The sequence below is a fragment of the Buteo buteo genome, chromosome 8 (genome assembly GCF_964188355.1).
Source record: "Buteo buteo chromosome 8, bButBut1.hap1.1, whole genome shotgun sequence".
Taxonomy (NCBI): domain Eukaryota; kingdom Metazoa; phylum Chordata; class Aves; order Accipitriformes; family Accipitridae; genus Buteo; species Buteo buteo.
Window position 1 is genome coordinate 12,373,870 of NC_134178.1, and position 55,595 is coordinate 12,429,464.

The 55,595-nt window shown below is 43.3% G+C and overlaps 1 protein-coding gene across 3 annotated transcripts; it reads right to left on the reverse strand.

Annotated features, from left to right (window-relative positions):
* Window positions 1-5,372: 5,372 nt before the first annotated feature.
* Window positions 5,373-55,365, reverse strand: UMODL1 (uromodulin like 1). Of its 3 annotated transcripts, none has more exons than XR_012651263.1 (21): window positions 55,134-55,365; window positions 45,997-46,158; window positions 45,481-45,587; window positions 43,332-43,524; window positions 42,262-42,402; window positions 41,350-41,469; window positions 39,363-39,617; window positions 37,823-37,935; window positions 35,473-35,692; window positions 32,855-32,992; window positions 31,698-32,432; window positions 28,446-28,558; window positions 21,646-21,859; window positions 20,363-20,500; window positions 18,243-18,700; window positions 17,426-17,568; window positions 16,026-16,262; window positions 15,008-15,167; window positions 11,848-11,932; window positions 8,917-9,011; window positions 5,373-7,364 (listed from the first exon to the last, which is right to left on the reverse strand). XR_012651263.1 is itself a non-coding variant. In XM_075033652.1 (21 exons), the coding sequence occupies exons 1-20, from the start codon at window positions 55,249-55,251 to the stop codon at window positions 8,937-8,939; spliced, it is 4,038 nt and encodes a 1,345-aa protein (XP_074889753.1). In that variant the 5' UTR covers window positions 55,252-55,365; the 3' UTR covers window positions 5,373-7,364; window positions 8,917-8,936. The 3 variants fall into 3 exon arrangements, 2 of the variants coding, with proteins under 2 accessions (XP_074889753.1, XP_074889754.1); XM_075033652.1 differs by having other exon boundaries at window positions 8,917-9,124; XM_075033653.1 differs by lacking the exons at window positions 5,373-7,364; window positions 8,917-9,011; window positions 11,848-11,932 and adding an exon at window positions 9,033-9,124.
* Between the last annotated feature and the right edge of the window lie 230 nt (window positions 55,366-55,595).

Genomic DNA, 55,595 nt, shown 5'->3' on the forward strand with positions numbered 1-55,595 from the left:
CCAGCACATGATATTGTTTGCTAGAAATATTTTACCTAAATGAAAATTCCTCCCAAATGTCTCTGTCAGAAAGGCAGTCTCTTCTTGGAATTCAGAGTCACCTTCACAATACTGGAGCAAGCAAGGTTTCTTGGTGCTCTGGGATGGATTTGCATCAGCCTGTTGAGAATACTGCTATCCCATAACCTACTGCACCACGCCTGATCCACTTCCAAATATCACTGAAAGTAGCTCCATAATGCCACCATACCTGGAGTTCCCCAGCACTCCTCAATGCTTATATCAAGCTTTCCTATTTTTCCCTTGCATTTTTCCAAGGGCTCCATCCAGGTGAGGAAAGAGTAAAATGTCCCATGTAGCAAGGTGCCAAATATTCACTACACCATCAATAAACTAACCAGGGCATATTTTCTCTCCTTATTATCCTTAGGTTCTGACCCTCCTCAAAATTATCTGTAGCAAGAGCAGACATAAAACAGTCAAAGAAAAGCAACTGTCATGAGATGGTGTTCTTTACAGGATTAAACAGAAAGTTTGTGGAAGAGAAATGCCACTTTTATTTGAAATTGATTACTTCCATAGTAAAGCAAGAAAAGGAGAAAATCACTATTTAAAGAAAGGTTTATTACTTCTTCTCTGCCTACAGATACTTGCAGTTTTCCAGAAGTTTTCAAATATTTTTATATGTGAGATAATTTTATAAGAAAAAACACTTCCATTAATACTTTCTCTGAAAGGACAGGGAGAGAAAAAGGAAGAACAGTGGGATCAAATAAAGCTCTCTGCACTGTATAATTGCAATATTCCTAAACATACTGTATTTTGTCTAACACACACCCAAACACACACAAAGGTAGGTTGATAAAACTACTGTGTTTTTTTATTCCTTACAGTTATTATTTGAACAAATCCAGTTTCTAGGCAGCAACACCCATTTACCCTACCCATCCCAATACTTTTATAGTCTTCATTATAGGTAGGGCTGAGCACCAGCTGATTTAAAGAGAATAGCGTGAGTGGACATTTCTGGATCCATTGCAAGAACTACAACAGTGATTTATTACTGACACTTCCATACACCATTTGCACTTCATTGTTTTGGTCCTTCACTGCTCTTTTCCTTGCCATCTCCAAATGTTCTGTTTTTTTCTCGATTCCTCTTTTATACTTGTGTTATGATTGGTTTTAGTGTACAAATCTTTGTGTCTGTGTTAAGTCTCTGAAACCCTTCTGCCTGAGGATTTCAGAGAAAAAAATCTCTGGTTTGGGAAAGAAGGGCGGGAGAGGCAGAGAGCACTTTCAGGGGAATTTGCTGCGTGTGGAAAGGTGCTGCCTTGACAAATCTCCTATGTTAGCCCCTGGCAGACACTGTCACATCCAGACTGTGTACCCAAGAGTGTCTTTAGCACAAGGTGGTAGCTGTCCACACAGCCAGAGGGAGATGAGTTGAAGGAACAGGCAGAGATTCCCTAAAAACTCTAGGCTGAAGTATTGTCTGCAGTGAGCCTTCTAGGATCAGGAAATAACAAGGAGAGAAGAGAAACCTGCAAAAAACCCAGAAGGGTCTTGAAGAAAGATAGTACCTTTACAGAGAGGATACTACTCGGTTGTAGGTTTGCCACAAGCCCTGCAGGACAGAATCCCAGGCAGAGCAGATGTTATGGAGCAAATCAAAGAAGCCGTTAGGTGGCTCTGTGCTCTAGGCTTTCTACCAGATTGTAGCCAACATCATGGTTTTAGATCAATTGCAGTTAAACATTTTCAGCTACTTTAATTTGTTTCCTTCCGCAGCCTACAAGAAAACTTTCCAAACAGGCATTAAAAAGTCAGCTCCTTTTTATTTTAATGGACAAGGAAATTTTCCAATTATCTCAGCTTTTTCCCAACTCTGCTGGGACCAGACTTTGGCAACGTTATAATATGGGAAAAAGGAATAACCGTAAGTGTTTTGCATCAAGTGTCAGCAGTGTTGTGTTCTCAGTGAACAATAGGGACATTAGGCACACATACCACTGGATAAAGTGCTTCTTAGGAAACAATGTAAGCAGTCAAAACTAAATTTTCATTTCTACATATTTTTCATCCATTCTCTCAAATAGTTATCTAGAGCCAGTGCTTCATTAACAGAACAAAAGGTGGGCAACACCAGACTGGAAAGGGGACATGGTCAGTGCTGCTCCTCTACAAGATTCCTCCTTGGTCTCAGAACTACTTGTTTGGTGAAATTGCCTGATCCCTGTTGTGGGAAACTGACCATAGCAGTCTAAAGTGAGCCCTCCAAAGCCATCAAAATTTGTCTGAGCAGCAGATGGCGTGAAATGGTGGAGACAGAGGGATCCTACTGCACCTCATATATTTCCTCCTTTACAGGAAACACCTGTGAAATGCCTCAAAGGAATTAGGGGGTGTTCCTCTAAAAAGGTGACATGGTCAATAGCCCAACTTACGTGCCTCTATACCAATGCACACAGGATGGGTAACAAAGAGGAGGAGTATGAAGATACTGTGCAGCTAGCAAGCTACAATCTAATCACTGTCATTGAAACGTGGTGGAACGAATCTCACGACTGGAGCAGTGCAATTGATGGCTATAAAGTGTTCAGAAGGGATCAGCAAAGAAGGAGGGGTGAGGGAGTTGCCCTCTGTAAATAATTGATTGACTGCACAGAGCTGCCTTTGAAAAACAGCAATGAACAGGTTGAGAGCTTATGGGTTAAAAACTAGGGGCCAAGCCAACAAAGGAAACCTTGTGGTTGGTGTTTACCACAGGCCACCCAATCAAGTGGAGTCTGTTGACAGAGTGTTCTTACTTCATACTTGGAGGATCTCATCCTGCCGGGAGACTTCAATCACCCTGATGTCTGCTGGAAAAGCAGCACAGTAAGATGTAAGCAATCCAGGAGACTCTTGGAGTGCACAGAGAATAATTTCTTAATCTAGGGGATAGACAGCCCAACCAGAAGAGAAGCATTACTAGACGTGTTGCTTACCAACATGGATGAACTAAATAGAGATGTCAAGACTGGCAGCAGTCTGGGCTGCAATGATCATGCCCTGGTGGAATTCACAATCTTGAAATATATGGGCCAGGTGAAGAGTAGAGTCAGGACACTGAATTTTAGGAGACCAAACTTTCAGTTGTTTAAGGAATTAGTGGATGGGACCCCCTGGGCAACTGCTCTCAGGGATAACGGAGCTGAACACAGCTGGCTGCTCTTCAAGGACATATTTCTTAGAGCTCAAGAGCTCTAAATTCCCATGCATAAGAAATCAGGAAAGGAAGGAAGGAGACCAGCATGGCTGAGTAAGGACATCCTGGTCAAACTAAAGTGTAAGAAGGAAATGCACAGGCAGTGGAACCAGGGATGCTGCCCAGATGTGTAGAGATGGAATCAAAAAAGCTAAGGCACAGTTGGAGCTGAATTTGGCAAGAGATGCAAAGAATAATAAAAGCTTCCACAGGTACGTTGGTCAGAAAAGGAAGATTAAAGAAAATGTCCCCCTGATAAATAAGACAAGAGAACTACTGATGACTGTCATGGAGAAGGTTGAGATACTCAACAAATTTTTTGCCTCAATTTTCAATGGTAATCTCTCTTCCCACATCTCTCAGGCCCCTGAACCTCAAGGCAGGGACTCGGGGAATGAAATCCCTCCCTTCGAAAGTGAAGATTAAGTTTGATACCACCTGAGGAACCTGAATATACATAAGTCCATGGGACCTGACAAGATGGATCCCAGGGTCCTGAGAGAATTGCCTGATGTAGTTGCCAAGCCACTCTCCATCATATTTGAAAAGTCATGGCAGTCAGGTGAAGTCCCTAGTGACTGGAGAAAAAGAAACATCACACCCATTTTTAAAAAGGGTAAAAAGGAGGATCCTAGGAACTACTGACCAGTCAGCCTCCCCTCTGTGCTCATTAAGATCATGGAACAGATCCTCCTGGAAGATATGTCAAAACATAGGGAAGACAGGGAGGTGATTAGAGACAGCCAACATGGCTTGACCAAGGGCAAATCATGCCTGACTAATCTCATGGCCTCTATGATGAAGTGACTGCATCAGTGTACAGCCTAGAAAGACAATTGTATCCTCAGCCGTATAAAAAGAAGTGTGGCCAGCAGGTCGAGGGAGGTGATTCTCACCCTCTACTCCACTCTCGTGAGACCCCACCTGGAGTACTGCATCCTGTTCTGGGGTCCCCAGTACAAGAAAGACATAAACCTGTTAGAGCAAGTCCAGAGGAGGGCCGCAAAAATGATCAGAGGACTGGAGCACCTCTCCTATAAAGAAAGGCTGAGAGAGTTGGGGTTGTTCAGCCTGGAGAAGAGAAGGCTCCAGGGATACCTTATTGTAACTTTTCAATGTATGAAAGGGGCTTATAAGAAAGACAAAGAGACACTTTTTACCAAGGCCTGTAGTGACAGGACAAGGCACAATGATTTTAAACTGAAAGAGGGTTGATTTAGTTTGCATATAAGGAAGAAATTTTTTACAATGAGGGTGGTGAACCACTAGAACAGGTTTTGCAGAGATGTTGTGGATACCTCATTATCAGAAGTGTTTAAGGTCAGGTTGGACGGGGCTTTGAGCAACCTGATCTAATGAAATATGTCCCTGCCCATGGCGGGGGGGTGGACTAAATGATCTTTAAATATCCCTTCTAATCCAAACCATTCTGTGATTCTATGATACCTCAACTGAACAATTTGCCCTGTGCCTCAGCATGAAAAGGAGACAAAAAGGGACACAGTCCTGAAAAAATAATGACTACTAGCCACTGAAACATAGCACAGAAAAAAAATTACAAATAAAGAAAATGGGTGGCAGCTGTGCAACAGTTTTGCACAGGGATAGAAAGGAAGCATTTGGAGCAAGTGCTGGTGCTCTTCCCTGCTTTTCACACTGGGGTCCAGACAAGTCCACTAATGCCCTCAGGGTAAGCTTCACTGAGGGTAAGCTCTGAATATGCTGCTTTTGGACCAGCTGTCAGAACTGTATAAATCAAAAGCGCAGGGAGCCTGGTGTGATACTAGTTTAAGATTGGATCACTACATTACTGCAGTACTATTATTGGACTGGGAATGTTGAATACTCTTTTGGTTGTCTTTGCTGCAAAGCATGAAACTAAAAACACATTTGCCCTTTGTAATGGTGAAGAAAGAGACCCGTAGTAAGTGTACTTATGCAGTTCTTGGTAATTGCAGTCCCTTGGTGTTTGAATAAGGTCATGTATTGTGTTTTGAGTGATGTTTGAACATTATACTGATACTTGAACAGTTCTTCAGAAGCTGCCACATCCACACAATGCACATCTTGATACCTGTGACTAAATCATAAAAGGAAAATATAACGGTACAAAAGTCAATGGTTATAAGAGTGCTTTTATTAAGACACCAAAACTCCACTAAACAGACTCAGATAGTCACAATAGCAGTTTCTGCTGAGCATGCAAGATACCAAATACAAGCTACTGTTTTGCATTTCACCCTGAAGACTAGTGCTCAGTTCTTGTAAATGGTATAGCTCCACTGAAATCAATAGGTAAATCTCTAGTCTTGTTACTTTTGAGCAGTTCAGAATTATAAGTACTAAAAACTAGAAAAATGTTTATAGTGAAATAGCTTATCCTTTCACTGTGTGCAGAAGGCAAACGTATTATATATTTGAGAGCAAACTGCGCAAAAGTTAAGAGACTCCTACATAACAAAAAGCTAATGGTTATGTTCATCAGACTCTAAGATTGCAAAGATAATTTGCAGTTTCACTAATGAATTGCAACCAAATGGATCTTTTTTTATATCAGGATCTGGTAACTGATATTTCAGCTAGGAAAAGACAAGTCAAAGATTTTTACTCCTTATAGATTCACTTGAATCAAAAGCAGAATGCAAATGATTATTCTGAAATTTACTGACATATTTAAAAGGTGTATATATAACCTCTAAGATCAATCAGTATGACCTTTTGCAAAATGTAGAAGTCCTTTACCCAGTAATCTTATTATCTAACAGAAATTGGACTAGGGAGGATAGAAAAGCAGCTTTCCAATGCTATTCTGTACCAAAAAATCAGTACCTAAATGTTATGGTTACTAACAGTATTTGTGAGTTCAGGTTAATGACCAGTTTCCACTAACTTATTTATAATGGTGTCCATTGAGCTTAAAGAGGAATTAGCTCGTTCACTGTAAATTACTGAATTACATGTGACCCGGACACAGCAGACTATCACTGTGTAGGAGGAGTGCATGCAGCAATCAGAACCAAGGGGTGGTGGGGACAAGTCACCACACCGCTTTACTCTCCATCTTCTAACACACTCACTGAAGTGGAGGTTTGGGGCAGCAGAGTGAAGACGACTGCACTGGGAAAGAGTCCTGCAGAAGTTTACTCTGTCAAAAGATTTTTGTTCCAGTATCCAGCTGAACAGACTGCTGTTGTATCCAATGTAGCATGTAAACTAAACCTTTGCTGCTGCACTGACAGTAGGGTCTTGCAGCCAGAAAAAATTCAGCTCACATTTATAACTATTCTGTTGCTCTCACTTAGGTGGGCAGCACACTCTGTGGCTTGACTGCACAATCATTGTGGTCTAATTAAACAGAATACATAGGTACCAATTGACTTATCTGGAAAAATATGAGCTGCCAGTAGCAAAAATAGTTTATTTCTTTTTTTTTCCACTAAGTCCTTGTCAATTAAAGAATTTACAATCAAATCTCAAAAACTCATGCTAAAGAACATTCTTGAATAGGTTGAGCCCCAGATTCGTAGTGCCTTTTATTTATTTGGTGGAGAATCCAAGACTTGTTCTTCAGCTTCTGTATACTTAAGGCATTGTACAATTAGGTCTTCAACATTGCTGTAGCTCAAAGTTTCAACCTCACCTTAAGTAAGTAGTGAATTACAAACTGAAAAGGAGATCTCTCTAAGGGCTTGCTGATTTACTTTCTGGAATATTTATAGAAACATGCAGCTTGTCAATAGTAACGGCACAAGTGTTGCTAAGATGGGCATATAGCAACATGGCACAGTAGGAGAGCCAAATCTTTGAACTTGAATAGAGAACCATGAAGTCTTTCTTTTTTCCCTTCTATTCTATCCATGGAAAAAACCTGCCAAAATTCACTTCAACCTGGAGCTGCAGTCACAAATAGTTCTTAGGACACCAGGGAAGAGCCAGATTGCTAAAAAAAAAAACCAAAAAAAAAAAAACGAGGGGGGATAGAAGGCTTTTATATGTGACATTAATTCAGAAGTCAGTGCTGCAACCAGTCATGACCACTGTTGTGAAGAGTAATGAAAGCTAAATGCCGAGTGAAGACAAGCTTCAGTTATCCATGTGATGACACATGATCCAACTAGAGAAATAAAAAAAAAAATTAATCACGATTGAGAAAGGTAATCGACTACCTTCCGAAGACAGTAAAGTACATAAGAAAGAAGAGCTGAGTAGTTCCAGTGTCTAAAAGGAGCCATTAGCTGAGACTCCAACATGATGTATAAGTGTTATGAGCCTGACAATATCCTTTATGCTACAACCTCATTGCACAACTCCAGAATTCCCATTACTATCAAGTATTGCAACCACCCGTGGCCACTCATGAGAGCAGAATGATGAATGAAGACAAGCCATTCTTCTCTCTGTGGAGACACTAAGAGGCTTCACATATAGGTTTTAATTTAATGGACCTAGATATGCCCTTTATACTGGATTATGAGTCCCTAGTGGGACCTGTATCACTGATGGAACTCCCCAGCCTTTGGGAAGCAATCAGAGCATCACTCTCACCTACAACCATCTCCTAGGAGCTGCCCATAGATGACTACAGAGGGTAGTCTCCGTAATGTAAGACTAGGGAAAATAGAGCTAACCATGACTATTCAAGACTTTAGAAGCAGATAGCTGGGATACAGTCTTCCCTGTCCTTTCTCTGTGATATATATTAAGCATTATTGTACTTACTGAAGCAAACTAAATTATCTGTAAATACCATCATGATGAGTCTAGTGAATTTACTGTGGTCATAGCAGCTGCACTGTCATGTATGAGGCCTCCATCAGGAAAGAGTTACTGACTAACTCTGGTAACAATGTAAAATAAGCCTGTTTCCAGGATCAGAATTGGATCTGCAGTAAACATCCTTGAGTTGTGAAACAGTATTAGATGTTCTTTTACAGCAAGCCAGCTTTCTCACCTCTCTCTCCTCCTCTTAAAGGGACAAACATACAAATGGTGGTGAGCAGCTAGAACACACTCATTTTACAGAAAAAGTGCTGAATCCTATGGTATTTTGGAAAAGTGTTAAATTCCCAAGTTGCAGAGGCAGAACATGTAGTAGTGGTTAACACTTCTCAGAGCTGTCTTTTCAGACTCTCTGCAGGCATATGTAAGCACTGCTTATGGATTATCAATATTTCAAGCTCTTTCTTTATGTCTAACATTCTACTATTTTCTTGAAAAGCACACCCTCCAAAAAAAAAAAAAAAAAATTAAACCCGAGCTTTTGCAGAAAGGGATAACTTTTGAAGCAAATTAGTAGATTTATAAAGAGAGTGGTATTGGTCTCCTTTATTATACCAATCCATGATCCAAAACCAAAAATGATACACTTTTAATGGAAATGTTTATTGGTGTTCTTCTAAAGTGGTGTGTCATTTACTCTGACTGAGACTGAAGCCATGAAGGAAGATGAAGAAGAGAAGACTGTCTTCCTCCTCTGTAGTTTGTAGCATTTGAAAACAGGCAAGAATAGTAGGAATTTCATTCTTAGTTCTGTGACCTTCACCCACAGCAAACAGGACAGGAGGTTCAAATACCCTTAAACAGAGGATGCTCATCTGCAAGTATTTAACCATTTCAGGAAGAGATAAACACCTAAAAAAAGTAACTGATCATAATTCAGTACTTACATCTGGTAACCTGGAAATCGCTAATCGTAGAACACTTGGTAGCTGAAGTTGTCAGACTTGATTCTGAAGTTGTATCTTCCCATCTTTCGCTGGTACTGGAAAATGAGAAGGGTCACAACTCCCAGCACAAAACCAAACACAGCAAAAGCAATGAGGATGATGTATCCAACTCCCATCCCAGCCTCCTTCTTTCTCTTCAAATCAGATGCTAAAAAAACAAGAGGTGGAAAAAAAAAAAAAGCTTTGAAATTCCTAAATCTTTTCCTGGGGTAAGAAAAAAGCCTTGCCTACAAATTAGCCAACGTGCATGTTGAAGCACAGAGCTGTGATACAGAAGTGAATCAGCCTTTTGGGGAGGGTAATTCTCATGGAAAGATCTGTGAGCCACAATCCAAGTTCTCTTTTTACATACAAGTGTAGAGTCCCTGAAGACATGAGTGTGATGTGTCTTTGGAATTTGACTCTAAAATTTTCTGTTAAAATAAGAATTAAAGGATCAGCACTAGTGACTTTTTGAAATGCTGCCTTACTTTCAGAATGACCCTAGAGGTGAAGCATTCTCCCATCTTAATCCTGCATCTGTTCATCTATGATTATTAAAAACCACTTGACGTGCTTTTATCTCATGTGTAATGCTTCTGTAAACACAAAGTATTTAGGGAAGGATTCTCCATGTGTGCTGGGTCTCTAAGCTCCCATTCTAGTCAGCAGAGATCAGTCTGGGGCAGTCCGTGGAGGCAGGTAAGTGAATCACACTGAAGTGGTCACCATGGGCTCAATTCTGTAGCCTGCGCATAGGTGTCTAGTGCCACCTGAGAAGCCCAAGGGTGTCTACCCTGTCTGCACAGGTCTGGCAGACATGGCATGGGACCTGCAGGAGACCTATAGCCTTTTGGAATAGCACCCAGACACTGAGGGGACGGAAAGAATAGGGCACTATGGGTCAGGAACATTAAATGCCTGTGTGTGGGCAAAAGTCAAGTCCCTTGTTGCCAGCTGTCTCCCTAGGCTCCATTGACCATCGACAGAATGTGTTTGCCTGGTTCACATGCAGACACTTCCATGTATTTGTTCAAATCTGCAAGCGGAATCCCCTCTCCCTTTAACATTATGCTTCTGTTAATGTTTGTACATGTACTCTTGCACACTTCCAATTCATTCTTGTAAATGCTTGATGCACCTACAAAAACATCTCTTTGTCTGCATACATTTTCAGGACAGCACTTATTTAGCCAAGCACTTGTGCAGTACCTGAGGTGCACAGAAGACAAATACTAATGCATACATGCCTGTAATTAGAGACAAGATCTTTGGCCAAAGGGCACTGTTGGCAGCCACAAGGGTATGCAATAGCAGTGTCCAAGCTACGTAACATCCAGGGCATCATTACATAATATATTTAGGATTATTTCTGAATTTCAGTATGAAACAAAGGAATAAAAAAGAAGATGCACAGTGGAAATGGCAGCCTGTAGCCAGACACAGACAGGACAGGCTTTCCTGAGGACATGTATCAGTGGTCTTACCTATAGCATGTGGCCAAGCAGTATAGGCAGAGCAGCTAAAGATTTTTTCATGTTTCACTGCAGCAGCTTACCTGACATCACAATTCATGATGTCTCCTTCAATACAGAGATGCGTATCACTGTCTTGGTCTAGCCTCACATTTAAAATGTGATGTGAGTATCCAAATTGGAAATAGGAGACAAAATCTAGTAGTGCCACCTTTGCCTAGGAATCGATGTAGTACAACCCAAATAAAGCTCCCCTCACCAGAGTGCCTTTTGTGTAATGACCATTTTTCAGTATTAGAAATGCACTGGGGTCTCCAGAGAAAATGGGAGTGAGATCTACTTAATGTAAGTGCTGTACAAAGAAAGCTGTATTGATTGCTAAGTTTTAAAAAAAGAACTAATTCAGAAATGAACACTGAAGGCCTATTCTAACAAATACTTGCATTAAGGGAAGAAAAATACAGTATGCTGTCAGAGCCAGTTTCTAGGTCCAAAAGAACATTGTGACCATCACAGCAGAGCAGAAAAAAGTACCCTGAACCCACTAACAGTCCAACATTAACTCATCTCCACAGTCAGCAGAGCGTTAAGTGACTGGCAAAACAGGCAACCAGCAGGAGGGAAGGGGTTGACTTCTGTCTGTTCACAGTAGCCATGTGTTAAAACTCTGAGATTGGTGTGTACTCTCGATGAGTGTTTTACGCTAATATGATATGAACACAAATGGCTGGAGGAGGCCAAATGACTGAAAATGTTAGAGGCCACAGGTGCCCTTGAAAACATCACTTGGGGTAAATGCAGAAGAGGCAGATGCATATCAAATTAGACCTTGCTTGTACACAGTGCTGGTGTTCGCTTTCTATCAACCTGTACTGTACCACTCCACCAGATTAACCAAGGTGCTGTGCATCAGCTGTGCTCTGCCACTTACCCTCACGGTAGTAATGAAGTCAATACCAGGGAGTCTAAGGAAACACAACACCACAATCTCTTATCTCCTCTGATTTTGGACTTCAGTGCTCAACATAATTGTGGTCTAACAACAGTGTGGAGTAAACACTTGAAAAACTGATTGCAATCTAAAAGATTCAAGCTGCTTTCACACTTTACAATTGTAATAACTGTTTGATTTTGTGGCCGTTGCACTTGCTACCCTGTGCAAATAGCTCCACGAAGCACTTTATCCTATTCCTTTCTACATTCCGTTGACAATCTGACAGTCACTTCACCAAGGAGGGTGCATGCATTTCCACACTGCCACATGGTTTCAGTAAGAACACCTGCTCCTCAGAAGAATATGCAGAGGGGCGTGAAAACCTCATATTACAGGTCTTCAGGTTCCTTTGCCAGTGAAAAAGGATCTTGAAATGATAGTTACTCTGTGTCCCCTTTTTGTAAGCATCTGTTCATAACTCACCAGCAGATTTACATAGGGGTCCCCAGGATGTTCTGTGCGTAGCGATGGTTTCACCAGTCTTCAGGGATCGAACCCCATGGCATCTCTGCAACAGTCAATTCAAACTCCAACAAGTAATATGGCTTACTAATTGAAAATACAAAGCCTTCTGATGACTATGTGAAAGCCCAGTGCTATTCTCACTCATTGGCATTTTTGTTTCTTCATGTTATGCTTTGTTAAACTGAAATGAGCACCAAATGGAAATTCAAAAGAAATGGCATTCAGGAAACAACAGTATAAAAATCTGTAACTAGTCATACTGGAAGACACTGCTGTGAACAGATATTTCACACAATCTCTTTTCATTAACTTTCTGTTTGTTTTAGAGAAACCTTATGGGAGAATAAACTTCTCACTATTTCTATATGCCAGGGTTTTGCAAACATTTTTGTTTGAATGTTTCTACCTCCCATGGCATGCACAGCAGATACTACAACCAGCACCAGCAAAAGCAGTGGCAACTTCCAGCCCCTGCCAAGCTGTGTGTCATTTTGAAGCAATGCACAACTTTTCAGTGACATGTGAACTACTAATCCAGGAACTACTAGTCTGAAAGCCCTGCCCCGTGAAATGTTGGGGATTAGCTGCTTTAGATTTGTGTGAGCAGCCCTTGCAGAATTCACAGCACACTCCTCTTCTGCACCCTTCCTTAGTAGCACTGTTCAGTTTGTCTGATACCTTTTTGTTTTAAGTTGCAACCTAAAGGTCTCTGATGGGAACCATAGCCTGTTGAGGTTATTCAAAAGATACTGTGGCTTTCCTGGAAGTGCACAAAAACCAGAGAAACTGCAGTACCATATTATAATCAGCAAAAGAAAGCATGGAAGTGCAAGGGTGTCTTACCAGCGTGTCTACAGAAGAATGTCTCACCAGTGTTACCAGCCTGGTTACACTGAAAACCCTCTACAATCCACTGTCAGCAAGTGTCTTTAGCTGGGTCAGCTGCCAGAAAAATATTCACATAGCTACAACTTTGGCCCACCCTCGAATAGCTTTCCCAGCTAGGCATATCCATTAGAGAACACAGTTACATACCTGCTCCCTGATGTCAATGATTTTTTGGTTCCACATGGCCATGGAGCAGCCATGTTCTACCAAATGCATGGTGGTGGTACATTGCTCCTCTTCCCATTCAAAGTCATGTTTCTTACTCATTTCGTACTACATTGGTTCCCAGCCTGTCTATTTTTTTCTACTCTAAACTTTAAAACACCTTACTCTCTTCCACCAAGAAAACAAGGAATAAAAAGACTGGGTAAGAAGAAATAATACAAGATGTAAGTCTCAATTTTGTGGGCAAAGAGCTGAAGCAAATCTGCCCTGAAGCAAGTCAGTATTCTCCAGATTAGCAGACAGATCAGAGGATCAGATCCCAGACCCTGGGCACTTCCCCAGCCATCTCATATTATTTCCAGTTATACTCTGTTCTTGCTCCAATTTTCCTTGATCTTTGCACCTCCTGCAGCTCCCCCTCCCTTCTCTGTAAAAGCTATTGTCATCCTGTGTAGATGTGCCTAGTACTTGTCTTCTCTGCATAATATTTTAATCTCATTCTAAGATACTGAATTCACTAACTTTTCATAGGGGGTAAATTTTGGATAGGAGAAAGAACAATATATCTCACATATATATACACAAATAATATAGAAATTAATAATATAGAATATATGAAAGAAGAGGGCCTCACTGATTAACTCTCCTGTGCCTTGTTTACTGCAGATATCAATCTCAATCAAACCTCATCCTGGGCTAGCAGAATTACCCCATCACAGACCCCTGTAATTCAGATCAAAGCCAGTCCTTTAGTCAACCGTGTTCCTAAACACTAATCCATACAGCTAAAGCCTGCTCTAATGGCAAATCCAGCAGCTCCTAGCAAAGCAACTGTTTGATTCCTTACAGCAGCCATACCAGCCCACACAGTGCCTGTCCTGCCCATCCCTCTTATTCCCCTGCCTTGCACCCACCACCATGTCCCTCCTCAGCTGTGCAGGACACACAGAGAACTCAGGCAGGGCACCCCCTCCTCCAAAGGAGGGCATAGGCTGGGGGTTGCTGAAGCACTGATTTTTAACATGCAAATTCAACTGTGAAAAATGGAGCCATCTTTCCATCTGTCAGCTGTGTTTCCTGTCCCTACATTATTTATTTTTTTTTTATCTAGAGGAAGCTTTATACTTTGGGAAAGGAAACAAGTATCTTCTGCTAGCCATTTTTAATCCTTTAGGAAGAGATCGTTTGCTTTATAATGGGCTTAAAATGAGTTATTTAGAGCCAAAGGAAAGTGTTAAACAATGGAGGAACACCAAACTGCTAATGAAAACATCCTTAACAGAAAAAGAGCCAGGAAGATTGGCAGAGGGAGACGAGAATTCCTGTGTATCTGCTATAAAGCAAGCCATCAGCAAAACCTATTTTTCCTTCTTTCTATGGTTGCAACATATTATTAGATGAAGCAACGTGTATCACTTAGAAGCAAAAAGAAAGAAAGCAATGCTTTGGAGCACAGACAATTAGAAACTGAAGTTGTTACCAGAACATTGCTTGGTTTATTGCTTTAAAAAGCAATAGGGCTTTAAAAAGCCGTAATAAACTCTATTAGAATCACAGCCCTAGAAACTTAATGCCACTGGGCTTCCTTTCCTGGCACCTAAACTCTCACCTGGAGGAGCAAATCTCTAGGGGAAAAAAAGGACAGAAAAACGTTCCAAATCAATTTACTCAGACTTGCTGCTGACACTGCCAATATCTCTTTTTTGTGAGATGTCCATCTGAGTTGATGTGCTTCTGAACAGCCTATCTCATTATGACTTCTGTTCATTCCCTTCTAGCCACCCCTATGCAGAGATGAAAGGTTCCATTCTCAGGTTCCCCAACTTTGATTTCCCCATTTCTGTGCAAGCTCCATGTTTTTAACTACGAGGATGAGGAACAGGAAGAAAGGCGGACACTTCCATATGGTTGTAGTTCTTCCCCACTCCTCTGCTCTCAGCAGACAATGAAGGAAAACTTCAAGAGCTATTTTAAACCCTGTTTGGAAACATTACTCCTTCAATTCCATAGCAGGACTGCATATGGCATGTCAGAGAAAACCAGCATATCGGAGCAAAACACTTACTGTCCTGCAGGTGCTTCCTGGTGTCTCCATACAAATACGAATTTTGCAGTGTAAGTAAACCACAGAATTGTTGACAAAGGAAAAAATTTTCATCTTAAACTGTGCTTTGCTTGAATTCCCATTCTCTAGCAGTGTGGTATATGTATTTGGGATGGGACAACTGAAAAAGAAGAGAAAAAACATACATAGCAGCTAGGTCTATAGAAGGCATGTTGTGGTTATAGCACATAACTCAGGTTTTAAGACTCCTTTAGAAAGTCACAGCCAGACCCTCCGTGAAGCAACTCTCCACCAGTGCAGGGGTGATAAAGGGCCATTTGCTGCTTTATTCTCACAGTAACCAAATAAAATAGGAGATTCAAGAAGTGGTTGGAAAAGAGTTGGAAAAGAAGGGAAACAGTGACGGAAAGAAGGATTTAAACTTGGCTTCACTAAACACAAATTGAAAGAACACCATATTAAAAGGAATAGCTTTTCTTACTGAGCAAAAGGACTATCCTGTATTTTAAGGTGGTGGGTGACCCCAAGGAATATGACATCAGGGTGAGATTAGGGATCCAGACAGGAGCAAACCTCTTCTTTTACCAGAGGCTGCATTAATATTGTGTGTGAGTCACAACACATAGGAATCAACTAACCTATGTCTTCATTGATGAGAGGCACATAAGCTCTTGGTAAAGCTGAACCATGGAGAAATAGATACTTTTCAAATGCTCTTTCACTACTGACTGCCAAACCCACCTATTTCTTCACGTCAGAAGTACAATTCCTTTACAAAACTATGGGGAAGACAACCAAACTCAAACAACTACCATATTACCCTTTGAAAACATTTTCTTTTCATACTTACCTTTCTTGTTCAAAGAAGGTGTGACCAGTCAGTCCCAATGCTAAGTGACTGTGTATATGAATGATGAGAATATACATAAAAGGCATTTAAAATATAACACATTAGTAGTCAGCACCACTGGAAGATCTAAGGTATGGTACATGCTATTTGCAAGTGGTATTGCTGTACCTGTTGCTGATAAAAACAAATGAGACGGGATCCACTGAATTATTAGTTGGAGTTGCCCAGCAGTCAGTGAGGACCACCTTGAGCTTGCTGTCTGCTCTCTGGATCCCCACTTCAATCAGTACATCATCACTGGCAGAGACGCTGAAATTTTTTGGTATTGGGGAGTTTCCAATAAACAACTGCATTTCTGTTCTGAAGTGTCCAGATCCATGCAAATCCTCAAAGATCGTGTAAAGTCTGAAACATCAATTAACCTCCTTTAAAGACCACAAATTTGGCTGTGTGTTTCTATAAGTTATAAATCAGTGTCTGTTTCTTCACTTGTGCATTTTAGTAGTGAAGAGTTATCTGCAGTCCAGGATGTTAGGACACTGTTCAAGAGGAAAGGGTGAAAATGCATCGAGTTTTTAGTTGGGAAGGTAGGGAGCATGGAAATGAAAGTGGGAAAACCCAAAGGGTGGAATGTCTTGGCAATACAAATAGAGCAGAGAGAGAGATTTAAGTGGAGCTGAAGGGGAACAAGACTATGAGCTGTCTTAAAGTTGAAAATAAGAAGAGCAAAAGCTTGGTGAAGAAGGGAAGAGCCAAAAAAATTAAGACGAGACAAATCTGAACACTAAGTGAGGGACATGAGAAAATTATCGAGCTAGAGAGAAGGGGCCTGACAAAGACTTTGTGGGGGGATAGAAAGGAAAATACAATGTCTGGAGGGTTAGGAAACAGAAAGTGGATTTGGTGATGATAACTTAAGCATGGTGCTAGGCAAGAGAGAGGAGGTGCAGTTGTACGATGGGAGAATCTTCACCATCAGAGCAAAGCTTGTGCTGCCACTTTTTCTGTGAGCATGGGTTTGATTTTCTATGAACAGTGGATTTGATTCCATCTTACTTGAAGATGGGGCCTTTCATTAAAATGTATTTGCATTATATATCTTCTCTTTTTTCCAAACTGATCAAATAAGGATTTGTGGGGGTTAAAAATTGCCATCCTCAGCACCCACATAGCATTCTGCATGCCTACATCAGTTGAAAAGACACATCATTGCTATGTTCCAAAAGCAGGAAAATAACTGTTATTGCTACAGGTGATTGCCGAGGAAGGCAAAGAGGAGTCAGGAATTCTAGCTCCCGAACCTGCACCAGTAGCTCCCAAAGGTTTTTCATCTATGGTTTAGCCAAGCAATTGCCAGTCTTGTTGGCTGTTGGATCTATTGACATATTAGATGGAGTAGGAAAGAAGCCCATAGCAGGGATCATCTGAGCACAGGACTCACAGGATGGCAGACTACTTGGCATAGCAAGTACTGTCACTGGATGCAGCTAAGGTCCCTGGGGATTTTTCTGATGCAGCAGCGCTCAGCCACACAACAGTGTTTCAAAGCAGAGAGAGCTGTTATTTACCCTTCTGCAGTGTATCCAGAAGAAGTCAAGAGATCATTTTGAAACACACAGTGAATGGGGCTGGCAACTTTTAAATTATGGATTACTTCCTGAGCAGAAACGTCATTCCGAAGGATGGTTTTCACTACCGTATTAGTCATGTTCTGGAACACAGAAAGAAGAAAGCACAACTTGTGAACATCAGTATATCTAGGGACATTACAGAGCTACAGGCTTACCAGCTTCAAGTGCTTAGGAATTCTCCGTTCTCCTAGGTGCAAAAATCAAACAGATTAAACCTCTAGTATCTTATTTGCTGTACAATGAGACAAGGAAAACCCACCAGTCTTCCTCCTCTTCCTCAGTCTGTTCTACAAGGGAATTTCTGTACTTTGGCATGGCCTGAGCATAGTGTTTGGTTTGGGATCCAAAGAGATAGCCATCACCCTTTGTCCCCATTACTGGTAGCAACTGGGATACTTGTCTAAATATGATAATGAAATTGCTTTTAAGAAAGAGAAACTTCTGACATCTGCAGAGAGAACCCAGAGAGACATGGGAAGTGACTCTCAGTTTGGAGAAGCCCTTGAGTTTTGCTGCATGAACCCCAAAGATTCCCCTTCTCTTTCCGGCTTGCTCTCCTCCCCAAACAGCAAGGTAACTTTCTACTCACAGGAAGAGGTTTTCTTTCTCCAAAGAAATTTCTTGAACATTTCAGCAACTAGTAGACTTTACTCCTAGCTAAGGATCTGCCATTGTCCCCCTTCTCACCTCACCCCCAAGACCAAAAAAAAAATGCTCTGGTGCTTCTTTGCATTCATGGGCTCAGGGGACTTACAGTCTCAACCTCAGTGCCACAGTCGTTCCAGCCTGCCTGCAGCACAACATGAGTGCCGTTGCTGATGCTCACGTTGCAGTGAGGCTCCCCCAGGTACAGAGAGGTTTCTGGGATAGACTCCTGCTGTAAAAATCTCTTCTGGATAGCAAGGACAATCTTCTCGATTTCACAGAACACTCTCACTGCATCTTTAATGGAAACCTCCTGGGCAGGTTTAATGAGGGGGACAGGAGATGCTTGAGGAAAAACATTGGGAGTTGACACAGGATCCGTGGTGAGAGGCAGCAGCACCATGCTGGAGAATGTAGTGCCCTCCAGAGCTTTGTGTTCAGCAGTAGAGAAGTCCAGTGAAGCAGGGGAGGAAACATGAGTTGAAGTTTGCAAAGATGTTGCAGGTAAAACTGTGCTGTGTACAGGTTTCTTATCCGTTAGTGTTGCCTCCTGGCTGATAGGAAATGCTGAAGAGTGCCAAAAATAAAGGTACTGTTGTAATTTACAGATTCAAATTGATTTTATAAGGTAAGAGCAAACCCATAGGAAGAAACTCACAGTTACTGGCAGGAAACCAGCTTCTGGTTTTTTTAACCCTCTCTACTTACTGCCAAAGCTGTGGGTTTTTTTAACAAAGAGTGCAAGAGATACATAAAGTGCCTGTGAGTAAATCTGAAGTCCTTTATTTCCTGAGAGCTGCAATAATTAGTGTACTCAAGTAAAACACATATATACAGCTTTTGGAAAATCAGTGCTTGCAAGGGATCCCCAGCTGTAAGTTGCTCAGCAAGTGTTCGTATTTTTTTGCCTAGTACTGTAGGAGACTGCCCACTTCTGGATGTGGGGTATAAACAGGAGCAGAGTTTGTTAAACCTGGCCCCATTGGTGACCAGTTGGTACCCAAAAGATACGACCCTCAGTGCTTTGGAAAACCCTTTTTGGGGGAAGTGCAGGACAAACCTCATGTAGAGACCCACATTGCACATGTGTGTCCTGAGGGACACAGTGGGGAGTGTGTCCTGAGGGACACACACAGTGGGGAGTTGAGCAATCTTTAATGGTTTCAAGAAGAAAGCATGCAGGGGGAAAGGGGAAGCACAGGTTGAGATCACTGCTTATGTCGAACACCCAACATCAAACACAGGCTCTGGGGATACCCCATGGCACTTTGCTGGTAGAAACAACCTTAGTATTCATCCACCACTGACTTAGAGAGCACTAAGATAATAAATTCCATTTGCAGTGAAAAACAAAGGATGTGTCTCATCACACAAAAGTTCTCTTGAGTAATTTTAATGGGTTGTACATACAAAGAACATCTATTTCCCAAGCAACATATAAAATCTGAACAGATATATATATATATATCCTTTTGGAACTCCCCAGCTTTTGGAAAAGCTCCAAAGTAAGAAGTTGCTGATTTGAACATAAGAGGAAGAAAAAGAAAAGCCTGAGCTCTTTCAGCACTGAATTTTCCAAAAGCTTATCATAATGCTAAATATCTTGGTTAAACAAAACTGAGGAAAGGTTGGTATCAGTTGACAAATCCTTGTGACTTCAGCCAAAGAGTAGCTTATCACCGTGGTTACAGAAACAAATATAAATTACTGAAGAAGCCTAAAAGAACTTAGGAGCTTAAAGACCCATCATATGTCAGCTAACAAATGATTTAAGGAAAGACAGAAGCTAGATGAACTGACTCATACAAAAAAGTAGTTTGTAATACCAACATTTCATCCCTGCTGCCATACAGAGGTCAAACCACCTGCCCAGTGCTTTCTGTTACCTTCTCTATTATCTCTGCTGTCCCCTCTGCTACTGCTAGTAAAAATAAGTAACAATCTTGACAATCCTATCTCATTTTAATGGCAAATATGAGAAAACAGAACTGTTAAAAGAACCTTACAAAGACAACATTAAATATTAATATAGTAAACTCTCATAGAGTATTACAGTCAGAAATACTTGAAGTCCGCTGCAAGACTTTTCCCATTAGGATCCAGCTGAAAACAACAAACTAAATTCATCCCTGGCAAAATTGCAAGACCTCTGGCAAGTGTGACCATGATCTAGTAAAGATCAGAACACTAAGTGTTCCGTTAGACATTAGATAATATTTTCTTTTTTACCTTCACAGCTTCTTCCAGGCCTTTCTGGATGCACATCAGCAAATCCTTCATTGCAGCTGCACTGGTAAAACCCCAGTGTGTTATGGCATGATGCATCTGGGGAGCAGTCATCTTCTTTGCTTTTGCACTCATCATAATCTGTTGGGTATATTTAAGCAAAAGGCAAAGGTGGAGAGTGTATAAATGAAAATGTGATGGTTCTGAAACTGGAGCATGGTTGTATCATCACGGTGGGATTACATCTCTCAGGTGTGATACTCTATGTGTCAGACAGCTGCTGGGTCTAGAAGAGCATAAGGATGTACAGCCATAAGTGGGACTCAAAAAGCAGGACTAACCACCTGCTCTATGGGGACCTGTCCCTGAAACAAACCATTTGTTTTAGCACAGGTTCGAAGAGGGCAGGCACTCTACAAAGCACTACCATGAGACAGTCATATTCTTACTAATTAATGGGATATGTAACTTTCCAGATTCACAGCTGTGAGGGTAACAGGCAAAGAGAATGTACAGGACGGACCCTATACATGTTTCTGAAGTCATTTTGCATGAGATTCTGATTGACAGCTTATAACAATATTCTTTGGACAAATATATCCTGTTAAGGATATAGAAATTGTTATTTGTTTCAGAGATGACACATCAACTTGTGAAACAGCATTCAACAGCAGTTAGTCAGGAGACTAATGTTTCTTGTTACCAACTAAAATTACATATAAAGGAAAAGAAGTTGTACAATCAGCCATTGTGCTGGTCTTGGTAAAGTGATGACTTTCATCTGAACTCTCGACACACAGGTATGTGAGGAAAACACATAGTCCCAGGGCAGAAGAATTCACAGGTTCATTTATTTGTTTCTTGGGGTTTCTATCTTATGAAAAATTATCAGTGCAAAGCAGAGAGTAATGTGGTTCAAAATTATTTTAAACAAAGCTAGCTATGTCTGTGTACAGGGGCCTGCTTCCACTGGTAGCTTATAAAACCCTCAATTTGTGGCCACTGTTCCTAATGTACTTTCTTCTCTATAAAATTAATGCTAGCTATAGACAAAAAGACTAGTTGGTTTTGTCCTATTAGATTAGGAGTACCTCACTTCTTATTTCATCTTTTGATGTTCTCTGAAAAAGTTTTTTGGATGGATAAGCAGGAGCAATATAAGGAGAGAGAAAGGCTTTTCATCCCTCTGCTTTGCAGATACTTTCACCTCAAAAAATACAGATTAATAAAAGGCTTTATCATCTTTCTAGTTCTGAAGAACTATCGGGATACAAGCTGCTCCTTACCGTTTATGGAGAGACTGCTTTTGTCAATTGTGAAATAGGAGCTGTGTTCAAAGGCATCCCGAAAAGTGGTGATGATGTAGTAGATATCCACATCTTCTGCAATCAGTAAATTAAAACTTACCACCGTGCTCCCATTAGTAATACCCGTTATCAACACTTTAATCAGGTTAGCATCCATCTGCTGAAGAACCTCAAGGGGCAGAGATTTATGTACCTGGAGTAAAAACAAAATGAATGTGGAGATGGACAGATAGAAGCAATTACATTTTAGACTTTGTACACTGTCCAGAAGAGAGCATATGCATTACAATTGTGCTTCATACTCTGGAGGGAAGCAGCAGAAAATTGACCTTTTGCTTTATAACATTTCCACTCTACAGCAGCTGAAGGATGTGGTATATATTTAACCATGAATATTAAACAAGCTAAGCAATTAAGATACCTCGTCTGTCATTTGGCACAGGTCCTTGCCTCTGGTAACAGCAAGGGAGGGAGGAGACTGCAGGGAAGCTCCCATGTTCTGCCTCTCAAAATGCCTCCAGGGAGAGGGGGCAACCCAATTTGAGGAGGAGCTGCCAGTGGAAGTAGAGATGCCTCCTGGCACTCCACACTGCATAGATGTCTCAGACGGCTCCCTCAGCTCAGGTACGTTACAGCTTAGAGCAGACCACCCTCAAGCCTTTCTTCACAGGTGATTTTGCACCAGAGCCAAGCAAATAATACCTCTTTTTAAATGCCCGGACCAGGGTAAGGAAAACAGAAAGGTGTTTCTTTTCATCAGCACTGCCACACAGTTCAAATTCCTGTCAAGCTAGTCTTCAGTTTGATTTCAGAAATATTTCATTAAAGTCTTCTCTGAGGAGTATCGTATTATTTTTGCAAATTCTGACTGTCATCGGGGCACACAGCCCTGGCTTATGGTCCTCTTCAAGAGTCCAAGAGCCAGGCTAGGAAATGGCTCCGCACTATTTTGAATAGGAACAGTCACCCTCAAAGTATTGCAGCACCAAATCGCAGCTGAACTTAGGTCAGTCTAGAGAAATCAATAAAATAAACATTCACAGTCTGTACACAGTAACCTTGGACTTCACTAGTGGCCTAAGAAAGAAAACGCCACCTTTTTCAAAGCACACTGAGCCTTAGTCATGATAGCCCCAGAAGCTGCCTCCTTTACCACAGTGGAGAGCAGGACGGTCAGCTTTCTGTGGGATGGGAAAACACAGCCCTGTGTGAGGCTTTACATCAGCTGGACTTCTCAGTCTCTCCACTGCCCAGCTCAGATGGAGGCACCAACCCCTCTCGAAGAGATAAACAGACTGGAGCTGTATGTTTGACCTCTTCCCTTTCCACCCTCCAAGGCTGGGTACCTCTGCAGGGCAGCCACCCATGGGAACATCTCCTCCTCCTCCTCCCACAGGAGAGCAGTCCATGGGGTAGGGCACCTGGACATATGCAGGAGCCCTGGGGGGACATACAACAGCATTTGCGTTTCCAGCACCATTCCCCTTCATCTCCAGGCCCAGCACCAGCCACAGGAGGAGCAGACACAGGTCAGATGGTATCATTTCCCGGGACCAACCCCAGACAAGACACAAGGCTAATATTAATTCAGCTTTAAAGGACATGTTGAGAAAATATTATACACAGAAATACAGCCTTTTTCTGAGAAACTAACCACAAAGAGAGACCAGTAAACATCCACAAGTTCTCCCTTCAGTCCTTCTCCTCTAGTCGCCTAGACAAGGGGCCCGATAAGACAGCACTGGACTCCCTGCCTACCTGCATGTCCCAAGGGAAAGCAAGGCACACACATGCACAGAGCTTTGCATGCCAGGTCTTCCCCCAGCGTATAACCACAATGCAGGTAGAGTGCATACCTGAAGACCACATGCCAGGGTAAGCCCAGGCTGTGTGATACCATCCATCAATGTCCTGAATTTTTTCCACTAGAATTGTATATTTTCTTCTCTCCCTTTCTCCAGAAGATGCTCACAGATCCTCTGTGTTTCCTAATATCTCTTACCTACGTCTGGGAAATCTTTTTACATTCTTCCACACTTACAAATAGAAAGTGCAGCAACAGAAAGCATGGGATATAACTTTCAAGCCTGCATCAGGCAGGTAGTACAGGCTGTTCTGAGCTATTGATATTAAAATTGCACTTAAAAACTGCCAGCAACAGTGCAACAGGAGACTGTCCACAGTAGAAGAGCAGCTCCCAGCAGCACGTGAAGGACAAACCCCATGCCATCTCTGTCAACCCTCCTGAGCCTGGGATACACAGAGCTGCCTTGTATTTAGCAGCCACTAGCTTCAATGCAGGACACAGAGAGACGGAAACACCTAAATTTTTGTGATTTCTCCGCATACTTGCTCTTTGCTTTTACCCTTCTATGGCTGTTAGGCTCCCAGGAGGTGCCAGCAGAGAGAAAGTCACAGAGCAGCAGAGCAACCACATCGTAAGGGCCAGATGAGCTGCACTTAGCCCAGGAGAGATCTGGCATGTAGCTGCCCTGCACAGGAGAGTCACTCCTCTTTCCCAGCACCTCGCTTTGCTTTAGGCCCTCTCTTTAGGGTACATCACTCACTTCCTTCCCTAGCTCAAATTTCCAGAGAATTAAGGGGCAGGTGGAGGCTACGCTGCAGTCACCTCCAACCCTTTCTTCCCCTACACGTCTTCTGCAGGAAATATCTGGAGCAGCAGGGCTGGATTTCAGCCATGAGTTTAAGGCAGAGCTTATGTCAGTGGTGTAACGCTCAGGGCTGCCGGCAGTGACTCCTACCAGGGAAAGCCTAGGGAAGAGGCAAGGCAAGTGTCAGCGGTGGGAGCCAACAGGAGAAGCAGCCTTGTTTCTCTTGCACCCACACACAGAGCTGGTGTATTTTGTGCTGGATTCTCCCAGGTGATCACAGCTTTTGCACACCTGTGTGCCAAGCCTGACTTACCTGCCCGCTGTGTGTTATCCAGCCCTGACTTACTTGCCCGCTATGTAGTATCCAGCCCTGCAGACAGCCCCAGATTTTGCAGGCACGCTGCAGCCTTTTTCTGAGTCGTCAGAGCTGATGTGGGTTGCATGCACTCGGTGGCAAGGTAACATTGCACGGAGCAAACCCCCTGCGTGCAGCTGGAAAGGGCTCCCACATGCCTGGAAGTCCCACACAGCAAACCTTGCAGTGCCTCATGGGGCACGCAGGCAGAGCCGGGAGGATGGAAAGAGCTAACTTCCCTACGAAAGCCTGGGCAGACCGTAGGCTGTCTTTGTCAGCCCCCAAATCTCCCGTTTCACCAAGCCAGGGGGATTTTGGGCCCCTTCTCCTCTCTCTTTCTGCTGTTTCGCAAGCATGTACTGAAAAGTTGGAGGTCAGCCCTAAGTTTTAATCTTTCATAGTTTCTGTCTGAACTTCTGGACATTAAATATGCACATCTGGGACATACTCCTAGCCCATCTCCGACTTCACCTGTATTTCCTTCTCATCTAACCTGAAGATTTTATTTTATAGGTGCCTCTTTTTACCTAAGGCTTGGGAATTTTTTTTGTCTGTTTTTTGTTTGTTTATTTTGTTTCCATCCTTATTCGTATTTTTCCTCACAAAGCTGGTCTCGGAGCTTGAAAAGTGTCAAGGGACATTCATGGTATTTGTATTTAGCCACTAGGTGACAGTACAAAACCCTTTATCCAGAAGGCTACATGATTTCACAACAGGTACCACACCCTAGGTTACCAAAATAATGGTTGATGAACTGGGGCTAGAAAAAAAGGGAAAAAAAGACTGAACTTTTCAGAAGGAAATATTCAATATATAATACCCTTGAGTATAAGGTTTTCTTACTAGGCAAATAAATTATCTTGGGATCCATCATTGTATCTACAATTTCTGTAGCACACAAAGGAAACACAAGCAATGCCAGACCAGGAGAAATCGGTATGCCAGAAGAAGAACCATGAGAAAAGGAGAGAACATGAGCAAAATTAACACCAGCAACGAGGGAAAGGAATTTCCCTTGCTCAGGCAAAAAAACAGGAGGCAGATAAAGTCACAGCCAGATGGAAGCCACACTAAAACCAATTTAACAGGATGGAAAAGGCCAATAGGTTTTTTGAGCAAAAGGAAAGTGGCAGACCCAGGCAGCCAGGCTCACCCCACGGATGGCTGTGGCATGTTTGGTGGATTTTTGGGACCAACCATCCATAGGTCCTAGGCAAAATGTCAGCAGCTCTTTGGAGCTATTGTGGGTACCTGCACAGGAGCCTGCATGGCCGGCAGAGCAGGGAATGCACGGGTGGTCTGGAAACTGGCAATAAGTAAGTAAAAGGTACATTAATTTGAACAATCCTGCATGAAGCCTGTTTTTTCACTCGAAGAGAAAAAAACCCTCCTCACTGTCCGTGCTATGGCTGCACCTTCAGAGAGAAGGTACTAGAGCACATATCTGCCCAGCCACCACTACCAGCAGCTTTAAGCGTGTCCCAAATTGCGGATAAACTCAAATTAACAAAAGGGGTAAAATTACACTGGAATAAGAAACTGCCTTAATCCCTGTATCAACACTCATTTCACATTCAGATAGCTTTAACTATCATTTTACGTGCATTAAGCTATATCAAACAAAGGCTATGTCACTTCCAAATGAGGGGGTCACCTTGATAAGGCAGTATCATTTATCAGTTTCACACTTTTTGTCACTCAGTTAAGTTTAAGACACCCAAATTCAAAATAACCTTTCCACTCAGGAATTTAATGCACCTCAGTGAATGCATTTTCAATTCAAACCTTTTGTTTTCCTGATTCATTTTCTTGAGGACAAGCCCTAGCTGCCATGATATTCTTCTTGGCTCTTGCAAAAGACAGGCTGAGCAAAACCCAAGAAGACTAAAATACTCTCTTGCCCTTAGCTGTGTTGTTTTTCAGTTGCATTGCAAGGAGGATGGTGAAACTAGTCTGGACAATGACAATACAAGTTGTCACATCAAGTGTTTACCTCATTCTTATCTACATATTATTTAACAGACGGTATTTCCATTTGCTGTGCTGCCAATTTAACCACATGGCATTTAAGTGCTGGGGCAGCTCTATGCTAAAGAGCATTATACATATTAGGATTTATAAATCCTCTGAATTGTAGATGGTGACTCCAGAGAGGTTTAAAACAAAATCTCTGGCAAAGTTTATTTAACTGGAACCTGGTAGTGGTTTTAAAGTCCATGAAACTTTCCTCACTTACTTTAAAGCATCAATTACTGGCCCTTATAACCTGAAAAGAATATATGCAGATCTTTCTATTTTCTTAAACTTCCTTTTCTTTGGCATCTAGAAACACAACGCTTATATTAAAAGACAATATATTTTGCCATATGCAGTAGCCTATATACAGTGGCTCAGCGGCAGATGGAATCAACACTAACACATCTCGCCAGCTGATCCACAAAACCAGTGCGCTGGAAAAAGGAGTTAGTTCCTTATAATCGTAAGTGACTGTTTTCTGCCTGAAATTTTGAGAACTGGGTAAAACTGACACAAAACTTACTGTAGTTGCTTTATGCAAGCTTTTTATAAATTTTCCAAATATATTTGTATCCATGATTTTCTGAACTAAGGTATCTGACTGAATGAAGAAAATATATTCATTTTAGTCCATTTTAATAGTATGCTATTCCAAAATAGCCTCAGGCAGAGAGTGATGCTGAATGAGAGTGAGGTCAGTGGAGAATTGCTCCCCTTTCACTTTGCTAACCATGTCACTCTCATTTTGTGACTGTTTTTCTGATGTGACAGCTTGGGGCCAAAACAAGTCTAAGGAAGCTGTGCTCTGCTAACACATCCAGAAAGGTGCAAACCGGTAACAACCAGTGGGAAACTTATTCGATATCCAAGAAAACATCATGCACAGCTAAAGGGATCATGCTTTTCCCTCCTTGCAGTCGTCTCTAACCTCACGCTGGCCCAACCTCTGCCCAAACACACGCTGCTGTCACTGCATCTGCTGCGGACAGCTGTAGTTTGGTGACAGGTTGTAACTCTGTACATGGTGAGAGTCTGGGGAGGCCTCTGCAGGATTTGAAAATTCATATGATTGTCAGCAATGGATTTATTGTCATAGTTTTCAAGGCCTCTAACAACACTGACAGTTAAGGGGAGATAAGAAAGGCAATAAAGCAGCCCAGCATAACCAGCCTTTTTCCAAGCACAGGTGTGTTTGAGGAAACACCAGCAGGAACAAACTTCTGATAAATCAACTAAGAAATTAGAAGAGTGATACTGTCAAAGGCGATGCCTGAGAATTATGAGAGCATTAAAGGCGCAACTGATATTACAGTGTGCTTTGATACCCTGTGCTCTAATTAGAAGTGAGGGCAGAGGTGACTTATCAAGAAACCACTCCCTTTCCAGATACAGGGCTACAAAACCAAGGATAACTATAAGAAATGTCAGCCTTAAGGTACTATCACAAAGGGTAATAACAATCATGGTTTATTAATATACTGCTGTGCAGGGCAAGGATATCAGAGCACTTTGCAAATATCCATTAACTTTCCACCACACCGTTGGAGGAAAACAATAAGCCAGTATAACCAGGTATGAGAAGCAGAGGAAATGGAGGCACCAGAGAATCCTCAAATCCTGATCTCACTCTAAACCACAGCTGCACACTCATCCTGCAGTCTCAGACAGCCAGGGGAACTCAGACCTTACAGATGGGTCAAGGGATGCACATGTGGCATACAGCCTTCATGGGAAAAAGATCGTACACGTGGTTTCATTGAGACTGGTAACAGGTCACGTCCTTCTTAGCCACTTACTTCATCAAGAAAGAGCTGTGCAAAGGTTTGGTATTCCTCACTGCTTGTATTGCTAAAGCCCAGGGAGTATTTCACATTTGTTATCCGTACTGTGCCACTAAGTTTCTGGACAGCTGCAAAGTAAGAAAAAGACAGTTTAAATGCGTGTTCCGTGGACTGTAGTCCATGGACAAGTGTGTGACAGTCACCGGCATGTCTGGCCACATGGAGTGTGCATCAACTCATAGCAGCAGAAAGCCAGCCCTCTGAAATGTAGCCAAAACCCCAAATGCCTAAACATAGGCATCCAGCACCTTAGTCTGCCCTCTCCGACCCCCAGATGACTCTCATAAGGGCACTGACCTCCTGTAGGTGTTATATCTGCCAGCTCTGTCTTGGATGCTCCAGGGCGTCTGAAATATTGCTCTATGGCTATGTTCAGGCACCTGAATTGCTCTCCTAGACTCAGCTAGCTGTCCCAGCTCCCTCTACACACAATGAGGTGACACCAGTCCCTCCAGAGGGCAAATCACTGCAGCACCAAGGTCCTCCCTCCACCCTCAGAGGAAGGCTAGACAGCTGCCTGAGATTAAACATCTACATTTTAGACAGCTATTGTAAGATAAGATGAACCTCAACAGGGTGTACGCTTCCTCCCTGAAGTTGTATCTGCTGAATCACATTAAGGTAGTCTCAAATGTCTTAAGTTATTTCTCAATATCACTGGTTTTGACATTGTTACTACAGACACTGAAGGTGATCACAAGCAGGAGAGAAAGGGCTTCTCAAGACATGATTCATACCCCTAGCATCCTTTTAGTGACTTGCCAGGCAACCTGACTGCCATCACCCTATACTGTGACCATTGCCAGCCAGTTGTCATCACGCTGTCTTCCAGCTGCTAACAGAACATCACTCCTAGCATACCAAGATCTGGTGTTTCAACGTTTTATATAAATATAGGATAGTCTTCACCAAAGACTTCAAGAACTCTATCATCTGGCTAAGGCTTCAGTTTAAAATTGTTTCTGAATCAAGTTACCAGTCTTTACTTCCTGGTGTACTAGCTTGCTTTCCTCCTTACACATATCTGTCCTGATTTCAACAGTATATAAGGCACCAGGTTCCAGCTCTGAGACTGTCAGACTCCTATACTGAGTTTTAGCCTCCCATATTAGCTGCTTTTTCTGAAGCAGCAAGAATTGAAAAGCAGGGCTCTGCATAAACTCTGTGGACCATGTTACATCAAAGGTGGTTCTAATCATATTGGGGATAATAATCTTTTGAAATGGGACGGATACTAGAGGAAAAGAAAGAGTCATCAAGTAAAGCTTTGGAAGGGAATGGAGAAAGTCGTGCCCACCTAAAGCAAGCCACCAAAGCAGGCTTCCTTTATCCCCACATACTTGTGATCCCAAAGGAACCCTCACCACTACCAGTCAGATCAAAGGATCTGGGCTTGCTTTTTGCTATGGGTTCTCCTGTCACGTGAGCCTAGGTACTTAGGAGATAAACCATATTCAGTTATCTGATGGTGAGAGGGGAAAATGTTCTGAACAATTTTCAAGCAGACAAAAAAAATCAGTATTTAAAAGACATGAAAGGCGACGAAGAGTTGGCTGAGGCTGACGCTCTAGGTCAGAGACGTTGCCACAAGGAGGAGCTATATATTAAACTTCACCAAACACGGATTTTTGCCCTCTGAATTTCCTGCCCCGGGCTAGTGAGATACCACTTTGGTGGCTCTTCCTCTTGTTCCCCAGGCATAATCCCTTCACAAGCTTCTTTCCCAGCAAAAGCACTTGGCTGAATATTTGATTCATCAGGAGAAAAAAACAAGCTTGTATAAACTGAACTTGTTTGTGTAGAATTCTTCAATTTGTTTTCCAGCTGGAAGAAAACGACCTTTGCTATTTTTGTCAGTTGAAATTAGCTATTTTGATATTTTTTTTAAATGAACATTTTTTATTTTAAAAGAAAAAAAAAAGCCAAAACCCACATTTTTTTAACTCCTCCCTGCATTGAAAGGGGGTATGGGGAACACAAAGCAAAGTAGTAAATGGAGCTTTTTCATTCAGGTCAATATGTTTTTCGGTCCAAAGTTATTTTTTTCCTCCATTTGGCCACCGAGGTCCCAAATCAGTTATTTGCCCAGCTCTGTTCCCAGATCTCACCCATGCCAGAAAGAGCGAAGGACACAACATGAAGAAGAGAGAAGACAAAAGCTGAACAGGGGCATCAGCATGGCAGCCCAGAGCTTAGCAGGACTGGAGAAGTGGACACTGTGGCACTGGTGATCAGGACTGGTGGTACAAGAGAGGCTGGAGAAGCAGCAGAGCTGGCCTTACACAGCTGAAAAAGAGGTTTACCAGGGAGAAAGGAATGAGGGAGAGCAAGAAGTGGGGCTGGATGAGAGGAGACACCCAGGAACGGGAGACCATAGGTGAGGGGAAGAGAAAAGAGCAGAGAGGAGCGCAGTTTGGGATTGGAGAGATATGGACGGCATGAGAGGCACAATAAAGACAAGCAGAAACAAAACTGAAATAGGTATCACTTACTAACACACTAAAGAAAAATACATTTAGTGATGGGCAGAGACAGTAGCATTCATATCCCAAACAAAACCGTAATTTAAAGACCAAATCTGACTCTAACCTTGAAATATGATTTAGCTCCAATCAATAGAAAAATCCCCCAATTAGCTCCAATACATCTGCACAAACCCAAACAGATTAAGCCCTCCCTGCCAGCCTAGTTACTCTCAATTACAGCTCTTGAAAAAGTGGCTTACAGGTTTCCATGCAGCTCCTGCCCCACAGGGGATTTGCAGGGCTGTGCCTAATCCATCCTCCACTGAGAGGAAGAGGAAGGCCGGTCATTTGCCTTCCCAGGTCTCTCAGGTAATTCCATAGGCAACCGCTGCTGCTGCAGTACCCTGGTGCCAGAGCATGCAGGAGAAACCAAGATGTGTGGCAAAGGGACAAGCAGCATATGTTTCGATGAGCCACGCTCAGTGCACTGCACGATTTGAGATGAGGAAATGTAACATCGACAAAGCTAACTGCCAAATTACCAGGAAGAGAAATTATTTTGACATGCCGATTTAGGAAAAAAAGTGCCAATTCCTGCAAGAAAATAATTTTGACACAGAAAAACTAGTTTCAGACGCCTTCATCCCAGACCACTGATTCCAACTGTGTATCTTTCCCAACTCCGAGTGAGGTTTGCAGCCGAATTACCACGCGTGCAGGCCCCCGCCGAACGCATACTCACTGCGGTCCATGGCTGGGCCTGGCGTCAGGCTGGGAGCTGGAGAGACTCCTGGCAAAGCTGGTGACCCCAGGGCTCCAGCGGATTTCTCAGACCAAGAGCTGTTCTCCCTTCCCATCGCGACGTGCTCTCTAAGAGTGACATTGAGGGGGGGAACGCCAGCATCCCCCGCGGCCGGCAGAGCCCTACCGGGGCCACCTTGAGAGCTGGCTTCAGGCACACCAAAAGCTGTGTGACTTCTGGTGGTAGCAGAGGCTGTTTGGCTTGGAAACACCAGCAATGGCGAACTGAGCTGCTCTTGCCCGGCCGTGCCCGTGGGCCCACTTGTGAGAGCGGCCGCTCGCTGCAGTGCACCGGGGGAAGCCTCTGCCACGGAGCTTTGCTGCGATGGATTTACGGCCGCCTGCCCCTCTGCGCTGATGGCCAGTTCCTTGCTGGCTGAGACCCCCGTGGCCGTGGGGCTGTGGACCCCGAGGAAGCCCATTTGTGGTGCCAGGCCTTTTATCCAAGGGGCTGGAGGAGCGCTGGTGGGAGAATGACCGTGGGGTGCTTGCTGGTCACCCAGGGTCAGCGCAGCAGGGAGGTGATCGGCGGTGCTCATCTTGGAGCCTACAGCAGCCGCCATCTTGGTGGCGGCAGGGGAAGCAGGGCCTGCAGGGCTTACTTCTTCAGCAGAAAACTCTGTGCTGTTTGTTATTTCAGGAGCCACCGTTTCGGTGAGAGGGTCCACAATCTCACCTGCAACGCAGCAAACACACAGTGAAATGGGACCTCAAAGTGGGTGAGGAGGCACCAGGGCCTGGCCTGAAAATGGGACTGAGACCACTCAGCCACGCGTAATAGCATTACAGAAACATGTCTTGGATATTTCATCAACACATGATTTTTATGGTGCTGAATCTGGTTTATGCCTATACAAAGAAGCATATTTGATTCCTGGGTCTCCTCTTCTGGTTCTCAGGCCATGGATCATTACAGTGGGAGGAAATCAGCCCCAGACATACCAAAAGAGGAGAAAGTATGCCTCATGTACTACAAAGGTGCATCTATATATACATTGTTTGCTATATAAACAGGTGCAATAAAAGCAGAGGTAAAAACCCACAGCTTATTCCAACCTTTCATGGCAACAGGAAACTATATGCCAGTCTTTTGCTCACCCTCACAGTTTCTTCCAGGTCGGGATGGATTCGTATCCATGGTTGTCTTGCATCTGCACAGGTACGAGCCCATCAAATTGATACACTCCGCAAACACAGAGCAGTCATTCTCAGCATGAGAAGCACATTCATCCCAGTCTGTAAGACCAAAACCAGAACACCAGTCAGATAGCCTCCTTTCTGGCTGCATTAAACTAGAAACAATCATAAAGTAGTCCTTTCTTCAGTTTTTGAACTTATGAATGTGGTCTTTTTTCACCATTTATCTGACAGCCAAGCTCTGAGTGATGCAGAACGCTATCTGTGTTGTTATTCTCTCACATAAAAATCAGCCTTTGCCCTTGTACTCTGAAAAGTATTTTCTCCAGGTAAAGATTTTTTTAATAATTTTTTTTTAGAAGTAAACACTTGAAGTGAAAAAAATATTGTATGTCTGTACTATAGCTATGTCAAAAGCATATATTATACCAAGTTCTGCATACAGTACCTCCAGATACATCAGGTAATGAATAGTTCTGTTACCACTAGCTACCAGTAGATAGAATATTAAATAGAGACTTAATCCAAATAATCTTCTGCTTCAAATAAAAGGTAAATGCAAGTAACTCCCACAGGAAGCACTCTTCAGTTCTTAACAGAGGAAGTGCTAAGGGCAAAAACTCTTTTTACAAAAGATTTCTTCTCAAAGGTAATACTGTAAAACTATGACCCCCTTTCTGGTAGTGTCAGAAAAGAGATCCTGGTTCATCAATGCATTAATATGCTCTAAGGGTGTTCCTTATGTCTAATTTCAGCTCCTCTGAATCAATTAGAGATGCTTCTTTCATGGAGTTATAGACCTATTTTATTGCCAAGTCTCTTCACTCTTGAGGGATTTAGATCTGGTGTCTTATATTACCATTCACACCCTGTTCCAGCAAACATGCAAAGGCCGAGATAATGCTTTGGACACGAATAATCTTGGTGAATCCCATGTAAGCCCTCCCTGTGTGCACTCCCTTGTGCATACACCTTCACTGCCTCAGGGCCTTAAGTGAGGGAGAGCTGAAAACTAGACTGAAAACTGCGTCTTGGGACAAATAATTCTGATCAGAGGCTAGAAAATTGTTTTGAACAATGCATTATCGTAAGTGCTTGTTCTGCAAACATGCAGACATTAATCACTGTGATTATTTCTCTGAAACAAAGTCCCATTCTAGAACTTAATAATTTATGAATCTTCAAAGAGAGATACAATTGTTCCACCCCCTTCAGTTGTGCTATCCCTTCTGACTTGTCACCGTTGCTGTTTCAAAGTTGAATTCCCTGCTCTGCTGCTGTCACTAAACCAAGCACCTAGCCTTTTGGTGGCCAGGCTCCACAGAGGATCCAGGTGGCATTGCTCCACTGGTGCAAGAGGATCTGTGCGGGCTTACTGTCAAAGGGCATGTCCCAGGTCTCTCGGGGGTCAGGAAGCAAAACAGCCCATTATACAAATCTTTTCTTCATGTGCTTCACTCCTCTGCCTTATTTTCCACATTTGACTCTAGGAAACTTGTGTCAAACAAATGCTTGTTTGGTCAGAGCTAAGAAATAGACCCCTTTGCTCTACTCCCAAGGAGGAGTTGGCTGTGCTCCTGGCTAAGAGTGGTGCTACTGGAAGCCACCTGGTTTTCTGCTATTAAAGTAACAGTCCTGAGCTATTGCCTTCTTCCTCCCCACCCTTTCGGTCCCAGGATCAATAACATTTGTAAAGTATTTGTAAAGTATTTTGGCAAGACGCATCAGCATCTTGCAAGTCAGTATCTGCTACCACTGTGACATTTGTAGGCTTCAGGTGCAATTTGTCTTTCCTGGATTTTTTCCTGTCCTGTTCTCCTTAACCTCTATATGCTTCACAACTCCAAAGGGAGTTTTCCCTGATCACAGCAAATAAGCTTTTAAGGGCTCAATACACTGGAAGAGAATAACCCATTCTGTCGGCTTTGGCAACTTTCTGAACACTAACTGGCTCTGCCAGCTGGGAAATGTGAAGCCAGAACTTAGCCCTTTGAAGATAAAAACGGTGATTACTGAAGATCAAACAAAGGCCTAGTTTAACATAAATTCTATGCGTGTTTCTTTAGTCGTTTTCACTGAGAGGACCCTTGGGAACTTCTCTGGCTGGATTTCTGTAGTGAAGATGTTAGATTTCTTTTCTTAAACCCTGGGCCAAACGCAGCCCCACAGCCTTGAAGCACAAAACTGTTTAGAGGGCATGTGTATCCAAAGGCTACAAATATTCCACAGTAACCCCATCTGCAATTCAATTCAAGAAAGATATGGCAAACTTCCAAATTCTCACAAAGAGGTGAGGGAGGAAAATTAATAGGGAAACCAAGGGCTCCACTCCTCCTTAAACACAGTGGAGGGAAGCTGTTCCTGTAGGTACCTGGGGACAGCCAATGCTCCTTCATCCAATCCCTTCTGGGCTTATGGATAAAAGCCCATGGAGGAGTTCTTAAGTCATGGTTTTCCCTCCAACAAACCACATACTTGGTCTTTCTATAAAGTAACTTTTGTGAAGAATGCTGGTAATACTGTGTGTGATCAGAACACAAATGCTGTGTTCTTGTTTGAAAAAAAATAATAAAAATTACCTTCCACTGCAGTGTTTTGCTGATCCACCAAAAGCACAGAGCCATTGTGCAGGTAAGAAAGCACTGGGTCAAATGTAGAGGCATCAACTGGAAACTCGGGATCCTGCACAGTGATTCTGAGCCTCACAATGATGCTTCCAGCTTGCAGGGATTCAGTCTGCACTTTCAGCTTCCCAGATTTGTATAAAGCAGAAATGTTGGGTGGAAATGAATTTTCAAGCTGAGCGAAGGGAGAGAAGCATCAACAGTTAGGAACCCAACAGGAATAGCTCCTTTTAAAACTGAACTATGGCGGTACCATTTTAAAGATTTATATATGCACAACATAGAAAATGTTGTAAAAGGAAAAGTTTCAAAGTGTTTCAGAAATCTTACTTTTCAGAGATTATTGAGGCACAGAGAAGTGTGAGTCTCCTTGGTGCAGCTAGGTACCCGTAAAAATGGTACCCATCTGACCACTGGTCTTACAAACCAAATTTCATTTTGGCTCAAGAGATTAAAATTCCTTCTGCCCCTGTTTGCCTGCATCAGAGCTGAACTGGCCCAGTAAGTCAGCATGCATCAGACCCTTGATGTTAGCTGTGTATGTCACATAAGCTTTTTGTCCCAAGCCTCTTATATATTCACCTCTGCGCTCCCAGACACTGGAACTTGGTCAACTCCACTGTTGCTGGAGCAGACTCTGGTTTGATTTTTGACTACTAGCAGCTAGCAGTCCCCCAGGCAGTACCCAGGCAGACTTAGCATCAGCCAGGGGCCAGTCCCAATAGGCAATCTGAATGTGACCACCGGACTTTGGAAGACCCAACCACATGGGTACAGGATGGTTTGTGTCAGTGCCAGAGAATGGTTCAGGAAATGTTTCGTTTATGAGTACGGGCATAGCTTTAGCTCCCAGCAATTATTTGAAACTCACCAGTCCAAGTCCAGCCTGCAGCTGAGTCCAATGACAAAGAAATCTCAGGATGAGACAAGAAAACTGGGGACGGGTGACTTCAAGAAAATGTGTTTGAGACAGCCCAGTTTCAAGGCAACATCACAACTGTGCCATGGTTGATTACCAATCCGGTAAGTAGACACATCAGTTGAACAAACGGTGTTACTCTGAACATTAAAGCTGGCATACTGATGTTCAATATTTGAGCTGTGCAGGAGTTGGCAGTTTCACCTTACATCTCTAGAAGGCACCTCCGTGCTTGAGCCTTTTGTTCCTACATCCACCTCAAAGCATGCCTCTGAGCATGCAGTGAGGCACCATAAATCAACACAGCTTTCCTCCTGTTCAGCCAGAGTTTGCTCCAAAAATTCCTACACACAAGCTGTTTAACTAGTCTAAGTTCAGATCAGGGTGAGGAGGCAAGAAAAAGAGAGGAGAGAGGAAGTAAGAGGGGGATGTCGTGCTCCCAAACACCCAAGGATGCAGAAGCAACACAGATGGGCAATACTCCTTTTCCTTCCCAACCTCATGATGCCAGTTAGGTCTGCATTAGTCTCAGAGAAGATTCCCTGACAAAAGTCCTCCTGCACAACAAAAGCAAACAATTTGCACCTATTGGAAATAAAACCATGTCAGGAAGTTTAACTTGCTATTTCTCATGAGCAAATGCCTCTTCTGTGCTGCCTTTGAAGGTATAGCTCCATTATTTTTTTTTCCTTGGCTTTATATTCACATATGTTTATGAGTCCCCCCTTGTTTTGGGAAAGTCTTGTTTTGGATGGAGATCCCAATTCTTTTGCATGGGCCCTGCTCTCTACAGCAAAACTGTGACATAATGTGGCATCTGAAATGTTCCCCCTGTTTGGGAAGCTGAGAGCTGGTAATAGACTTCATGACTCAAATTTTGTTTATGGCTGATTACACCTGAGTATGGACAGTGGCTATATGTGTGCATCATGCAATGAATGGGGCTGGAGAAGAAAGCCTCACCCAGTCACTTTTCCTTAAAGAAGAGCAAGCTCTGGGAGCAGTCAGACAGTTATTGAGAAGACAGCGCTGAAATGAATGCCAGCAATGTCATTTCAATAATCCATTAAAAAGCCTGAAGTCAATTCAGTGTGAGTTTATTGCCAAACTAAAGATCCAAGGAATGGAGTCCCTGTTGCATGCCTGCATTTTTAATTCCTTTACTCTTCTGTAGGGGAAAATTCTCATTGGCTCCATTGCTAATAAGGCCAAGGGCTTGATGTGTCTAGTCAATTGAATTTTGTTTTAATTATTAAGAAAGGTCACAGGAAACAGTATGATGATTTTCAAGGGATATTTCAGCCAGGCATAAAATCCTCTATTACATTAAATAAATCCTAATTTGGAAAAAAAAAAATATATTACCCACAGATATTTTAGCATTACCTCTGCAAGCAACAGTCTTGAAAATTCTTCATATGCTGAGCTGCTGGCATTATGGAAATCATCAGTGAAGTTGTAGTTGAGAATCCTTACAGTAACACCAAATATCTTGGCCTCTGTAGGACACAATATTAAAATACACAGTGATAAAGTGGAAGAGGAAAGGATTCAGTCAAAAATTATATACCCAGACCAAAATCTCAGATGATGGAAGGAGAAGGAGGAGAAGGTTGAGAGAGTTTAGTATTAAACCAAGAAAATGAAGCCAATATTCTGCTACAAGCTTCCTATACATTGAGGAGATGCACTTACATCAGGACCATAAAGATATTCCGGTGCTTGATTACAACTGCATGAGAACTGGGTATACACATATCCTTGTGGACCTGACCCTACATAACTCCTGCATTTGAGTTACACCAGGGTTTAATCACCTGTGAGCTCATCTCTGGTCCACCAGTCACAATTATTATTTTTTTTCCTGATCTTGGTAGCATGGATAGTAAATATATTCTTAAACTGAAAATAATAACAAAAAACCGTGCATGCCACTTCTGTGTCTGGTAAGCCCTGACAGATAATGTACAGAGCATGTGAGCCAAAACCAAGAGCCAAAGAATCTATAACCACTTTAACCTGTATAAACAATCTGAGGCTGTTACTCTTTGGACTGACCTTTGGAAAACTTTTCTTTTTCTCAAGGGCTCCAACTTTATAATCTGAAGTTCAGCCCCCTCTTTCCATAACCACTAGACCTCCTACTTTCCTGCTACAAAGGGAGTAATTTCCTTCTGACCCAAACCGGAGTCATCCTTCGTCTGATCAAAGGGAAGGCTCTTACGGATAAACATAAACAGCAGCATTCTCACTGTGGCCAGTATTAAATAGTTCACTGCCTGCTTTTTGAAGAAAATGGGGAGAGATTGATTTCTTTATTTGCATGAAGGCTTAGGAAATAATTTAAGGATAATGGAAAAGCAAAATTATGTTTGATCAACCCACTAGGGTCACAGGGAGCTAGCATCCCTAGCTAATTGAAAAAAATTATGCAGGTATTCTGCAAGCTTTCTTACACAGCCCTTGTTATTCCCTTTAATCCTGGTCACTCACAAATATTCACCTGAATCTGGCCTTCCCCTGGGCGCTCTTGTTAGCTCAGCTGAGCCCTTGACAAACCAGTTGACTGGATTTCTCAATGGCCACAGCCATCAACCAGGAAAAATGCAGCCTGATAGGAGATGGATGGCAGCAGAATGCAGTGCCAGGCACAAAAAAAACCCAAACAAAACAGTATTCTAGCTTAGCCTGATATCTGTAATAGTCCGAGTCAGCTCCAGCACTGCTTTATCAGCTAAGGCCAGAGCTCTGCTGCCTGATAATCTGGGTTGCATAAATGCTGGGGTAGAGGAAAGAAAAAGTGCTGAAGGAGGTGGGAAATGGAGTTCAGGGAGGACCAAATGGATCACTGGTGAACTGTGAGTGAATGGAGAGAGAGCGGGGAGAGAGAAAGAGAATGTATATATATTTTAAAGTGGCTATTTACCTGTTTTGACATTTTGACGGGAGATGCTGGTTTTTCCACAGGTTTCATAGCTGATCTCTGCTGAATACAGCACACCTGCCTCCAGCTGAGACACATCCATTTTCATTTCCTCTGTCTTCAGGTTTTGTACAATCTCTTCGCCCTTGAACACTTGGACTTGGAAAGTATGGTTCAGAGTAGAAGCGACATGCCAGGACATTTCAAAACTGTTGCTGGTAACACTGAAGATTCGGTGATTTCTAACCGCAGAGGGATCTATTGCAGTCCCAGGAAGAATCATCACAGAAAAAGCAACATTACGTCTGTAAAGCATTGTGCTATTCTAAATCTATTATAGACAAGCACTTTGACAATCAATAGGGGAAGCTCCTCTTTACATTATGTCAGGACAGAATCTGCCCCTCTCACACTAGCAGGTCCCCCCATCCATGAATCATTCCACTAGACTGATTAATTGGGTGCTTACTCTTTTTATTTCCTTTTACTATACATATTTGTGTTGAATGTCTAGTAACACTAATAATCAAACATAGAGCTACAGGTTCAAGCAACAGGAGTAATTTGGAATAGTGGATCTGTGTACCCTACATACATTGACACCTGCTTTGCCATTTGTCACTTTAATCACCAAAATGCACCTCTTCATGCAAAGGCTGCCTTGATTTCTGCCTAGAAAAACCCCACAGACCCCAGCTTATAGAGGCTGGGGGCAGAGTGGTGGGCAGCATTTCACCTATTTATGCCACTCTACTCCAGTACAATCATTGTCATGTCGATGGGAAAAGACAGGACCCTTCAGAGATGATTTCTCTCCTCAAAGGAGGAGGAGGAGGAGGTGTCTAAACTGGGTAGGATGAATTGCCCTCCAGCAAAGCCTGTCTGTCTCCACTAACTAGAGAGAGAGCCCAGACTAGACAACTCTCCTGTAGATAGCTGGGGTCAGGTGAGATGAACATCATCCCCCATGCTAACCTAGAGACCATGGCATGCTGCTGCCACAACTTCAATTCTTTCATGCTCATGGTTAGCCTGAGAAAAAAGTTTGTCTTCTTAAATTGTTTCAATAGGACATAATTGTTTCCAGGACTCTGAGCCAGGTGGCTGCCAAACACCCCCAAAGCCAAACCGCCCCCTGCACTAGAGGGACTGCAGTTTAATTCCTCTAGCTTCAGCTTGGATCAGCAGCTGTGGATGAAGATGAAGAATATCCAGTCTGTCTCTCTGAGCTAGGCAAAGAACTACTTAAAGCTATTTCCTCCCACAAGGAGAGCAGGATGTTGTTAAAAGGATTGTGGTAACTCTTGCCTAAAAGTCACCCATATCAAGACAAATGGGTTTGTTCCCACCATAGTCCCTCAGACAGCTCTAATGTATTGCAGGGAGAGTATTCACAAAGGCTAACTCCAGCGCAGGGTAGCTGTGGCCAACCTCCCTGACTCATGTCTCCCACCAACAAACATCTTCATGGACTCGAAATCATCCCCCAGTGGCTGTGGCCAGGAGGAGCTCTGGTGGTTGGTAGCGGACCCTCTCATACCTTGTTCCAGGACAAGCCTAGGACATGCAGTGAGCTGAGTCCAGGGCGAGTGAGTGGTGCTGGCCTCACACAGCGCTCACTGGCATGTTTCTTGTGCTGGAAGATTATCCAGCACAAGCCGTGTGATGGGACCTGCACTTGAATGGCTCACAAGTGGCTCAAGGAGCCCAGTGTGGCCACCTCCACCTCCAGAAGGCCAGTTCCCTTCAGTAGCCATGGGGATAACGGTGGGGTTTCTCCAGTGGTCACTTCACAGCACCACAGCCCCCAGTCTGAATGTCCCATTGGGGAAGCCTCTCTCTTTCATTTTTATAGGTGGAGATTCACTCCAAAACTATTAACAGCCTCTGTGAACAGCCTCCTGTCACTCAACCAGCCCCAGGAAAAAGGGATCAAAGAGGGGCTGAATTAAAAGTAAGACAATATTCATTCAAATCCAAGGTTACTTACAGCACCCAGCATCTGTAGATTGGTTAGTTATGGACAAGAGACTTGAATTGCTTATAAACGGAGAGCTATTGCTAGTGTTAATGAGATCTAATGCTGAACTTGGAGTAGATGCTGCCATGCCTAGGGGAAAAATAGTATTATCAAAGAGTTAAAGTATTCCTAACAAAGTAAATCCAAAATAATACCATTTATGTTTTCTGCAGCTGAAAAGCAGCAGTAGAAGTAATATAAATAGGAATGAAAATAAACATATTATCCTATCACAAAAGCATAAAGTAATACATTATCTCAATTTTTGAGATTAAAGGATTGCAAAATTGTTTTTTAACTAAAGCATAGAATCTGCAAGCACTTATCTATCTCATTAACTTAAAGCCTATTAGCAGGCCCATTGATGTCTGTGGGCTGTAAGTGCATGCCTCTATCTTTTGCTGAGCTAGTACCACAAAGTATTATTTCACCCATTGCCAAACTCAGTCCAGCAGAGGACTCAGCGGCAGTGCAGCCGCTCAGGGTGGGATTATACAACCACTGAGTCCTGGCTGCAGTCACACAGTCAAAATGGGAAGACTTTGTGCACAAATAGCGTCATTAACTGTACCTTCCCAGGAGGCTGGGGAGGAGTACTGACAATGAATGACTTGCTCTGAGAAGCAGTCAGGGTCTGAAGCTAGAGATTTTGGCAGGTGAGTGAGGACAGCTGAGGGTCAGATAGGAGAAACAGCAAGGAACAGTGAAATAAATACACTGCATTTCAGTCAGACATAGCTAAGAGCTGGCTTATGTGGCATCGTCTCCCAACAGGAGGAGAAGGGGCACTGTGTGTTCCAGAAATCTTTGCCTTGCAGGTGACTCCTGTGATAGACCACAAACATTCTTGGTATTTCCCAAGGTGAGACCTATGTCTCTTACCTTCCTTCCTTTGGCTCAGCTGGTGAGAGATGACATCTGCATGTTCATGCTGAGGGTCACAGCTGTAATAACCCTCCAGATTTACACAGGTATTTTTCTCAGGACAAGCGTTGAATTCAGCATAGGAACATTCATTGACATCTAAGAAGAGGAACACAACTTGCACAGATATTGATAGCAGCATCAAGCTTGATCTGCAATGTGTGTAGACCAGACTCTAGATACGATAAATTCAGTGTAAACCTGCAGTTAACTCTGCTGAAGCAATTCTGGATGTATAGGGGTGCAATGAAATCAGAATGCTGCCCTTCCCCAAACAGTTATAACCCTATCACTTTTTACTCCAATTCTTTGGAATAAGAGGACAGTTAGTGGCAGCTCCTGCTTACAGTTGCAGGATGCCATCCAAACCTAAGAGACATCAGTGGCAGGAGAAAGGAGATTTACTCAGTGATTTCACTGAAAGTTGGGCTAAGGACTGAGTTTTCAAAAGTAAACACAGAATAAGTATTGATGACAACAGTGCTTATGGATGCATTTCAGGAGTGAAAATGTTCAGGTAACCACACAGTAGTAAGTAGATTAAAATAATTTAAACTGAATATATTTAAATATTTACGTAACATTTAAAAAGTAGGTGGTAATGTGCTATAGTAATTAACAGACTATAAATATGACTTGTTTCCTGCAAGCTACTGTAACACAGGTCTATAAAAACAGAGTATATCTGCTTCCCAAGAAAACACTTTTTTTAAGAACCTGTTTAATACAACTAATGATTGTGCTACATATATGGACATCTTTGCTTTTTCATCTGAAGATGGGCTATGCTATTATGTGAAAATAAATTTAACTGAGGAATCAGGAGTATTCCCCTCCAAACTATTCACTCATTATGATCTACAAACCTCTCCATCCTATAATGGAAAGGTTAGGGCTATATTTGCAAACTTTACAAGATCCACTTTGTTATTTTTGAAAGCAAATTGACAGTCATATAGATGAAATCCCAAGTGAAGAGGGATGAAACCCCATAAAAACATTTCCCCCTGTGACAGGATTATAATAACCTTGCACTTCTGTGTCAATCACTTCATACGTGCGCTTCACGATGTCCTTCAAGGAAGAAGAAACCTCCGCTAGTGCAGCTGGCTGATGCAGTCCAATGAGAACCCAAGAGGCCACTGTCCCGGCATATACTTCTGCACGGTTACTCTGGATATGGTGCACGGAGGCATTCAAGGGCTGTAATGCACCAGTAATCTGGAAAACAGTGGAAAAAAACACTTCAGTATCTCATTCCTTTCTCAGCACAGCTATATGCCAAAGAGGCATAACTTATGCAAGGATTATCATCATAACCTGAGTGTAGAAAGCACCAATTCAGAAACCATAGCAAAGTGGCAACATTTAAGTCTGTATTTATGCAAAGTGAGTTCTTGTTATTATCACATTTCACAATGGAGTTACGATATAGTCATGCCAAGCTAAGATAGGTGTGGAGCTGCATGTCAGATCTCAAATTCTTAGGCAGGAGGATGCAACCCAGGAAGATATGGGAAAAGTCTCTTTGGCTTGTAGTGCTTAAACACCAAAATCTCAATAGACAGAATATACAAGAGACATGCTATTACAGGGCATCTGTAATAAAGCTATCCAACACTTCTTACTTTAAGCAACTAAAAAGACTGCTGGCAAAGGGAATAGAAAGAAAAAGAAGAAAAGCAATAGACTGATGAAGAAAGCTGGGACTAAGAGCCACAGAGAGACCCCAGGACTGACCAAGTCATCACAACTGCGAGTCAGGAATGAGAGAAGGGACATAATGGTAGGCTGAGCATTATGAGTCAGTGAAGCAGACAGGGCCTGGAAGACATTCCTCTGAGTAGCAGCTTATTGCAAAGCTTCGGTTTGTATTTCCTATTTCTTGAGTGTTTGACTTTGCCATAGCTTGCTTTAGACCAAGATATAAAAGTCTTGGTAGATCCTTGCCCTCTACTCCTTACTACACAGCAACAGGACCAGGGTTTCTCGCTTTTTAGGATATGAGAAGGGCGAATTCAGGTAGGAGGAAGAACTACACTCATGCAACATCCCCATGCTACTGCTATCATTTCTGTTCTTGGGCCCATCAGTGCCAGTTGACAATGGCAGAAGGGTTTCCTTTGCTACTTGCCCACTTCCAGCTGGAAACTGGGGAGGAGCAGAAATAAAAACGGAGGGAAATAGGGACCTGCCCTCTCGGGTACCTTTCAAAGGCCACATCCAAGCCTGGTTTTCTCCATGGCATGGTGATATGTACTAGGGAACTGCTTCGGGTTTATGACCTGGAGGGTCTTCATCCTAGTTCATCAATCCATTATCCTAACTACCACTGAGAGGACAGAGAGAGCCGCCCTGTCTGGGCATGGCTTTAGTTCGTAGCCTGGTTCTTCCTGCAGACCCTCCTTTCAGGAAACGTGCCTCACGCCTCTGCGAGGGCTGTGTTCTTCTTGGGACTTTTCCTGCCTGCCGTGTCGGGGACAGGGAGAGACGTGCTGCGCTGCTGTGGCGTGGCCCTGCATGCGTTGGTGCCCTGGCCGCTGCTAATCCATGCACAAGGCAGAGCCTCGGTCCTACAGCAAAAGCAATGTTCTGCTGTCTCCCCCAGCCCTGCTTCTGGGGCAAGAATGACAACGAAACGCCCTTGACCCAGACACGGTCCCCCTGCCATAAGCCTGGGTTTTCACAGCGAAACTTCTGGCGCTGCTGAGTCCACCTGCCGTGTAGGTCCCAGCGCCATAGATCAGGCTTGTCTCTTGAAAGGTTTAACTCAAAGCTCCGTATCAGAAAACATCACGCTTTGCAGGTCTTGAAATCCAGACCCAGTCAGTCATAGACCCAAAACTGAACTGAGCCAGAGCTGGAGCAAGCATCACTTAAGTAGGAAAACCCCCTATATTTCAGAATGTCTTTAAATTGCCCTTGGAAGAGAGCTGAAAAATTTACTAAAGAAGCTGATAAATCAATGTTACTTGAGCTGCTTGAGGATGCAGCTGACATTCAGTAATTAGGAATAAATTAGGGCCAAAAAAAATCAATCTGGCAGAACAAACCGGGGAGCGACGGGCTGGCAAGGTTATACCCAGCACAGAGGACTATGAAGCAAGTGGTGGTTCCTGAGTAACAGAAACATAGACACAACAAGAAACACAGGGGAGCGTTCGTGTTTGTACATACCATGGAGTGCAAAAGGCGTGAATGATTCAGAAGGTGGGAATCCACTCTGATTAATTCATTAAAATCCATTTTCACAAGCACTGTCACATTGTACCAGAACGTTCTTCCTGAAGCGTACAAAATAAAACAGCCAAGTCATCTGAGGTCTGATGCTATGGAAAGCGAGAGAGCTATAGGAAGGCTCTGAGCAACCGAAGCAAGCTTTAACTTGGCAAATATGAAGGGCCCATGTACAGCCATCAGCTATGGCCTCGTTCGCCATATGCCGCTGGCAGCGGTGCCAGCGAAGAAGAAAAAGAAGCCAAGGGAGGTCCGCTGGACCCACAGCACCCACACACCGTTCAGTGCTCACGGGTGCGAGTACTGAAGCTGAATATCCTGGAATTGATCCAAAGCAGATTCCTGTATTTGTTTTATGAAGAGCTATGGTAACAGTTTTCCTGCCCCCTCCACCCTCAGAAGGAAAAATTAAGCATATTTCTATTAGAAGCAGCCTTGAATTTATCAGTAACATACCCTCTGGCATTGGATCCACACAGCCTGCTCCTTTGGATGAGTTGCAGCATTTTTTAAGCCCTGGACATTCAGTATCGAACGTGCAAGGATAATCAGATGTTTCCATATTCTCCATTGGACAAATACCAGGTCTTGAGGCAAATACACTGGATCTATTGAGTGCTAAGTTAAAAAAACATTTCTGAGAACAAAAATATAGAAAATTGTTTCCATAAAATCGTGCTATTTAATTTATAGCAAACACCTCCTCCTCATTTTAGAAGCGTGTCTGTTCTGAGGTTTTCATGGGGAGAAAATAGCAGCCTAAAATACCATTATTTCATTTCAAGAGTGCAAATGTTCTGAGATTTTTCTCTTTTTCATGACATTTCTGTTACAGAAATTTTGAATTGATAATTTTCCTTTAATAATATGGATGGATGGATGGATAGATAGATAGATAGATAGATAGTTTCTAAATGAAAGCACTGCAAAACAGAAAATGTGCCTGATGTCAGCTAGGACTAATCCAAATAAAATATAACGATCAAAGGAAACAGGTAATGTCTAGGCTAGAAATTGGGAGTTTTCATTTAGCCTTCTGTTGTGACAAAGTTAACCTTTAGTTATAGGAACTGAAGATGTTACATGAGAGCGGAGACACAAGGCTGTTCTCAGGTACCGTTCAGTGGGTTACCCAGAGGGACCGGGGAGCAGAACTGAGCCCATGGTCTGCAGCCTGGCAGCACCCGCTCTGTATCAGCTAGCCACCCCGGGAGGTCACTAGCCCACGCCAGACAGCCCTGAAGAGAGGGCAGCTAAGGCAGAAGGTTACTGCTTCCCAAGCCAAGGGCAGACAGCAGTCCTGGCTCAATGCCAGCACATAACTCTTCTCCGGAGGAAAAGAGAAAATATTTCTAAGCTCTACGAACATTGCTTTTACCCACGGTCTCAAACATAGGTCCAAGTAATGCTCAGCTCTGGTCTTTCCAATCAACCTAAAAGATTTCTCTTTTCCATTCATTTTGGACCTACAGGTTTTTGGTCCTACAAACTCTTGATCTGGGCAATTAAAATCAGCCAGCAGGAAAATGAAAATTATTCTTGCAACAGAAACAGGTTGTAGTGCAAGAAAACCACATTCAATATAATAAAATCCATAGCAAATGAAAGGTCCATAGCAAACTATAAATCTCTCATGAACCCTCATTTCTGTGGGGTTTCTCTTATCCCAAGGCTCTGAATAATAGTAAACCTGAGGTTTCTGAGAAGCAGAAGGGAATATTGAATCTAGGACTTTTGGCCTCAGCAAAGTAACCTTCTTAAACAGGTAAATGATTGTGATTAATCAAGATTTAAACTAAATCTATGTAACTTGCTGCTACATGCACATTCTAGTTCCCCCTCTTTGCCAGTCCATGGGAGACTGGAGGCTATTGTAAGCAGAGAACCTCAGCTTTTTAGCACACTCCATAACAGATCTCATTTCTAGTACTCCAAATCCCCAGATCAATCTACAGTTCAGGGACTGAGCTCAAAATGGGACATGGAAAATTCAGCATGTAAAATTGTCAGCCACTTCTGCAACTGGACTTATAGTCATATTTGCACAAAGAAATAGACTATTAAGACCAGTGGTTTTAAGACTATGGCCTGTGTCTCTTTGGGAGCCCACAGTATGCTTGTCAAGGGTCTCTGAAAGGTAATTAAGAAGAGTAATCATGATTAAATGATGGGATTCCACACCTTTACTGAAAAACATGCCAAAACCCACAAGCTAGAAAACAGTGAAAGCACTGAGTTGAGACCTCTCAGCAGTATGCAGGTTACTTGCATGTGTATTTTTAAAGATTTTCATGCAGAATACATGAGGCAGCACTTTCCCACAGTTTTATATTGTATTTGATACACTGTGTGTGTACACTTTGTGTGTACACAGTCAATGAGCACATGCTTTAACAGGGCTGTGAGCATCTCTCAAGTAGAGTTGGTGTTAGACCCACGAGAGCTCTGGGCAGCAAATTAGGAAACCCTACCTCTGCTCCCAACCCCAATGAACAGCTGGCTGTACTACAGGGAGCAGGATTTGTCCTGCTACCTAATGCAGCCTAGTATGGGCCCCTTCATGCCTGCAAACCAAGAGCCCTTACACTCCTTAGTCTTCCCCAGGACCAACTCTGCCTCCAAAGTTCATTTTGAGTCATAGGCCTAGGTTTGCAGTGGGAAGATGAGGCAAAAAAAAATAATCAACCCTGTGCAATCTGATTTAAGTTACTTCTGTGTCCAGCAAGCCCCAGTAGTCCTATTCTTCTTCCCAGCATGGACCAAGAACCTCTGCTTCTGGCTCTGGGGCTGGCACTATGGGTCACTCCCCCAAACGCGCCCTACTGCTAGAAAGCTTCTTCCTGATTTCTAGTCTAAAGCCACAATAAGGTGTGATACGGCCTCAGTTGCCCTTAGATGAGTCTCCCACACATTCCCAGTCTCATGCGATCGCTCTGTCCCAGCCTCCTGTGCAGGGAGGCTAAGCAGCCTCTCGCACCGGGAGCTTGCACAGACACAAGCACCAAGGGATTTCCCTGTGTTGGTACGTCACCAGTGCTCCTTACTATTCAAACCAGGTGGATCTTGGTAAGCTGGACTCAAAAATGTCCAGAGCCTCTAGCTCTAGTTCTGAGATTCAGGCGCAGTTCAAGCAGGTTTGAGGTTCAAAGCAGCTTTTTTCCACCTAGGTCTTATTTTGGCATGTTTAACTGCAGTGTAAAAGATTTTATGAGTCACATGCAATTTCAGAAAACTCTATTGAATCCTGGCCGAGTGCCACACTAGCCATTTATCTAAAATCAGAAGGTCATCATTTTCAGATCAGCGGAAACAGAGATGGATTCACATCACATTTCTGCCCCATTGTACCAGACGCACTTTGAAAATTCGATTTATGCTCTCCACTTCAATCACTTTGGGGACAGTCACCTACCAAGCAACACTGCCAGCACTGGGGAGCAAGCCAGTTAACTTCTCTGTCAGTTGGATAAAGTATAGGCTTTTCTCCTCCGTTATTTGCATAAACTTACAGAAGCAGAAATGCAGCACCCAGCGCTTAGCAACGAAAGCTCAGTTACCAGCCTGCCCACACAAGAACTGCCGGGTCTGCTGTGACTGTAGAAGAGGGGGATCTCCCAGGAGATAAATGCTGAGGGACACCATTAGCTCAGCCATAACCCCCTTCCTCTCCCTCCTTCCACCTGGAGGGGATGGGTTTCATCCAGAGGGTGCAGCAGAGCCAGGGACCAAACCCCTGCATTCGTCTCGGGCATCAGAAGGTGGAGACAAATCTATGAGATTATAGAAGGAGCCCCTGGCAAAGCCTGTTACAAAGGCAGACTGGCAGTTTTCATCATATGACCCTGTTTTGGGGGTCTTTGGGCACTGCTAGACTTTACCTGCTCAGATGGATGTTTTCCACCCTGATTGCCTGTCTGGAGGTTAATCGGGATGGAGGGCAGTGTCAGGGTGTGCTGGTTCAGCATCTGACAAATATTTAACACCCCTCCCTATGAAAAGCCACACCATTCACTATAACATATTCAGGAGCCATGGGTTGAAATTCGGCAAGGACACAGCTTTTGGACAATGGGGGAGCATGGCCTTTGAAGCACAAAACCGGTCTGTGCTTGCTGAGAAGAAACTTAATGAAATTGAGCCACTGCCACCTCCAGCGGGTTGATCCTGCCAGCAGCACTGCGATGTGGCCGTGCCCGCGCCAGCAATCGCTGGAGAGCGGGCAGGGACCCGCGGTGAACCCGCAGCTCGGATGCGACTCCGGGTACCCCTGCTCCCCCTGGGGTTAACGTGGTCGGGAAAGGCATGAGGTGAGTAACTGAATGGAGCAGATAACTTGCAAGGAAAGACTACTAAAAAGGCTGGGACTTTTTGGTGTGGAGAGGAGAAGGCTGGGGGTCAAGGTTTATGAAATTGCAAAGGCAGGGGGTAAGGTGAAAGCGAAGCTGGTATTCACCAGAGCCCACAATAATAAAATGGGTAAATGCACACTTCTTTATCCAAATGGGAGTGAACTTCTGCAATTTGTTGGCACAGGGGGTGTGGAGGCAGACAGCTTCGGTGGGCTCAGAAAGGGACAAGACAGTTCCCAGATAGGAGGTCCATAAGCAGACACCACGGGGAATAGGCAGAGACATACCCTCTGACACCCGCCATCCCATTTCTGCAGCAGCTGAGGGCACTCAAGGGACCCAAACCACAGGGCAGCCAGAGACACCTGCTTCTGGCTGAGGTCCCGTAGGGCATTTTGGAACTTTCCCACCCCAGTGGGAAGTTGCGGTGCTGCCCGCGTGCCCCTGGTGACACCGATGTCCCACGGCTTTCTGGTGACAGCCCAGGCAGGGGGAGCAGCTGTGCCGCAGCTCCCCGCTGCTCCGGTTAGATGCAGCATGCAGACGTCTGCATGCACGCTCTGGAAGGTCCCAGCCCTGCTGAGGAGCTACCTGGGCACCTAAAATGAACATTTATTTTACTTTACAGTTGTTTTTCTGACAACCTTAGGTAGTTATGCAAAGCATTCTCTGATTAAAGCATAGCCTTAACATTGCAAATCAAGTGATCTCAAGTTAAGAAACTCCAGGATTAAAGTAACCTGGACCTTCTTATTTCAAGGTATTTTTGTATATGTGTGCTTAAAAAACAGCCTTCATCGCATGCTGATGCACTCTTCTGCTCCCTAGCTGGGTATCAAGCAGGGTTAGATGGCAGATAAGGAAGCTCTCTGGTTTCATCTTATGCAGTAAGGTCGAAGGTGGGCAGCAAACCACTCACCAGGAGAAGTAACCATACCATTGATTCAACCACCTGGAAACTAGCCTGGAGAATTGGACTCTCTACCTAAAAAAAAAAATCCTGCAAGATGCTGGGAAAGTTTCATACAACAAATTCGTAACAACCTTTCAGAACCGTGGGTTTTGCAGGTCCAGGAACCGGACCTGCCAGCCCTGCGACCTGCTTAGCAATCAGGGGACTGCTCACAGTCACCATCAAGGACACGAGGCTCTGCGTGCCAACCACGCAAGTTGTTACAGGCAGCACTAAGCACCCTGAAAATCAAAATCAAAATAAATTTAAGAAAAAAATTAAACCTGCACTCTAGGTGTCTGAGAGTGGGCACACAAAATGGTTTGATGTCAGTGTCTCTGCAGCTCAGCTGCCCAGCTGTCAAGGACAGAGAACCTCGCTCCCTTCCCGCAGGCTTTGTGAAGACAAATTGCTATCTGTTTATCACCTTAAGAGGTGATAAATAATTCTCTATTCAGAGAGAGGCTCAGCAGAGCTCTGCACCATGCACCGAATGCGGAGGCCAAGATGCCGCACTGCTGGGGAGCTCCTTAGAGGGGCTCCGTCGTCCCTGAGCACCACAGGGAAACGTGGTCCTTGGGGCAAGGCAGCGCCGGATCAGGCAATTAAAAGAGTTTATTAATCTGCATGCACAGGCACAAGGAGAGGAAACAAAGGTTGTTTTATTTAACTCTACCTCTAGAATTAATTCTAGCACTTCCTAACTTTTAGATACTTTAGCTTTTCAATTTTTATTTTAAAAAAGTTGAAGTAGTTTGCATGTGCGTAATACTATCCTAATGGACTGATGGGCAACTATTGAGAACTACCAGAGTAACTTGGCTAATGATCTAGACATTTCTTCCTATAGTAAAGAATTAAGAAAAGCGGGGCCTGCCATATTCCCGGCAAGGGTAAATGTTTTCTTCTAGGAAGAAAAGGTAGGGAGCGGCCAGGAGCAGGTTGCTGTGAAAGGTCATGGAGACCTTTCCGCTCCTAGTAGGATGGAGAGCACGCCAGCATGGATAACATCAAGAAGAAAATAACAGTAGTTCAACAGCATGCTGTGCAGTAATTTCAGCAGTTCCAGTTTCCCTTCTCATCATTTATTTAAGACTGTGTCTAGACAGTGCATTACCATTCACAGAATTTATGACTAATGCCCTGAAAATCAAAGATACCAGAATAATGTAAACACAGAAATCACCTAGAAGCCATACAAATCCTTTTATGGTTTAAAATATTCCCAAATTAACTCTGACAGGAAAAAGAGTCAAGGTGACCACAGTATTTCATGGACAAACCTGCCCAGCTTGCCCATCAACAACGTGGCAAGGGCAGAGCGGAAATTCTGCAGCTAAGCTTTACAAGAGATTTACAGATTTGTTAATGCTAGATGAAATCAGCTCATCAACAGCTCTCAAGCCTAAAATATCCCTAGAGATGCTTTTAAAAGGCATAGAATTATACTGGGAAAAATACCAGGATGCCTTTTTTTTTCCACCCAAGAAGATGTTCTTGATTTTCAGAGGTTCTGAAACACCTTGAAAATCAAGATTACTTGTGCAAATAGAGACAAACCGTAGCTAGCTAGTGACTCTTCAACATTTAGCTAACTGTTCTGGGTTTGTGTGGTGGGGTTTTGGTAGTGGGGGAGGGGCTGTGGGGGTGTCTCCAGCGAGAGGCTGCTGGAAGCTTCCCCAGCTCCAAGTCGGACCGGGCCAAGCCAAGGCCAAGTCCATCAGTGATGGTGGTAGAACCTCTGGGAGAACATATTTAAGAAGGGGAACCTGCAGCGGGGGAGAAGATTGGAATGTGAGAGAAACCCCTCTGCAGACACCAAGGTCAGTGAAGAAGGAGGAGGAGGAGGAGGTACACTGGAGGAGGTGATGCCCCCGCAGCCCGTGGAGGTTAAGAGTGGAGCAGATACCCACCTGCAGCCTATGGAGGACCCCACACCAGAGCAGGTGGGTGCCCCCGAGGATGGCCGTGACTCCATGGGAAAGCCCACGCTGGAGCAGTCTGTGCCTGAAGGACTGCAGCCCATGGCAGGGACCCACACTGGAGCAGTTCGTGAAGAACCGCAGCCCATGGGAAGGACCCACGTTGGAGAAGTTCGTGGAGGATTGTCTCCCGTGGGAGGGACCCCACGCTGGAGCAGGGGAAGAGTGTGAGGAGTCCTGCCCTGAGGAGGAAGGAGCAGCAGAGACAATGTGGGATGAACTGACCCCAACCCCTGTTCCCCATCCCCCTGTGCTGCTGGAGGGGAGGAGGTAGAGAATTCGGGAGTGAAGTTAAGCCTGGGAAGGAGGGAGGGGTGGGGGGAAGGTGTTTTAATATTTGGTGTTTTGATTTGATTAGTAGTAAATTAAATTAATTTTGTTTTTTCCCCAAGTTGAGCCTGTCTTTTTCCCGTGACCATAAGTGGTGAGTTATCCCTCCCTGTCCTTGTCTCAACCCATGAGCATTCCTCTGTATTTTCTCCTCCTCATGACACTGAGGACGGGGGGTGGGAGGAAAGAGAGAGCGGCTTCATGGTGCTTTCTTGCCGGCTGGGTTTAAACCACAACACTAACAGCTATTTCCTTGTACTACAGAATTAAAAAGCAATTTTCACCACTTGCTTCTCAGTCTTGTCATTTGATACATAGGTGCACACATGTATCCACATGCACGTATATCAGAAAGACCTTACTCAAGTAACGTTTAAACAATAATTAGACCTACTGGAGATTTTCCCCAGCATGGAACTGATGCTTGGAAAATACACATGATCAACAGTGGGTCCTTTGCCAGTCTGACAAGATTACCTGGACACACCATAACCTGCAGGTCAAATTTTGCCCTGGCTGACACTCAGCAACAGCCACAGAGCCAAACAATAGCAGAATACAACAAATATAAGAATGATGTGTTTCTAATTATGCTTTCATTTCTCTTCTCTAGCAAATCATTTTAAGAACAAGTAAAACACAACGACCACTTCTGCATTCCCATCTTTCTGTTAAAAGCATTTTCCTACTAGACACAATATTCTACAACTAGCTGTTGAGAAAACACATGGCAAAAATTGTTCGGAGGTTCATTTTCCAATGTTATGAAGCAACTTACAAGTAGGATGAACACATTGTTCTTGACAGATCCCATGACAAGACATATGGCTCATACCCTGTCATGTCACGTTATATGATCTGATGCAGGAGCCAGTTCGGGGACATTCCCATAGATCTGAGTCACCCAAGTCTTATGACCCAAAGCAAGGGCCAGGGCTGCAACAGGACCTTTCCTTTTCAATCTTCTGTGACAGTGTTGTGACTACGTAAATTCCCAGGACCATAACTTGAAAAGGGGAAATGGAGACAATACAACATCATACTGAAAATAGGAGACAAAATTATGTTCTGCAGAAGTTTTCTGGATACTGGAACAGTCCAATGCTGGCCTAGCTAATCCAAGATGCCTGTTCAGCTTAAAAGCATGTGGCTTTATGCATTAAAAAAAAAAAGTTCCTTTTCCCCAAGAAATCCTTTCCATTTACATCTCAAGTTCTGCTAAAATTGGGAATGTAGTGTTGACAACTGGTAGCCCTGATGTGGGAAGGGGAAAAAGCTTCCATCTTGAGTCAAAGATGATTAAGTCTTCCTGAGTAGAGTCTTATTAAAACTCAGAAGTTAGATCAGATCCATCAAAAGGTTCACCAGTTTTCCAGACTTCCAACATAGCCCTAGGTAACCAAGGAAGCCTTGAGAAAATGGGCCCTAATGTACTTTTAATTGGAAAGCAGTTGGTACCAACTTGCCCGGAGGCCACAGGTTGTTTTAAATTAAGACCAAAATTGGGTTTGCATCCTGGGAACTGACTCTGCTCCAAATCAAAGGAGATGTTATCCTAAGTGCATCCTGAATTATTTTTGAGAAGAAAGCTCCTACTGTAAATGCAAGCACTCTCAGAGCAGACACAGCACCAAGCAAGGCTGTGTGAGTTATTGCCCTTGGCCATGGATATTAGACTGAATGAGGACAAGTAATGAGCCCTTGTAGGGGTACCAAGCAGGTGCCTTCTTCATGCTCACCTAGAACTTTAGTGATTTTGTGACTAGGGGTGGCCAAGAGCAAGAATCAGGAGCATTAGTCTTTCATGACTACTCCTTACCATGTTGGACCAAGGTTACTGTAGATTTTTGCAGACTCGCTGATTTCAATGAACAGGAACCTATTGCCCAGAACTGAATTAAGCCTTTACACATCTCAGTTTAAGTGAACCCTCTTCCACCAGAAGCATTTATTTTAACTATTAATCTGACTAAAACTTACCTAAAGAGCAGTAGAGTCCAACTTGTTCATATCCTTCACAGCAATCTGTAAGAGTGATGGTTTCGGGGACTTCAACAGTATGATACTGTGTTTTATAGTACGTCCGGGGACACACCATCCACGGTATCCATCCTCCACAGGACGTGCTCTTCTCATAGGACTTTTGGTAGGCAACCGTTTTAAACACATTTTTGGTCAGGCTATAGTTGCACAGATGGTACCCTAGCAAAGAGAGGCCTTTTTCTAGGGAGGAAAAAAAAAAAAAACCCACAGGAAAGAAAGGGATCAGCACTAACTTGTCACCACAGAGTGTAAGTTCCCTGCAGTAGCTAGTTAAAAATACTGTTATGAGAAAGCAGTGACAGAATGAACACAGATGAATGATTTCCAGGAAGGCTGATGTTAGGAAGAATGTCACTTCTGAAAACAGACAGAAGAAAGAATTAGTAGTGAATGCTTGTC

Excerpts from the sequence above, each read along its gene's own strand:
- UMODL1 (XM_075033652.1), bottom strand. The coding sequence starts at position 55,251 with ATGGTGTGTCCCCGGACGTACTATAAAACACAGTATCATACTGTTGAA. Across the intron at positions 32,433-32,854 it reads ACCTGGAAGAAACTGTGAGG|GTGAGATTGTGGACCCTCTC; the intron begins GTGAGCAAAAGA and ends GCTGCGTTGCAG. Across the intron at positions 9,125-11,847 it reads ACCCCTATGTAAATCTGCTG|CATCTGATTTGAAGAGAAAG; the intron begins GTGAGTTATGAA and ends TTGTTTTTTTAG.